General features: G+C 49.0%; 1 protein-coding gene across 1 annotated transcript; it reads right to left on the bottom strand.

Annotated features, from left to right (window-relative positions):
- Positions 1-32,019: 32,019 nt before the first annotated feature.
- On the bottom strand, positions 32,020-64,666 carry LOC140426101 (volume-regulated anion channel subunit LRRC8A-like). The gene is made up of 2 exons (XM_072510457.1): positions 62,566-64,666; positions 32,020-33,025 (listed from the first exon to the last, which is right to left on the bottom strand). The coding sequence occupies exons 1-2, from the start codon at positions 64,663-64,665 to the stop codon at positions 32,753-32,755; spliced, it is 2,373 nt and encodes a 790-aa protein (XP_072366558.1). The 5' UTR covers position 64,666; the 3' UTR covers positions 32,020-32,752.
- Between the last annotated feature and the right edge of the window lie 7,423 nt (positions 64,667-72,089).

Raw genomic sequence — 72,089 nt, 5'->3', positions numbered from 1 at the left:
ACCACCTCATCCGCTGACAGCCCTACATCCAATGGGTTAAGGGGATCGGGTGGAGATATGGGCTTAAGTAGGGTGCTCTTTCCAAGGGCCGGTGCAAGCTGGTTTTCACCCAGTCACCCAATCTATCTCTATCCCGTTGCAGAACCACAATAACCTCGTCACTAGGTGCTCCCCCACCAATCTTTGTAAGTTGGAACGTACTTATCTACGGACATATGTACATATGAATTATGAGCATGAATTGTCCATTCAGCCCCTCGGGCCTGCTCCAACATTCAATAAGGTTTTTAAAAATTCACTAATGGGATGTGGGCGTCGTTGGTTAGGCCAGAATTTACCAGCCATTGCCCTTGAGGCTGCGACGGTGAGCTGCTTCCTGGGACTGCTGCAGACCATGGCTAATTTGATTGTGGCCTCACCACCCTGACTACCCCTGAGAACCTTTGTCTCCCTTGTGAGTCAAGCACATATCTATCTCTGTCCTAAATATATTCAATGACCCTATCGCTGCCACTTTCTGGGGAAGAGAGTCCCTCAGACTCAGAGCCCCTTGAATTAAAAATAATCTTCTCATAGCTGTCTTAAAGGGGTGTCCCTGGGCGGGATTCTCCGTCCCACTGCACCTGTTTTCTGGTCGGCACGCCCCCGCCAGCAGTGGGATCTTCCATCCCGGCAGCCGGCTAATCGGCTTTCCCATTGTCGGCATCCCCAGGACATCGGGAAATCGCGGGCGTGAGTACGCTCCTGGCGAATCGGAGGGTCCTGCTGACAGGGAATCCCGCCCCTTTTATTTTTAACTCATGTCCATCTAATTCTAGTCTCTCCCACCTGGGGAACTTCCTCTCAGCATCAGGTCCCCTCGGCATCCTAAATGTTTTAGTAAAATCACCTCTCATTCTTCTTATCCAATGGCTGCAGGTCCATCCTGTTCGCCCTTTCCCGATGAGGTGATCCCCTCATCCCAGCACCATGAGATGTCAGCCAAGTGACCACTAGAAACAACAAAGGCATGAATGAGGGCTCCTGCTGCCAAAGAGCTGAGTGGGGTGGGGGTAGGGCAGAATTGGGTGATGTTACAGGGGCGGAAATGGGCGCCCTCGCTGAGGTCGGAAGCTCATTTCAGGGTCAAGTAGGATGCCAAGATGGTGAACGGTTTGATGGAGCAGTTTACACATTGGCCAAGTCAATGCCTCAGGAACGGGGTTTATGGTGGGGAGAAAAGACACCGGGCGGGATTCTCCGTCAGCCAACGCCAAAATCGGGAAATGCAATTGGGTGGAGAATAGCTTCCGACGGCTAAATCGCGCCAGGCGCCGATATGACGGCAAATCGCGATTCTCCATCACCTTGGAAACAACGTCAATGCGTTTCACTCCGCATGTACAGCAGACACCATTTGCTTTTCATTAGAGGGCCTGACCAGGTGTTCGCCTCGGCCTCCGTGATTCTCTGCCTCCGATAGGCCGGGTTCAGGCCATGATCTCTGAGCTCCATTCTGATATTTTTTTTACCAACACTGTTCCCCACAAGGGCCGGTCTGTAACCGGTTTTCATGTTTTGCATTCACAGAGCAGAGCGCCGACCCTTGTTCTGCTACCTTGCCTTTATGCCACTATTAGCACCTGCCTTAGTCATTAACATTAGTGAACCAGATGTTTTTTTTTACAAGAATCGACGATGTTTTCATGGCCATCATTTGACTTTTAATTCCAGATATTTATTGGATTCAATTTCCACCACTTGCCGTGGCAGGATTCGAGCCCTGGATCACCAGTCCAGTGACAATACCAGTCGGCCACTGCCTCACCATGACGAGAAACTGAACTGGATGAGCCATATAAATACTGTGGCTACAAGAGCAGGTCAGAGGCTAGGAATCCTGTGGCGGGGAACTCACCTCCTGACACCACAAGGCCTGTCCATTATCTACAAGGCCCAAGTCCGGAGTGTAATGGAATACTCTCCACTTGCCTGGGTGAGTGCACCTCCAACAACACCATCCAGGACAAAGCAGCCCGCCTGATTGCTCCTCCTTCCACAAACATTCACTCTCTCCACCAGCGATGCATAATACAAGATGCACTGCAGCAACTCACCAAGGTTCCTTGCAACCTCAAACAAACCATTGTTTGCAGCAAACTACCCAGCCTTCAGAACAGTGACCACGATACCACACAACGCTGTCATGGCAATCTCTGCAAGACGTGCCAGATCATCGACATGGATACCACTATTACACGTGAGAACACCACCCACCAGGTACGCGGTACATACTCGTGCGACTCGGCCAACGTTGTCTACCTCATACGCTGCAGGAAAGGATGTCCCGAAGCGTGGAACATTGGCGAGACCATGCAGACGCTGCGACAACGAATGAACGGACATCGCGCAACAATCACCAGGCAGGAATGTTCCCTTCCAGTCGGGGAACAATTCAGCAGTCAAGGGCATTCAGCCTCTGATCTCCGGGTAAGCGTTCTCCAAGGCGGCCTTCAGGACGCGCGACAACGCAGAATCGCCGAGCAGAAACTTATAGCCAAGTTCCGCACACATGAGTGCGGCCTCAACCGGGACCTGGGATTCATGTCGCATTACATTCATCCCCCACCATCTGGCCTGCGAAATCCTACCAACTGTCCTGGCTTGGTACAATTCACACCTCTTTAACCTGGGGTTACCCCATCTCTGGATCTGTAAAGATTTAATCACCTGCTAATGCTCGCATTCCAAGCATTGTCTGGCATCTTTGAATCTGTCTATATATGTATTTCTGGAACAGACCTCTTCATTCACCTGAGGAAGGAGCAGCACTCCGAAAGCTAGTGACATCGAAACAAACCTGTTGGACTTTAACCTGGTGTTGTAAGACTTCGTACAAGGTTCCTTAGGCAGCACCTCCCAAACCCATGACCACTAAAAACAAAAGCAGTCGATACACGGAAATGGCATCGCTTGGAAGCTCCCCTCCAAGTCACTCACCACCCCGAGGTAGCTTGTCGTTCCTTCACCGTCGCTGGGTCAAAATCCTGGAACTCTCTCCCGAACAGCACAGTGGGTGTACTTACACCACATGGACTGCAGCAGTTCAAGAAGGCAATTCGCTTCCACCTTCTCAAGGGCAATTAGGGATGGACAAATGCTGGTGTAGCCAGTGAAGCCCACATCCTGTAAAAAATGAAGTTAAAGAAAAATCTACCACTCCCTTTGTCTTGTGTCTGTGACATCTTTGTCAAATCTCTTTGGAGCTTCCACCGATCCCTGACCTATTTTGGTGCACTTGTTCCATCCTTCTCTTTAACAGTAAAAAAAACCATCACATTTCTACCTCTCTTCAGCCCTGTAGAAGTCAGACGGGCTAGAAACTCTGTTTCTCTCTTCACAGATGCTGCCAGACCTGCTGGGTTCTTCCAGCATTTTCTGTTTTTATTTCAGATTTGCAGCATCTGCGGTGTTTTGCTTTTATGTGAGTGGAAAATATCACTGAGTTCCATCCAGCTCATGTCTGTGTCTGGGAACGATTGGTCGCAATAATGTCTATTCTCCTAAAAGAGCTTTGGGATGTTTGCAGGATCTGCAATAAGCACTATGTAGACACACGGCCAGATTCTCCGTTTGAGAGATTATGGGCGGGATTCTCCGTCCAGTGACGCCGGAATTGCAAAACGCGATTGGGTGGAGAATCTGCGTGAGTCAAAGATCGTGCCCAGCGCTGGGCGTCTGATAGAATGTTCCGGCGTCTCAACAGTAGCGTCGGTGCATTCTACTCCGCATGTACAGTAAACGGCGTTGGAGTATCATTAACGGGCCCGACCCGGTATTCTCCCGGGCTCCTGCGATGCTCCTCCTCTGCCATCCGGCCCTGGCGGTGGGGCCCACGGCGCTCATGGCCTCTGCCACCTGAGCCTAGGCCCGGTGTATAGCGGTGGGTGGCAGCCTCCTCCCCACCCCGGGGGACGGGCTGGCCCGCAACTCCTCCACGGCGCCCAGCAGGCTCTCAAGCTCTGCGTCCGCAAACCAGGGTGCCGCTTTCCGAGCTGCCGTCCTTGTTGACTGGGATGAGTGTGTGTGGGGGGTGGAGCGCTGATATATAGCTGCAGCTTGTCAGGCTCTCGAGTGTCAATCCCGACCCTGGCGAATCGGACGCCCGTGGACTCCCTAGCTAGAGAGACCCCTACAGGGACCCATTTAATGGGGTGACCCCTGCCCCCCTACAGTGATCCTCTTAATAGAGAGACCCACAGGGACGCTCGAATTAAAGAAACCCCCACCATTGACACCCTAACTTGAGGGACCCCCACAGGGAGCCCCTAACTTGAGGGACCCCCTCAAGCTGGAGATGTTTTGTGGAAGCCGTCAATCACAGCCGCATCTCAGAATGAATGGATGGGTTGCAGCTACAGGATCTGAGGGGTTTAGGCACAGGTCACAATCGTTTCCTCTCCAGGAATGGACACAGTGCTTCCCCGTAACTGATACAACTGTGATTTTGTTCCTGTCTGGACTTCTCCCTAGGATTTAGACAGGGGCCTCTGTTTCTGGGGGAGGGGGTGGTCTGTGGGGGTCCCTCTATTTAGGGAGTCCCTCTGTGGGGGACCCTTCTAGTTAGGGGGTCTCTGTGGGGGTTTCCTTTAGTTAGGGGATCGCGGGGGGGGGTCTCCATATTAAGGGGGTTCCTGGGGAGAATCTTCCTATTAAGGGGGTCTCCTGGGTGAATCCCTCATTTTAGGCCATCCCTGGGGGTGGGGGGGGGGGGGGGGGGGTGGGGGGTGGGGGGGGGGGGGGGCGGCTGGCAGAAGAGGGGACAGGTCATGCATTGTAGGCGGGAGGGAGGTCCTCAGTTGGATTTGGGGGCATCTCCCTTAAGGAGTTAACCCCATGGCCCAATGTGATGTCCACTGTGTCAGGCTCACGTTTGGACTGATCAGTTGTGATTCCCCAGGGGACTGGAGAATCACTGCGGGCCGGGCCCGCTGAGTGGGTGCAAAGGTGCCATTAAAACCTGTTTGTACTCAGGTACATCTCCTACTGGTGCACAAGCGTGAACCTTGACCCCGCCACCAGCGGGGCGTGATTGGATCAGTGCTCGCCATCACCCGGCGCCGATCCCAACTTTTAGATTCTCCGCTGTCATGTTGGGTGCTCTGCTGCACAGACGAACCAACACGGTTGCGGAAGGTACAACTCAGTTTTATTACTAACAACATTAACATTTGTAAACTGGTTACTGTGGTTCGTTCATTACCCTCTAACCTGTGGACCCAGCCCTAACACTATCTTGGAGAGGCACTCAGCACATGGTGTATGTCTGAGTGGCACGCTGTGAGCTCTGTGCCCTGAGCTGTCTCCTGCTGGAATCAATCGGAAGTGTCGTGTTCCCCGTTTTATAGTGTGTCTGCTCTTGCTTGTGATTGGCTGTGATGTTGCGTGTGTATTGATTGGTCCGTTGATCTGTCCATCAGTGTGTATGTGTGTTTGCATCATGATGTTTATCTGACTATCGTGACATCCGGCACATCAGTGCTCCCGCTACCGGCGGTGGCCGATGGAGATTCCAGGCCATAGTGTAATGAGCAGTCAGTTCATGTCATTCTCTAAAAACACATCAGCCATCACCAGTTTCGACATTCAACAAATGATGTAATTTTATCAGTGAGCCAGGAGCAAGACTAGAAACAGATCAAGTGGGGCGACATGGTGGCACAGTGGTTAGCACTCCTGCCTCACAACGCCAGGGGCCCAGGTTCAATTCCGGCCTTGGGTCACGATCTGTGCGGAGTTTGAACTTTCTCCCCGTGTCTGCATGGGTTTCCTCCAGGTGCTCCGGTTCCCTTCCACAATCCAAAGACGTAAAGGTTAGGTGGACTGGCCATGCTAAATAGTGCAGCTTATGTGGAGTGGGCGTGGGCTCGGGTCTGGGTAGGGCGCTCTTTCAGAGGATCAGTGCAGACTCAAGGGGCTGAATGGCCTCCTTCTGCACAGTAGGGATTCTATGATTCTAAGTACAACAGTTAATGGGGCAAACTATTCAAAACCTTTTCAAAGTGATCTGGAGAATTTCATTGACTTAATCTGTTACTTTGAAGTGAGGGCAGTTAAAGGATTAGTGAAATTCACCACTGTGTAACATACATAGGACGCTAACCAAATATGGGAATGTAACAGACTGGTAGTCATAGCATGCGACTATAAGCAGTGTTATCTGCAAATGTATTGAAATGAATCCAAAGTTTTCAAAATTAAAGGAACACATGTAAATACACACTGGCACCTGATAAATCATTCTCCAAGTTAGCGCTTCACACTTAAAACAGAATGCTCTTATGGAATAGTTTCCTGAGCTCGTATCTGAATGTATTACTGGGCTTTAGGGATGGTAGGAAAACGTAAGAGAGCTTATGAAGAAATATGATAAACACACAGCAAATGTCAAAATATTTGAAAATAAATCCCGAGATAGCATCCGGAGCATAGTTTCAGCATGGTGCCTCTGCGTTTCGTTTCCATGTTACTGTCAGTGTTTGGATCAGAATTATACATAGAGATCTCTGCTGTTTACTGTACCGGACGTGCCAAATGGAACATTGCAGAAATTCGCTGCAGGGCTGATTGGCTGCTGATGGGAGTAATAAACCCCAGAGAAAAAGCGAAATGCAACAGTGCTAAGTAGCACAACGAAGAAATCACTTTTTTCTCTTGGCTCTGCTATTACTACGCAGGCCAGGGGTAAAGCAGTGAATTATATTGTTAATCGTGTTTAATTGTATGCAGGTGGTGGGCATTAATTAGGGTTTCACTTGAGCAGGTGTAAGGAGACGCCTCACCTGGTGTGGGGGGTGCGAGGATGGAGGAGATTGGTCACCTTGCATGTCTGCTCCTGGCCCCGGCCAAGTTAACAAGTCCAGACAGCAGGCGGACAAGGGGATCGTCTGACCCGACTGGCTGTCCCTCTAACGCAGCTACGTTCGTGGCTGGGTGTCCTTGGGGAGGAGCACGCGATGTTTACTGACATGCCTCAGGCCTTCCATGCCCGGTGGGTACCGTGGGGGCTTGGGTTGATCTTCAAACCCGAGAATGATATTTTGAGTCTGTTTTTTTAAAATTACAGTACTCTACCACCCCTGTCCTTCTTGTTTAATTTATCGATTATTTGTTTTATTAAAAGAGTAGAAAGAGACTCCCGTGCCTTTCCGTTCGGTGTGGAAAGGTTTGCTGTAAGGCCTCCTGTTCCACACCCTTCACTTCCTTGGCTCCCTCCACCATCAGGACATGCCTTGTTCTGTCCTGTTGTCTGGCAGTGGGGGAGGTACCCAGAGGAGGGCTATCTACGTGGCCATCCTCCTGTTTTCTACCGGTGACCTGACGTGGAAGGTGTTGCGTACAGCAGTGCCACCAGTACCGGACAGCATGGTAGCATAGTGGTTAGCACAATTGCTTTGCAGCTCCAGGGTCCCAGGTTCGATTCCCGGCTTGGGTCGCTATCTGTGCGGAGTCTGCACGTTCTCCCCGTGTGTGCGTGGGTTCCCTCCGGGTGCTCCGGTTTCCTCCCACAGTCGAAAGATGTGCGGGTCAGGTGGATTGGCCATGCTAAATTGCCCTTAGTGTCCAAAATTGCCCTTAGTGTTGGGTGGGGTTACTGGGTTATGGGGCTAGGGGGGGGTAGGGTGCTCTTTCCAAGAGCCGGTGCAGACTTGATGGGCCGAATGGCCTCCTTCTGCACTTTAAATTCTATGAAATCGCAGGTTAGGGTGGTTCACGGACTCCTGGGCCACATTCCATCTCTGCAGCCGAGCGGAGCCTGTGACCCACTGTTGCCGATGTTGCAGCCCCTTTTTCATTATTTGAAAGGGGTTATTAATTATTTGCTCCTCAATTTCTGGTTGCACCTCAGCCCCGTGCTCCTGATCTTTGGCCACCAGGTGCGGAGGGGGGTGGGGAGGGAGGAGGGCCTTTGTGAACCTGCTCCCGGGCCTGGCCAAGTTGACCATTGACAAGTCCACGCAGTGGGTGGCCGAGGGGGGGTCATCTGACCCAACAGCCTGTCTCTCGCTGCAGCTATGTTCACAGCTGGGCGGCCTCTGAGAGGGAGTACGTGGTGTCCCACCAGTATGCCTGAGAACCTCCGCAACTGGTGGGCCCCTATGTAGCTGAGATCAAATCAAATTCTATGTGTATTGTTGACTTTATTTAAAAAAAACACATATTCATAAAAACTGATTCACTACATTCACATTCCTCCAACCACATAATTCCTTATAAAAACAAGGGCGAAATTCTCCCCCAACGGCGGGATGCCCGCCGACTGGCGCCAAAGCCGGCGCCAATCAGACGGGCATCGCGCCGGCCCAAAGGTGCGGAAGTCTCCGCATCTTTGGCGGCCTAGCCCCAACATTGAGGGGCTAGGCCGACGCCGGAGGGATTTCCGCCCCGCCAGCTGGCGGAAATGGCGTTCGTTGCCCCGCCAGCTGGCGCGGAAATGCGGCGCATGCGCGGGAGCGTCAGCGGCCGCTGGCAGTTTCCCAGCGCATGCGCGGGAGCGTCAGCGGCCGCTGTCAGTTTCCCGCGCATGCGCAGTGGGGAGAGTCTCTTCCGCCTCCGCCATGGTGGAGGCCGTGGCGGAGGCGGAAGGGAAAGAGTGCCCCCACGGCACAGGCCCGCCCGCGAATCGGTGGGCCCCGATCGCGGGCCAGGCCACCGTGGGGGCACCCCCCGGGGTCAGATCGCCCCGCGCCCCCCCCAGGACCCCGGAGCCCGCCCACGCCGCCTGGTCCCGCCGGTAAATACCAGGTTTGATTTACGCCGGCGGGAAAGGCAATTCCTGGGCGGGACTTCGGCCCATCCGGGCCAGAGAATCCAGCGGGGGGTCCCGCCAACCGGCGCGGCCGGATTCCCGCCCCCGGCCAATCTCCGGGAGCGGAGACTTCGGCGGGGGCGGGGGCGGGATTCACGGCGGCCAACGGCCATTCTCCGACCCGGCGGGGGGTCGGAGAATGACGCCCCCAGTGTTTCATTTAGGTTCTTAATCCCTCATAAAAACAAACATTGGAATTCATTGTCCCACTTCAAAGAGTCTATAAACACTATCAGTGAATCTGTGAAATGGCAGGCACTCCATTGTGATGATGGAACGTTGCGAAATCTGTCATACAGCAGTAATGCAGGAATGATGCCCTTCAGACTTATATCAGCAGAACTAGCAAGCAATGATGTTTTTAACACTCCATATACATTTTTCAAAGATTTAAAGGGTAGCAGTTTTAAAAGCTTGACAGTTGTTTTTGGTACTTTAGAGGACTTATTTTGACAGCTGCCTTGTCAGTTTCAATGAATTTATACACTTTTTATGCACATTTGTGTCCACTTTTAACAATCCCAAAGGAAGGTTACCTGTCACAAAGGGGACCTGGCCTGCCTCATAGTTGTCCCAGCTTCCAGGGACCATATCCAAAGAGGTACCTTGCCTCTCCAAAAGGGCACACACTCCGAAGCACTCCACAAAGTTTGGACCTGCTCCTGCCAGGTGTAATCTGCCATCATTGTCTTTCCCAATCCTGGCTAATGGAAATCAGACATGACCGCAGGAAGCTGCTGTCTTATATGGGCAACTTCCTCTGCAAAACACGGATGTGGAAACCCCGACCCATCTCCGCTCCGGCTCCCGCCCCTGTAAAATTTGTAGGTGCCGTTTTTCTGTGGGTGGGACCTTCGGAATTCGACATCCTCCCCCATTTTCACGGTGACAGAGTTTTTCTGACCGAATTGGACCCAGATTCCAGGGTTCCAGGGCTTCCGTGTTCTCCCTTTGCAAGTCCTTCCTAGCTGCCGTGCTTATCGGTCAGAAAGTGGAAGAGAAATTGGCATTTGGAAAGAAGATTTTTATTTATCTGCCTGTGAACCAAAAGTATTTTTATAACGGTAATACTGAAACACCTCAAACACGGGAACAGGTTCTAACCTGTTTGTGCAGTTGATTTGCAGGAACCAATCAGCTATTATTGGCAACTCATTTTAAAAATCATTAATATTTGCCATGTTACTCCTCCTGCTGGGTTGGGTGACAGCTCGCTGTGATGATCAGTTGGTATCCAAACTTAATTGTTCGCTATCCCAAAACCTGACAGTGATTTTTGATTCTTATTTTCATGCAGTCCTTTTGCATTCCAAAAACTGATTGTGTGTCTTGGAGCTTGTGAGGCCTTTTCTCCTGATGTAAACACAGCAGTTATGCTATTAAGTAATGTATCTTCCCATTGTATATATTTCTTCACTGCATGCGTCAGTCTCAGTGAAATGTGTTGTGGATTTTAATTATCTTTTGGAATGGGGAGATGAAGAAAAGCTTGCCTTCATAAGGGGGTAGAAGATGTGAGTGAACGTTGCGAGGGCCCCCCGCAAATCACATTCATATGTTTTGGTCCTGTCCAAAGCTGGAGGATTAGTGGAAGGAGGTTTTTAGGGTAATCTCTAAAGTGGTGCACGTGAAACTGGACCCGGGCCCTCGGGAGGCCATATTCGGGGTGTCGGACCGGCCGGGGTTGGAAACGGGTGCGGAGGCAGATGTTGTAGCCTTCGCCTCGTTGATCGCCCGAAGGCGGACCCTGTTGGGATGAAGAGCAACCTCTCCACCCTGTGCCCTGGTGTGACGGGGAGACCAGCTGGAATTCTTGACTCTTTAGAAGGTTAAGTTTGAACTGAGGGGAAAGATGGAGGTGTCCTACAATTCATGGGCATTATTCATTGTGCACTTTCAAGAATTGGATAACATCGAACATTAGTTGGGGGAGGGTTGGGGACAGTATGTGTTAATGGTGACTATAGGTGATTCCTGATTCCTTTTTATTATTTGTTTATGTTAACATGCGGGCAGTTGTTTGGGGCTTGGTGGGAGGGTGGGATTGTTGTTGTTGATTTGGGGATTGACATTATATTCATTACTGCTTATTGGTTATTGTTGGTGGGTGCAAATTTGGGAGAAAATGTGAAAAAGGAGAATAAAAGTATTTTTTTTTAAAATGAAACGCTCTTCAGGATCATCGTGCATCTTGAAGTGCTTCGCAGCTAGTCATTTACTTCGGAAGTGTTGTCATTGTTGTAATGTGCCAAACGTGACCGGCAAACACTCAAACAGCAATGTGATAATGACCAAATATTCTGGGAGGGGGTTTTGTGTGATGTTGATTGAGGAGGGTCAAACAGTTTCCAGGACATTGAGATAACAACCCTGTTCTTCTTTGAAATCGTGCAATGGGATCTTTGGCGTCCATCCAAGCAGACAGATGGGGCCTTGGTCTTCCGTCTCACCCAAAAGACAGTGCAGCACTCCCTTGATACTTCACTGGAATGTCAGCCTTGGCTTGGGTGCTCAAATCTAAAACATGGTGATTCGGAGGCAAATGTGCTTCCAACTGAGGCGTGTCTGATGCACCAAATCAATGTGGTCACCCAGAAATTCAATAGTGAATTCAAGACGACTGGCTGAGTACGGAAGCGTGGCTGGAATGTGGAACTCACACCACAGGGAACAGCGAAGGCAAATAACTTAGCTGCAGTAAGCTTAGATACACATATGATTTTCTTCTTTCTTTCATGGATGTGTGCGTCGCTGGCAAGATTCGGCATTCGTTACCCTTCCCTAATTGCCCTTGAATTGCTCGGCATTTCAGAGGGCAGTGAAGAGTCAACCCCAGTGCTGGGGGTCTGGAGTCACATGTAGGCCAGACCAGGTCAGGATGGCAGATTTCCTCCCCTAAAGGACATTAGTGAACCAGATGGATTTTTTAAAAATGGCAATCGGTGGCAATTGTTGTGGTCAGTATTACTAAGACTAACTTTCAATTCCACATCCTATTACCAGCTGGCATGGTAGGATTTAAACACATGTTCCCAGAGCATTAGCCTGGTCCTGGGGATGAGAGAAATAAATAGAGGATACTTATCGGACTGGATGAAGAGGGGTGGGAGGAAGATTGTGTGGAGCTTAAGCACTTGTATGGACCAGATAGGCTGAATATCCAACTGATCAATCTTCTGTCACTTTCATTTGCTTGCATCAAAGTGCTTCATGGTCACTTGGAAAACATCAGAATTTTTGACCCAGTAAGTTTGAAATCGTAAGCAAATCACTAACAGGTCACCCTTACTGTTGACCATGGTGCACCAGAGTTCGTGCTTTGACGTACCTCCAACACAGAGATTCATGAGAAAGGCTGACAACCACACTCTCCAGGGAGATTAGAGATCACAGCTTTGCCAGTAAGGCCCACATTGTGAACAATTATTTAAAATTCTTGTGAGAGGCCTGGGAGTGTGGACACGGGATTCATCGAATCATAGAATGGTTACAACTGTGACAAATAGAAGAAATTGTCATATTTTATATTTTATACTTCTTTTGGGTAATGTTTCTAAAACCTGGGTTAAGATGCATTCAAACAGAATGTCTATTAAAGCTGTGAATAAGGGGTAGTGCTTAGCACTGCAGCTTCAAGGCGCCGAGGTCCCCAGTTCAATCCCAGCCCTGGGTCACTGTCCATGTGGGGTTTGGACATTCTTCATGTGTTTGCGTGGGTTTCGCCCCCAAAACCCAAAGATGTGCAGGTTAGGTGGATTGGCCATGCCAAATTGCCCCTTAATTGGAAAAAATGAATTGGGTACTCTAAATCCCGTACCAGCCTCCCCGAACAGGCACCGGAATGTGGCGACTAGGGGTTATTCACAGTAACTTCATTTAAAGCCTACTTGTGACAATAAGCGATTTTCATTTCATTTCAATTTTTTTTAATAGCTGTGATTAAGGAGTCATAAAAGTGAGGAAATCGTTGATTTTACAGGATAATGGAATATTGTTTAGGTTTAAAGGACAACTGAAGTGTAGATAATTTTTGAGCAATATTGTGTTTGGTCCTTCCTAAACAGGTCATGGGTCATCTTGTGGAAGGAGATGGAAAATACCTAATGCTTTGGCTACAGATGATGTAATTAAGTGGAGGAGCCATGTCTGTCTGAAAGGTTAGTTCTTCCGAGGATTTTAATCTGAACAGAGGTGTTTCAGTTTTGGTCCTGGAAAGTTCTCTCTCCAAAGATTTAACACAGAGAAAAGCAAATAGAAACCTCATTGTTAACTTTATTCCTCAGTGGTATTTGGACTATATTGGTTTGCTTAATATGAACACAAAGACAGGTTTAGGAAGTAAGTTAAAGTTTCTCCTTTTACTTAAGAACTGTTGTAACTGTTAACTGTAAAGCTATTTCTCTGGTAATTGTTAATGTGGTTAATTCTGTGTTCAAATTAACGTTTGTTTAAACAAAAAGATACCTATGGGTCAGTGTTATCACCCCGTGCTGCAGTGATATTTCCCCACAACTTTACAAATTGCAAATAGTTGGGTTCTCATCCGGGATCCTAACAAAAATTGGGGGCTCATCCAGGATTTAAAAAGTGTAATTCCTTGTTTGCATTGGAATATCATAGAATTTACAGTGCAGAGGGAGGCCATTCGGCCCATCGTGTCTGCACCGGCTCTTGGAAAGAGCACCCTACCCAAGTTCAGCACCTCCACCCTATCCCCATAACCCAACACTAAGGGCAATTTTGGACACTAAGGGCAATTTATCATGACCAATCCACCTAACCCGCACATCTTTGGACTGTGGGAGGAAACCGGAGCACCCGGAGGAAACCCACGCACACACGAGGAGGATGTGCAGACTCCGCACAGACAGTGACCCAAGCCGGAATCGAACCTGGGACCCTGGAGCTGTGAAGCAGTTGTGCGATCCACAATGCTACCATGCTGAATAATTGAATTTAAAGTCAGTGAGCGTGAGGAGCTTCTGCTTTCAAGTGTTAATATCTGTCAGTTTAATAGTGAGTGACTTGTAAAATAGCCTTTCAGTGGCTAAGAGTTCCCTGGATGTTGAAACAATAACCTTGGTTGGTTTACAAAAGCTGGATAAAACAAAACTTTTGGAAATGGCGGACAAGTTGCAGTTGAGGTTACCTGCAGGGGTGAAGGAGGTAGAGATGATTAATGCAATAGATGAAGCTTTAAATTTGGAAGATACATAGCCTGAATTGTGATAAGAATCATTGGAATTAGCTAAGATCCAGTTGTGAATTAAACAAATACAACATACTAAAGACATGAGACAGCTGATAAAGTCTGTTTTATTCATAGTTTTATTCATCTCAGGGCTAGTTGAATGCATAAAGCTAACAAGCTAAATATTAAAAGTGTCTTCACTGTGGGAACTCAGTCAGTGTCTCATGTAATGAATTGACCATTTTATTCCAGTATATTCAACACTGAGAACGTATTATTCTCTGTCTAATCAACTAATCAATTCTGAAGGTCTCTGCCAAGCTGTGGAACATGGCAAGTGTGGGAAAACATATGCAGTACTTTTCCTAAGACTGCGCACGCAGATGCTGAGCTAGGTTTGATAGGCACCAGTCAGTCTTAAGAAATCTCCAATATTTGATGAACAAAATGTCCTCTAAGTACCAAACATTCAATTGAACAAACCAGGAGGTTTCAGCTGAGAATTAGAAGCCAATAAAAGTAAATGAAGGATTAAAAAAGGGATAAGAATTCCCTTAAAAGTAGGACCTCGTGGTCGAGGTCTTTGTTCCTGAATTTGTGAATCCTATCTGTTTGTTTGTGTTTACAGTGATTCCTTTTTGTACTTAATGCCTGACTTTTTTAATGTATTATCAAATTTTTATTCAGTTCTTATTCAAGTGTATTCAAGTAAGTAATTAACAACAATAAAGTTGTATTTTTGACACCTCCCACCAATCGGACTGCTGATTCTTATGAGAAAGTAAAATACGAGTCCCTACAATACAGCTTAAATTGAAGTGAAATACAAAGAGAGAGAGGCAATGGCAGAAGCAAAGGGAAATGAAAGTGAGAGGCAATGGCATGAAAAAAGGAGAAAGAGAGAGAGAGGTAATGGCAAGAGAAATGAGGAAAGAGAGAGAAATTGAACTTCAGAAAATAGAAGAAAACGGAGTTGGAAAGGCATAGAGAATATCAACTTAAAAAGGATGTTAAAATCTTAAGGAATACAGGAGCAAGTCAACCTTTAATGGTGAGAGATGAGCAGATATGTAATTCAGAAGTAGTATTTCCAGAAAAGGTGGTAATATGTGGGTTTAAAAAAAAAAAATGTTTATTTAAAGTTTTTCCAACAAAAATTTTCAACCAATTAAACCCCCCCCCGTAACAGAAAAGAAAAAGAGAAGGAACAGAACAAAACATAAACATATCAATCCAACATAATACAGAACTTGTACAATGGGTTCCTCCCGCACATATTGACTCTCCCATATGTTTATGTTTTTCCTTTTTCCAGTGCCCCGAGGAAAACCCTCTTCCCCGCCCACCCATATACCCCCCCCCCGAAAGAGACCCCCCCTCCCCCCTCCCCCCCTCCCCCTCCCTGGGTTGCTGCTGCTGCTGACCGACCTCCTTCTAACGCTCCGCGAGATAGTCTAGGAACGGTTGCCACCGCCTGTAGAGCCCCTGCGCAGACCCTCTCAAGGCAAACTTTATCCTCTCCAACTTGATGAACTTTGCCATGTCATTTATCCAGGCTTCCACACTGGGGGGCTTTGCGTCTTTCCATAATAGCAAGATCCTCCGCCGGGCTACCAGGGGCGCAAAGGCCAGAATACCGGCCTCTTTCGCCTCCTGCACTCCCAGCTCGTCCGCCACCCCAAATAGTGCCAGCCCCCAACTTGGCTTGACCTGGACTTTCACCACCTTAGACATAGTCCTCGCGAAACCCTTCCAGAACCCATCCAGTGCCGGGCACGACCAGAACATATGGGCGTGATTCGCTGGGCTTCCTGAGCACCTCCCACATCTGTCCTCCACCCCAAAGAACCTACTCAGCCTCGCCCCTGTCATATGCGCTCTGTGAATAACCTTAAACTGTAACAGGCTAAGCCTGGCACACGAGGAAGAGGAATTAACCCTACTCAGGGCATCAGCCCACAGACCCTCTTCAATCTCCTCCCCCAACTCCTCCTCCAATTTGCCCTTCAGCTCCTCTACCGAAGCCTCCTCCTCTTCTTTCATCTCCTGATATATCGCCGAAACCTTGCCTTCTCCGACCCAAACACCCGGAATCACCCTGCCCTGAATCCCCTGTGCCGGGAGCAACGGGAATTCCCTCACCTGCCGCCTCACAAACGCCCTCACCTGCATGTACCTGAACTCATTTCCCGGGGGTATCCCAAACTTCTCCTCCAGCGCCCCTAGGCTCGCAAACGTCCCATCGATAAACAGGTCCCCCATCCTTCTGATCCCTGCCCGGTGCCAGCTCTGAAACCCCCCGTCCATCCTCCCTGGGACAAACCGATGGTTGTCTCTGATCGGGGACCACACCGAGGCTCCCATTGCACCCCTGTGCCGTCTCCACTGGCCCCAGATCTTTAGCGTTGCCGCCACCACCGGACTCGTGGTGTACCTTGTCGGCGAGAGCGGCAGCGGTGCCGTCACCAGCGCCCCCAGGCTCATTCCTTTGCAGGACGCCACCTCCAACCTCTTCCATGCCACCCCCTCTCCCTCTATTACCCACTTACGGATCATCGCCACGTTGGCTGCCCAATACTAGCCACCCAGATTCGGCAACGCCAGCCCTCCTCTGTCCCTACTACGCTCCAGAAACCCCCTCCTTACCCTCGGGGTCTTATTTGCCCACACAAAACCCATGATGCTCCTACCTACCCGCTTAAAAAAGGCCTGGGTAATCATAATAGGAAGGCACTGGAACACAAAAAGAAACCTCGGGAGGACCATCATTTTAATCGACTGTACCCTGCCCACTAACGAGAGTGGCAACAAATCCCATCGTTTGATGTCCTCCTCCATCTGCTCCACCAGCCGCCTCAAATTAAGTTTGTGCAGGGCCCCCCAACTCCTAGCTACCTGGATCCCCAAGTAACGAAAGCTCCTTTCCGCCCTCCTCAACGGTAGGTCGTCTATCCCTCTTCCCTGGTCCCCTGGATGCACCACGAACAGTTCACGTTTCCCTGCATTGAGCGTATAGCCCGAGAAGTCCCCAGTAATATGTGGTATTAATGGTGAAGTGAGTATTATTCCGTTATGTAAGGTAAGGTTTGAGAGTCCGGTAAAACGTGGTGAAGTGGTGGTCGGAGTATCAGGGAAATTATCTTTATCAGGAGTACAATTTATCCTGGATGATACATCTGGATCACTTGTGGGAATGATGCCTACTGTGCCTATGGAGATTCAAAAACCTGAGGTGTGACAAGAAGCATATCCTGGGGTGTTTCCAGATTGTGTGGTAACAAGAGCACCAAGCCACAGGTTGTGACAGGAGGAGGAGCAATCAAGGTGTGAAGGTAGAGAGGCTGAGGTTCAGCTATCAGAAAAAATCTCTGACCAGATGGTTGACAAAGAACAAGAGCAGGTGGAGCATGAAGCTGACATCTTTAGTTCAGGAAAGTTGGTTGAATTACAACAGAGGGATTCAGAGATAAAGCTGCTGTATCAGAAAGCATACACAGAAATGGAATCTGAGTGTATACCGGAGTGTTACTGCATTAGAAATAATGGGCTGGATTCTCCGCTGTCTGGATTCTCCATTACACCAGCAGCTCAGGGGTCTCCTGACAGCGTGGGGCTGCCCCACAATGGGAAACCCCATTGGCCGGCTGGCGAGACGGAGAATCCCGCCCAATACATTCGTGATAAAGTGGATTTTACATATTTAGGAAGATGAGAAATGTGCAGAGGTTCATCAAGTTATAATTATGGTGGGTTTTAGAAAGGAGCTTTTGTGGGTAGCGTATAAGATTTCAGTAAGGGTGGAGGGGGGAATTTGGGAATAAGGAAAACCCAAACAAAAATACAAAAGCGTTTTTATTGGCCTGGATTGCCGAAGAATGTGGTTGAATTTTGTTGTACATGTCACACATGTCACGTGATAGGGAACCTTGAGCAGTAATCAAACCAGCGCCCTTAATACCCATTCCACTAGGGTCCTAATTGAATGCGTGGGACCCTCTCCTAAGACGAACAGCAGGAATCAGTATTTGTTGACTATAATGGATGTGTCTACCAGATGTCCGAAGGCTATTCCATTACAAAATATTACAGCTAAGAGGGTTGTAGAGAAGTTATCCAAATTTGTACCAGATTTGGATTAACAAAAGAAATCCAATCAAATCAAAGATAACATTTTATGTCAGGGTTACTCAGAGAAGATATGGATAGCTTAGAGGTAAAGCAATTTAAATCAACTGCATATCATCCAGAATTGCAGGGTGCATGAGAAAGGTGGCACCAAACTTTAAAGACCATTCTGAGGGCCTATAGTCAGGATTATCCAGTGGGATGAAGGAATTCTGCCAGTACTATTTCCAAATAGGGATGCACCAATTGAAGCAACTAAATTCAGTCCATTCAAAATTACTTTTGGTCATGAATTAAGAGGGCTATTTAAATTGATTGAGGAGAAATTGGTGAGTCAGAGTTCTGAGACTACCTGCAGGATTCTCCATCGGTGGGGTCCTCCGCCCTGCCGGAAGCACCATGCACATTTCCCAAAGGCTTGGGGTGGCTCACAATGGGAAACTACATTTGACAGCTGTGGGAATGGAGAATCCCGCTGCCGGCGGGGGTGCGCCATGCCGGAAAACGGGGCTGGCGGAACAAAGAATCCCGCCCTACATTTTTGGATTATGTGTCAAACTTTAGGGAGCGATTAAATAGGACTAATGAGTTGGCTAGAAAGCATTTAAACTTGTCACAGCATGTGATGAAACAAGAGACAGATAGAAAATCAAAATCTAGTAGTTTTATTAGCGAGGAGAAATTATCAGTTTAATTACCAGTGGTAGATAAACCATTAAAGGCAAGATTTAATGGGTCTGACCAAATCAAAAGGAAATTGAGTGAGTTGAATTATTTGATAAGAATGCCAGATAGAAGAAAAACTCAAGAGTGTTTCACGTTAATACACTCAAAAGGTATACTGATAGGGAAGGAAAGCAGGAGGATGTGTTAGTAGTTATAACTCAGGGAGAAGAGATAAATCCAGCTGATTCTGAATTTGACATTCTTCAAATTAGATTGGACAATGAGGAATTTAGGAGAATGAGGGGTTTCTGATAGAAACATATAAAATTATGAAGGAATAGTTAAGATAGAAGCAGGGTGGTTTCACTGGCGGGTGAAACTAGAACTAGGGGGCATAGCCTCAAAATAAGGATGAGCAGATTAGGACTGAGTTGAGGAGGAACCTCTTCACCCAAAGGGTTGTGAATTTGTGGAATTCCCTGTCCAGTGAAGCAGTTGAGGCTACCTTGTTGAATGTTTTTAAGGCAAAGATAGATAGATTTTTGAACAGTAAAGGAATTAAGGATTATGGTGAGCTTTTAGAACATAAGAACATAAGAACTAGGAGCAGGAGTAGGCCATCTGGCCCCTCGAGCCTGCTCCGCCATTCAATGAGATCATGGCTGATTTGTTTTGTGGACTCAGCTCCACTTTCCGGCCCGAACACCATAACCCTTAATCCCTTTATTCTTCAAAAAACTATCTATCTTTATCTAAAAACATTTAATGAAGGAGCCTCAACTGCTTCACTGGGTAAGGAATTCCATAGATTCACAACCCTTTGGGTGAAGAAGTTCCTCCTAAACTCAGTCCTAAATCTACTTCCCCTAATTTTGAGGCTATGCCACCTGGTTCTGCTTTCACCCGCCAGTGGAAACAACCTGCCCGCATCTATCCTATCTATTCCCTTCATAATTTTATATGTTTCTATAAGATCCCTTCTCATCCTTCAAAATTCAATGAGTACAGTCCCAGTCTACTCAACCTCTCCTCGTAATCCAACCCCTTCAGCTCTGGGTTTAACCTAGTGAATCTCCTCTGCACACCCTCCAGCGCCAGTACGCCCTTTCTCTCTTTTAGCACTCTGGGATGCATTCCATCAGGGCCAGGAGACTTGTCTATCTTTAGCCCCATTAGCTTGCCCATCACTACCTCCTTAGTGATAACAATCATCTCAAGGTCCTCACCTGTCATAGCCTCATTTCTATCAGTCACTAGCATGTTATTTGTGACTTCCACTGTGAAGACCGACCCAAAAAACCTGTTCAGTTCCTCAGCCATTTCCTCATCTCCCATTATTAAATCTCCCTTCTCATCCTCTAAAGGACCAATATTTACCTTAGCCACTCTTTTTTGTTTTATCTATTTGTAGAAACTTTTACTATCTGTTTTTATATTCTGAGCAAGTTTACTCTCATAATCTATCTTACTCTTCTTTATAGCTCTTTTAGAAGCTTTCTGTTGCCCCCTAAAGATTTTCCCAGTCCTCTAGTCTCCCACTAATCTTTGCCACATTGTATGCTTTTTCCTTCAATTTGATACTCTCCCTTATTTCCTTCGATATCCACGGTCGATTTTCCCTCTTTCTACTGTCCTTCCTTTTTGTTGGTATAAACCTTTGCTGAGCACTGTGAAAAATCACTTGGAAGGTTCTCCACTGTTCCTCAACTGTTTCACCAGAAAGTCTTTGCTCCCAGTCTACCTTAGCTAGCTCCTCTCTCATCCCATTGCAATCTCCTTTGTTTAAGCACAAAACACTAGAGTTTGATTTTACCTTCTCACCCTCAATCTGTATTTTAAATTCCACCATATTGTGATCGCTCCTTCCGAGAGGATCCCTAACTATGAGATCATTAATCAATCCTGTCTCATTACGCAGGACCAGATCTAGGACCGCTTGTTCCCTCGTAGGTCCCATTACATACTGTTCTAGGAAACTATCGTGGATACATTCTATAAACTCCTCCTCAAGGCTGCCTTGACCGACCTGGTTAAACCAATCGACATGTAGATTAAAATCCCCCATGATAACTGCTGCACCATTTCTACATGCACAGTTATTTCTTTGTTTATTGCCTGCCCCACCATAATGTTACTATTTGGTGGCCTATAGACTACTCCTATCAGTGACTTTTTCGCCTTACTATTCCTGATTTCCACCCAAATGGATTCAACCTTATCCTCCATAGTACCGATGTCATCCCTTACTATTGCCCGGATGTTATCCTTAAATAACAGAGCTACACCACCTCCCTTACTATCGACTCTGTCCTTCCGAATAGTTTGATATCCTTGGATATTTAACTCCCAGTCGTGACCATCCTTTCCCATGTTTCAGTAATGGCCACTAAATCATAGTCATTCACGATGATTTGCGTCATCAACGCATTTACCTTATTCCGAATACTACAAGCATTCAGGTAAAGTGCACTTATGTTGGCTTTTATACCTCTGTTTTAATCTTAACACCTCGATCAGTAACCTCTCCTAAGTTATAGTTCCTCTTAACTTTTCTTCTAATTTTCCTTGTTGTTGAACCCATATCTTCATGTAACAACCTGCTGCGTCGCTTACCATTTATGTTTTTACTTCCCGTTTTATTCCTTTTGGTATTACTGGGCCTATTCACTGAGCTCCCTTCAGTCACTGTACCTTGTACTGTCGCCCTTTTTGATTTTTGACTATGGCTTCTCTGCCTTACACTTTCCCCCTTACTGCCTTTTGTTTCTGTCCCTGTTTTATTACCTTCCGACTTCCTGCATTGGTTCCCATTCCCCTGCCACATTAGTTTAAACCCTCCACAACAGCTCTAGCAAACACCCCCGCTAGGACATCGGTTCCAGGTGCAGACCATCCGGTTTGTACTGGTCTGACCTCCCCCAGAACCAGTTCCAATGCCCCAGGAATTTGAATCCCTCCCTCTTGCACCATCTCTCGAGCCATGCATTCATCCTATCTATCCTGACATTCCTACTCTGACTAGCTCGTGGCACAGGTAGCAATCCTGAGATTACTACCTTTGGGGTCCTACTTTTTAGTTTAACTCCTAACTCCCTGAATTCAGCTTGTAGGACTTCGGCCCTATTTTCATCTATATCGTGGTGCCTATGTGCACCATGACAGCTGGCTGTTCATCCCCCAGAATGTCCTGCAGCTGCTCCGAGACATCCTTAACCATTGCACCAGGGAGGCAACATACCATACCATCCTGCAGTCTCAATTGTGTCCGCAGAACCGCCTCTCTATTCCCCTTACAATTGAGTCCCCTATCACTATAGCCATGCCATTCTTCTTCCTGCCCTGCTGCGCAGCAGAGCCAGCCACGGTGCCATGAACCTGGCTGCTACTGCCTTCCCCTGGTGAGCCATCTCCCTAAACAGTATCCAAAGCGTATATCTGTTTTTCAGGGAGATGACCACAGGGGACACCTGCATTGCCTTCCTACTCTTGCTCTGTCTTTTGGTTACCCATTTTCTATCTCCCTCAGTAACTTTCACCTTCGGTGTGACCAACTCGCTAAATGTGCTATCCACGACGTGCTTAGCATCGCGGATGCTCCAAAGTGAGTCCATCCGCAGCCCCAGAGCTGTCAAGCGGTCTAACAGGAGCTGCAACTGGACACACTTCTTCCATGTGAAGGAGCCAGGGACAGTGGACGTGTCTTAAACCTTCGGTTAACTTATACAACTACAATTCCAAAAAACAAAACGAAGAAAAAATAAATAAATATACCAATGAAAAGAAAAAGAAACAAGAAAAACTACTTACCGGTCACTTGCCAGGGATAAAAAGCACCTCCTCCCAACCCAGCTTTGAATTCCCACCTAGCTTCAAATTCCCAAACTCACTCTTAGCTGTGTCTCACGCTGGCTGTGTCTTCTCTGGCTCACTGGGATTTGGTAAGACCCACTAAATCTTGCCTTTAATGGTTTACCTACCACTGTGTCCACAAAAAGATCAGCCATGATCTTATTGAATGGCGGAACAGGCTCAAGGGGCCAGAAGCCTACTCCTGCTCCTGGTTCTTATGTTCTTATGAAGCAATAAGAAATTTGAATAAATTACTGAGTTACCTTCCGTAGGAAAATCAGAGTGATCTAAAAGAGCTATTGCAGTCACATAAAGTTATATGTGGGAACAAACTAGCAAGTGGAAAGGTGATTGTACACGACGTAGATGTAGGAGATTCTGTTCCAATTCAGCAGCATTCATGCAGATTGAATCCACTAAAGTTGGCACAGGTTCAAAAGGAGACTGAAAGAATGCTTAAAAATGATATCATTGAAGTGAGTTGCAGTGATTGAAGCTCACCTATTGTGATGTACCAATACCAAATGGAATGCAACAATTGTGTATGGACTACAGGAAAAACAATGCAGTACCAAAATCAGATTCGTAACCGAATTCCTCATTTGGAAGATTCTATTGAAAAGGTGGAACAAGAAAATTTACATAGAAACGTGCATAGAAAATAGAAGCAGGAGGAGGCCATTCGGCCCTTCGAGCCTGCTCCGCCATTCATTATGATCATGGCTGATCATCAAGTTCAATACCCTGATTCCGCCTTACCCCCATATTCCTTGATTTCTTTAGCCCCAAGAGCTATATCTAATTCCTTCTTGAAATGACACAACGTTTTGGCCTCAATTACGTTCTGTGGTAGTGAATTCCACAGATTGACCACTTTCTGGGTAAAGAAATTTCTCCTCACCCCAGTCCTAAAAGGTTTACCCCTTATCCTCAAACTATGACCCCTAGTTATGGACTCCCCCATCATCGGGAACATTCTTTCTGAATCTACCCTGTCTAGTCCTGTTAGAATTTTATATATCTGTATGAGATCCCCTCTCACTCTTCTAAATTCCAATGAATAAATTCCTAACCATCTTAATCTCTCCTCATATGACATCCCAGGAATCAGCCTGGTAAATCTTCACTGCAGTCTCTCCAAAGCAAGAACATTCTTGCTCAGATAAGGACATCAAAACTGCACATAATACTCCAGGTGTGGCTCCACCAATGCCCGATACAATTGCAGTCAAACATCCCTATTATTGCTACAAAAGCAGATAACCTCATTATAACATTTATCCACATTATACAGCATCTGCCATGCATAAGCCCACTCACTCAGCCTATCCAAATCCCGCTGAAGCATCTCTGCATCCTCCTCACAGCTCACCCTCCCACCCAATTTTGTATCATCTGCAAATTTGGAGATAATACATTTAGTTCCCTCATCCAAATCATTAATATATCATGTGAACAGTTGGGGTCCCAGCACAGATCTCTGCAGTACCCCACTACTCTCTGCTTGCAAATCGGAAAAAGACGCATTTATTCCAACTTTTTGCTTCCTGTCTGCTAACCAGTGCTCCAGGAATCTGAAACCTTCCCCCTCACACCATGGGCGAAATTCTCCGACCCGCCCCGCCACATTTCTGCCCCGACTGGCCGGCGGGAGTCTCCGTAACACCTGCCGGTCAATGGGGTTTCCCATTGTGGGGCAGCCCCACGCCGTCGGGAAACCCCCGGGCGCCGGCAAAACGGAGACTCCCGCCGGCGGAGAATGACGCCCCATGTCTTCAACCACATATTCATCCGATATATACTGTTATTTCTACTCTGACTAGCACGTGCACTGGCAGTAATCCTGAGACCACTACCTTTGAGCTCCGACTTCACAACTTCTCAACTCCATATATTCTGCTTTTATGACCCCTTTTTTTACCCATGTCGTTGGTGCACCGCGGCCACTGGCTATTCACCCTCATCCCTCCAGAATGTCCTGTAACCGCTCTGAGACATCCTTGACCCTAGCATCAGAGAGGCAACATACCTTCCTGGAGTCTCGTTTGCAGCCACAGAAAGGCCTGTCCATTCCCCATACAATTGAATCCCCTATAACTATTGCATTCCCACTTTTTACTCCTCCCCTATGCAACAGAACAAACCGGGGTACAACAATTTTGGCTGTTGCTGCTTTCCCCAAGAGGTCATTCCCCTCAACAGTATCCAAACTTTTGCAGGGTAATAGCCACAGAAGATTCCTGCACTGCCTGCCGAACCCTCTTTCTCTGTCTTGTGGTCACCCATTCCCTTCCTGCCTGTGGAGTTTGAGCCTGTAGTGTGACCACCTCTCTATATGTGCTATCTACGACGCTCTCCACCTCACAGATGCTGCACATTATCCCCAGCTGCCACTCCAACTCCAAAACCCTGGCTTCCAGGAGCTGTAGCTGGAGACACTTCCTACACGCATGCTGGTCCCGGGCACTGGAAATGTTGCCGGCTTCCCACATGGAGCAAGAGAAGCAAGCCAAGGCTTTGAGATCTCTTGCCATGAATTACCCCATCAAATTAAAGCTTTGGAATATGCTTGATATTAGATTGTATCCAATTTTCTACTGCTCTTCTTTCCTTGTCCTGATTACTACCAATTATACCCCTTACAGATTATAAACCACAAAACGCATTTTCAAACTATAAGTGTTAAAGTTTGTAAAACATTACTGACCTTACCCACTACTTACCAATCAGCTCTCTCTCTTGTAGCGCCCCTTGCCGCTCTGCACCGAATTCCCATTCTGTTTCAATTTCCTGAGTTTCAAACTCACTCTGGCTGTATCTCGCTCCTGATGTGGGCTCTCCCACTGCTCATGCGCAAAGCTCAATGTGAGTGCGCTTTGAAGCCCCGTTCTTAAATGGAACTGAGATGGTCTGAGATGACTCAGATGATCACACACCAGTTAAACTTCAAAAGTATGTAATCGGCACCTCTTGCCTCGTATCCAGGCTTCAGGAGATTGACAGATAACTGACACTCACCTGTCTGGGTGGGGCAGCTGCTTCTGAACCTTTTAACTGGACTACTAAACTCATAAAAAAGGAAAGAGGAGAAGACTTACCAATTCAATTCCCACTCTGTTTCAAATTCCCGAGTTTCAACTCACTCTGGCTGTGCCTCACTCCGGGAGTGGGCTCTCCTACAGTTCACTGTCCAAACTTCATCACCAAAATTGACTTGCTTAAAGAATACTGGCGAGTACCTTTATCGGAAAGAAGTTTCGGCTTTTGTAACGCCAAATGGTCTGTCTGTACCAGTCCAAAGTTATGCCATTTGGAATGAGGAACGTGCCAGCAACATTCCAAAGACTAACCAATAAGATCATTTCTGGATGAGAGAATTGTGCTGTGTACATTGACAATCTGATGTTGAGTCAAATGCGGAAGGAACATTTTGAAGGAATTGCTCAATCGAAACTTACCCATTCATCATTTTTTGCCTCGGTTATATCTGGATTCAGTTTTCACTTTACATAGTCATAATAGCACAAAAAGAAGACTATTCAGCCCATCAAATCCATGCTGGATCTCCATAGAGCAATCCATGTTGATAAATGTTTTGGGAGATAGAACTTGAGTGTGCACACATACGTCAAGAAGAAAATTGTGTTTAACTTTACTGCTTCTAAAATTAGTTTCCTTTGGTATTTTCAACTACAGGACAAAATTCCAGTGTGGAAAGTCCTGGTGATGATAGTTAGCAATCATGTGATTTCTACATGTTTCGAAGCATGGATGCTTGTCGGGGGCTGCTTCCTGCTATTGTATCTTCAGCTGCCAATGATACATCCTTAAACTGGGACAATTTCAATGTTCAGATCTCTAATAGAAAGCTGCTGCAGGTGTGTCAAACATACAGATGTTAAGGTGCTGATAAGTGGAACCATTTCCACGTGAGGTTGTGCCATTTAATTTTTTCTATGACAGAGTTGTTGAAGCTTGCCACCTAGACCGAGGCCATTCACTGCAATGTGCTTATGCTGACTCTTTGGTAGAATAATTCCACAGCCCTGCTCTGCATAGAGCCCATTATATTCCTACACCTCCCATTGTGTCAGACACTTATCAACCTTACTCAATCTCAACGAGTCCCTGTCCCATCTCTAAGAATAAATGTTTCTCGCCTCTCCCTTCTGATGGTAATTTTAAATTGATGATCTCAGAGGAAATAACCTTTACTTTGTCAAAAACACATAGGCAGCACGGTAGCACAGTAGTTAGCACTGTTGCTCCACAGTGCCAGGGTTCCAGGTTCAGTTCCTGGCTTAGATCACTGTCTGTGCGGAATCTGCACATTCTCCCCGTGTCTGCGCAGGTTTCCGCCGGGTGCTCCAGTTTCCTCCCACAAGTCCTGAACGATTTGCTTGTTAGGTGAATTGGACATTCTGAATTCCCCCTCTGTGTACCCAAACAGGCGCCAGAACGTAGCGACTAGGGGGCTTTTCACAGTAACTTAATTGCAGTGTTAATGTAAGCCTACTTGTAACAATAAAGATTATTATTGTAAATATTATTATAAAAATGCTACTAAATCACCTCTTACCATCTTTATTGTGACACAAGAGGTCCCTGTATGTCATTTCAATTGAAACAGGAAGCTGATCTCTTTTGCCCTCCCTGGAGTCCGCAACAGTGGGCAGATTGCAATTCCAATCTAGGCAAGTTGCAAGGACCTCTGCCCAAACTTGCCAGGGGTCTTCATAAGCTGCATAAGCTGGACCCCCATGTCATCAGATCCCGACTGCAGTTTGTATCAGGCGGTGTGAGTGGGAAGTGGCCAGGGACCAAAGGTAGAAAGGATTGGACTCAGGAGCTCAGGTTTCTAGCGCAGCTGACCATTTGGCCCAGTAAGCCTATGCCTAACCTGTTCCACATGAGCCTCCTCTCACCCTCTTCTAGGGAAACCCGTTTAGCTAGTTAACTGGTGTTTCGCTAGTTCCCACTTAAATTCGCTGACACCGTTCTGCATTAGAGCTTAATAGAATAAGAGCTGATCTTACTGAAACATATAAGAGTCTGAGGGGGGGCTCAACAGGGTAGATGGTGAGAGGATGCCCTCCCGCCGCCCTCACAGGGGAATCTAGGGCTAGAGGGCAGTTTCAAAATAAGGTGTCTCCTAATCAAAACAGAGACGAGGAGCAATTTCTTCTCTCAGAGAGTTAGTCTTTAGAATCCTCTTCCCCAGAGAGCAGTGGAGGCTGGATCATTGAATATAATCAAGGCCAAGATAGACAGATGTTTGGTCTCCAAGGGAATCAGGAGTTATAAGGGGCAGGGAGCAAAGTAACAATACAGCCACAATGAGACCGTCCGTGATCTTGTTGAATGGCGGAACGGGCTCGAGGGCCAACTAATCTATTCCTTATGTTCTTATGCACCTATTATGTTCTTCTGAATTTTCTATTGGATTTATTCATGACTAATTTATATTTATGACCGTTAGTTTGGGACTCCCCCACAAGTGGAAAGATTTCCCTCCACGTCGACCCTATCGAGGTTCTATTTTCCCCCCCTTGGGTTCCCAGAGGACAGCTTAGGTCTCCTCCTGCCGTGGGCCCATCTCCTCATCCTCGATCACTGTCCCTCTACAGGACTGAACAATCACTCCACTCCCTGTTCACACTGGGAACCTGGATCACTGCCCACAAACTTATCCAGAGTTAAAATTGGGGCTTAATTCTTTCGCCCGATGGTGCTACATTTTCTCATCTTGGGATTTTGTGCCAAGCCTGAGAAGCACCTTGTCAAATATCGTTCAAAACTCATACATGCCTCAGCTACCTCACGTCTTCTGTCTCACCAATTGTTTTTATTCAAAATATGTGTTAATTTTATTAACATTAACAAACCCATTCTGAATTCATTTCTGCCCATGAATAATCTGTGCTCTTACTAAATTACTCTCAAATTATGGGTGGCATTAGGTGAATTTATCTATACTTTATTCCGCCATTGTTACACCTGTCAGCGAGGCCTAACCCAAGGAGCTCTGAGGCCCAATCACAGACACAATCGATTATAGCTATCTTAGTTGTACCTTGTACTGTATTCCTGTTCTTTGAACACCCCCCTCCCCCCACCCTATATAACAGCTCTGCCCCTGCCCTTCACCGCTCCTCCTCCCCCCCTCTTGATTTTCATTCTGCGGTTATACCAAGTGTGAAGCATTAAGGTGGGATCATGCCAGAAAAAGGTTCAGGAATCGCTGAGTGGAATAACGGGCTATTCCAGTAGTAAATGCTCAGGTTAAGTGATGGCTAGAAGTGTTGCTGCCCCCTGGTTTCATGCTCACTTATCACATTCCTCTTTGATTAAATCAACTTCTGTCCGGCTTCTGCCACCCTCACAGAAATGAGGCTCCTCTGGTTGCGGTCACTCAATAGCTGTGAGCCTCCTTTAACCTCTCCGGGACATTTAACACCATCAGCAAACTATCCACCTTTGTCATCTGACTAATGCAGTATGGCAGCCGTCACTTGGTTTCATGTCTTTTTCTTCAAGTGCAGCAAATGACTGGAATTGGGGTCAACTGTTTGACGGCAGAAACCTATCTCAGTTACAGGAGAGTTAATATAAAGCATTTTTCCGGATTGCTAGGGGCGAGCTCCGCTCTCAGTAAACATTGTAACACTGTTTTAAAAGAATCAACCGTACCTTTCCCAAGTGGAAGGCCTAACCCGCAAGTACCACTAAGTTGCAAATATAGACTAGATTAAGAACTCATTACCAACCGAAATATGTTTCTCTCTACGAGTCAAGATACGGATTCTTATGTACCTGGAGGAAATCTGGAAAGCAAAATCCTGTGCTGGTGAGCGAGAGGAATGCTGAGAGAGAGAGACATGAAAATTGTGTAGAACCCTTTAGAGGTGCACACTTGGGCTCCAGAGAATCCTGGTTGTAAAACACAGTCATCGATCCTGAGTCAGCCAAACAATGATAGAAGAATGAGGAACTTCAATGAGGTGACTCATAGAATCCCTACAGTGCCGAAGGATGCCTTTTGGCCCATCGAGTCTGCACTGACCCTCCAAAAGAGTACCATACCTGGGACCCATCCCTGTAACCCCACCTTGGGGCAATTTAGCATGGCCAATCCACCTAACCTGCACATCTTTGGACTGTGGGAGGAAACCAGAACACCTGGAGGAAACCCACGCAGACACTGGGGTGAACGTGCAAACGCCATATAGATAGTCGCCCAGGGTTGGAATCGAACCCGGGTCTCTGGCACTGTGAGGCTGCAGTGTTAACTACTGTACCACTGTGCCACCCCTATGAATAGATAGGAGAAGCTGGGATTAGTCCCCAAAGGGAGGATTTTTGATTACATCATAGTTCGGAAGAAATCATTCCCACAAAGGGCCACCAAAGTACACCGATTTAAGGTGATTGGCCAAAGAACCAAAGCAACATGAGAGGAAAAACCTAATTGATAGGAAAGTGGTCAGGGTGTGGAATGCTCTTGCGGGTTTCATTTGATCGAAAAGCTTTACCGAGTAAAGCAGACAGAACCGGTGACTAGAAGCAGCTGAGTTGCTCTTACAGAGAGCCAGCATAGACACGAGGGGCCCAATGGCCTTCTTCTGTGCGCTGATCATTTTATAATTCTGTGGGGGAAATTTTACAGCCCATCCCACTGGCCGGATTTTCCCGTCCAGACACATGGATCTTTGAATGGCTCATTTCCTGACCCCGTTCCCACCGCGATAGGGCTGGAAGATTCTGCCGTATGATTCTATAATGCCCAATTTGATCTTTGAATTGTTGGAATTTATGTCAAAATGCAACTAACTGTATCTTTTTCATTATGCCAATACCACCAAGACTATTAATAGGCAAATAGGTTATTTTATTGTAGAAATAAGTTGTTCTATTTAATCCTTCTGATTCCGTTAGGTAAGTAACCTTGGGTACGCTATTTCCATTTCCCTGTCTCATATTTTAGTAACAGTTTTTCAAAACTTTAATTTGGAATCCTGGTAAATTAAAAAATATATTTTGCTGTGAAATATTCAGAAATATTGCCATCATGTTTTGACTATGTTTTGTTCTAATCTTTTGCCCCCATTGATGGGTGATGGGTGTTCCTAAATTCCCAGCTACATTTAACATGAAGGAGAGAAACATTGAAACATAGCAAATGGGAGCAGGAGGAGGCCATTCAGCCCTTCGAGTCTGCTCCACCGTTCATTCTGATCATGGCTGATCATCCAACTCAATAGCCTCATCTCGCTTTCCCCCATATCCTTTGTTCCCCTTTGCCCTAAGTGCTTGAGAGAAACACAGGTCTTTCAGTTGATCTCATGAAACAGTTGCATAATGTGTTCATCATGTATGTCTTAGCACAGTTGCAGTTACATTGGATGAGTGTCTGGCCTTCTCAGTCTCTCGTTTAATGGAGGGAAAGTTGCTTCTAGATTTTGAACAGTTGTCTAAGAGAAAGGGTACCAGAGGCAGTGAAACCTAAGAGATGAAGTCCAGAGGCATTAATTAAAAAGGCCAGGTAGGGACTTCGTTGGTCAAGTTTAACGTTTCCATCAATTCCATAGATTCCCTAGAGTGCAAAAGGAGGCCCATTGAGTCTGCACCGACCCTCCAGAAGAGCACTCTACCTAGGCCCACTACCCACCTTATCCCTGCAGCCCCGTGCATTGATCATGGCCAATATACCTAACCTGCACATCTTTGGACTGCGGGAAGAAACTGGAGCATCCGAGGGAAACTCACCCAGACATGGGGAGAAGGTGCAAACTCCACCCAACAGGAGGGAATTCAACCCAGGTCCCTGGTGCTGTGAAGCAGCAGTGCTAACCACTGTGCCGCCGTGCCACCACTTTTAATTCCCTGTTCTCTATATCGGGGCAGTAGCTTAATCTAGGAGCCGGAGGTAGATATAGTGTATTAAATCTATAGCGTAACTACCTAAAATACTTAATATAACTGCAAACATTCATGGAGTGATATTTCAAAAGTGAATCCCCAATTCAATAATCAAAATACAATATAGAGATGGCAGGGAAGGTGATGTGTTGCAGCTGTTGTACATGGGAGATGGTGGACACCTGTATGATCCACAGTGACCATGTCTGCAGTAAGCATCAGCAGATTGAGAAAACTTGGCTCAAAGTCGATGAGCTCCAGCCCCAGCTTCAGGCAGTGCAATGCACCAGGAGGAGGAAACTTAAACAATCAGATGAAAACCTACATACAGCCATAAACCCTTGCCATTCCAAACAGTGCAAAGAGACTGACATGCCAAGTATTTATTAAATACTTTAAAAAATATTAAATTCAGTACAGCTAATAAAATATATATTTGAAAGTATGCAGTGGGAATTAATAGCATTGCCAGAATATGTTCCAAGTTTTTTAAAAAAACCTCAATAACTAAACAATGGCGTAAAGAGAAACATCGACATTCTAGCTAGTTTAACATGTTTAACAGTTCCCATGGCCCCTGATTACTGACTGAACATTGTGAAATAATAGCAGGTGAAGGCTTTCTCTGATAGCCTTCACCTGAAAGGAAACAAAGTTCAGGATGTGAAACCATCACTTAAAGTGCAATTTTACTTTTATTTAACACTTTATATATTTATTTTGGAAATCTGAAAATTTCCACCCACCCACAGATCCCCAGACTGTACAATGTGCAAATTTATATCTTCTGCAAAAGTAACAACAAAGAGCATCAATCAACAAACCCATTTTGCTTAGAATGAGTGTGGCTAAATCAACATCACAATATTTGTCACTTTTGGCTTCTTGATCAATATTGAATTATTTTCCCCTTCTGCCATTCACGACCTATGTCCCAGGGATTGTTTTATCCACTAACATGTCTGAAATTAGTCATTTATTTATAATACAAACGCTGCTCTGGATATCTGACAGATAACTGTCTGGTAGCTGATAAATGTTGGTCTTCAATTTTGAAGACTCCATGTAGCTCCGAGCCGAGGTCCTGACCAGCGACAACAGTGTTTCCTCCCATAATCTCTGCAAACACTGGTTGACTTTGGCAGAAGATCCGATTACGCTTGCTCTGCGTCGCTTTTAAAGAAACGTTCTCTGACGGAAGCTGGTAATGAATTAAAGACTGACTCTTCCACAATAAGTTCACCTGGTTTAAAGTTACACCGGCCGAGTTCTTCAGGCAGGAACTCAAACTGGTTTCCAGTCAGTTCCAAATGTATGAGGTTCTCCATATCACCTATGAGAGGTGATAATATTGTCAAGCTGTTCTTTCCCACAAGGAGTGTCCGCAGGTTGTGGCACTGAAATAGTCCATTGGGTAAAGCCTCGAGCTGTAAAAGAATGCCAAGTTGGAAAAGAATCATTTGGACATAGGATAATTTCTTCAAACATACAGATATATCTCTTCAATGCCTCTTAACTTCACATCAAGGTGTCAAACATTAAAAAAGCAGCCCAGTGACAAATAGTTCCAAATGGTCATTGCAATAATATCTATCTGATGCGGCATCAAAGGACACTAAATTAAATATGTATGCACAGGTATAATTCCAAAATGCATTTTGTCAACCAAATCAAAACAGAATCCCAGGTTGCTGAACCACTGATTTTCCTTGTTGTCATTGACACTTTATTGGAACAGATTTGGAATGTACTGACTTTATTGGAACAGATTTGGAATGCACTGACCAGAGGGCTCGGAAGATAATTAAAGTCATCTCCAGTTTTTGTGCACATGTAACGGACATGCAGGGGTTAGGTATTATGCTAATAACCTGAGGTCATAAATTTGAATTACACATGTGCAATGGCACACACGTGAATACACACACACACATACACATGAATACACACACACACCCATACACGTGAATACACACACACATACACATGAATACACACACACACGTGAATACACACACAAACAGACACACACACATACATGTGAATACACACACATACATGTGAATACACAAACACACACACAGAAATACGCATGAACTCACATACACACATGCATACGGATGAACTCACATACACACACGCACACACACAAATACGCATACACACACGAACACACACACAAACGCACACATGAATACACACAAATAAACATGCACATATACACACATGAATACACAAGAACACACACAGGAATACACAATTGCATACATACATGCACACACACACTTGAATACGCACAAACACGCATGCGCACACATACACGCACAAATACACATGAACACACACACACAAATACACATAAACATACACAAACACACATGGGTACACACAGACACATGAGTACACATGAACACACACGCAGATAAACACAAACATAACAGTTGCTTATTTAAGATAGAGTTTCAGAGAATTTGTTCTCCCGGAGGATCATGAGTCTCTGAAACTCTTCCTCACAAAAGGCAGTGGAAACAGAATCCTTGAATGTTTTTAAGGCAGAGATAGATGGATTCTGAATTAACAAGGGGTGTTAAAGAGTACTGGGGGTAGGCAGGAATGTGGAGTTGTGGTTACCATCAGATCAGCCATGATCTTATTGATTGGCGGAGCAGGCTGGAGGGGCCGAGTGGTTTATTTCTGCTCGTCATTTTTATGCTCTTATGTATTTCTGTATTCTCACAGGTTTGGGTGCCATTGACTGCATTGATATGACTATAAAATCTCCCTGCCAACAGGCACTTCAAGACATAAAATGTCAAGTCAGCCATATTCTCAATGTACAACTAGCTTCCGACCATAAGAAACTTATAATGTAGTTTTGCATCCGAAACCCATGAAGCGGCCATTACTCATAAATCTTGAGTAGATCACAGGTCCTGGACATCTTCAAGGGTCCACACAGAAACTAGGTGTTATAACCTGCCTGCTTACCATTGGCTGGGGACTAATGACAATCCCACAATCCTGTGGGAGTATGAGCTTCCCCAATGAGGGGGGGTGGAGAAATCATTAGCAGACTCCCTGTATAAATAAAGCTGGCCCGTTTGGAACCAGCAGGAAGGAGTAAGCAGCAAGCGAGGTTGCTGCTGTTGTGTCTATATATGTTATTGTAAATAAATGTTATTTCTTTGTATCCTTGAAACTCGTGCTGGATTCTTCGTGGCCCTCACAAAACTGGCAACGAGGGTTAAAGCGACTAGCTGTCTACACTGCTGAAGCCACCTCCCTGGATTTTTGTTGGATACAGGTTGGAAGTTGTTTTCTATTACACCATGCCTTTGTAAGGACGTTTGGATGTTTTTGATGCTGCGCTGGAAAGCTGGAACCAGTATGCACAACGGATGCGTTACTATTTCCGGGCAAACAATATCACTGAAAACGAGCGCCAGGTGGTCATATTGCTCACCGCCTGCGGCCCGCATACGTTTGGGGTGATTAGGAGCCTTACGTACCCAGTTGCGTCGCACACCAAAACGTTTGATGAACTTGTGAATTTAGTGGGACAGCATTTTAACCCAACCCCGTCCACGATAGTCCAACGTTACCGAATTAATACCGCTGAGAGGACCCCAGGAGAATCCCTTGCTGACTTTCTATCCAGGCTACGCAGGATTGCGGAGTACTGTGACTATGGTGAGACCTTGACAGAAATGTTACGCGACTGTTTGGTTTGCGGTATTAACAATGCGGCCACCCAGAGAAAGTTGTTAGCTCAGCCAACATTGACTTTTTAACAGGCCATTCAAATAGTATTGTCCCGAGAGAGCACAGAATGAGGAGTGCAGGAGATACAGGGAATGGAAGTGCATGCCTTGAGGCGCAACCCCTTCCGTCCGAAAACGTCCCCCCGCTCTCCTGCGGCACCTTGGGCGAGACGACGTCCGGATCGACGCCAGTGGCCGTCGGACATTCCTTCCTGAAGGGAGCCTTCTCCAGAGCCAATGGATGAGGAGCCATGTCCGTGTCAGACTTGTAGGCGCCGACCCCGTCGCGTACGCCGGTACTGGGGGCGCCAGAGGCGCCGTCGCTCCGACCAAAACTGGGACCAGCCCAGGGGCCATACCTTCCACGTGGATGAACCTGCAGCGACTACTCCTGAGGACGTGGAGGTGGAGGACGACTGCCTGCAGCTGCATTGTGTGGCAGCTCCCCGTGTGGCCCCCATTAAGGTGACAGTACGGGTCAATGGTCACCCGCTGGAGATGGAGTTGGATACTGGCGCAGAGGTCTCCGTGATAGCCCAGAGGACATTCGACCTCATCAAGCAGGGTATACAGACCCTTACATTAACCGACACACAGGCCAGGTTGGCCACCTACACTGGGGAACCATTGGACATTGCAGGAACTACGATGACCCCTGTTGTTTATGGACGCCAGGAGGGGCGTTTCCCACTTATCGTGGTGCGCGACCATGGGCCCAGCCTGTTGGGTCAGGACTGGTTGCGCCATTTGCGCTTGCAGTGGCAGCACATCCTCCAAACAGTTTCTGGAGAGTTGACTGAGGTGCTAGGACGATACCCAGAGGTATTCCAGCCCGATTTGGGGAAAATAAAAGCGGCCGTAGCCTGTATCCAATTCGAACCAGGAGCCACGCCGCGCTATTTCCGGGCGCGCCCAGTGCCTTACGCCTTACTCGAGAAGGTAGAAGGGGAGCTCACTCGTTTGGAAACTTTGGGTATTATCAGGCCAGACCGTTTCGCTGACTGGGCAGCACCAATTGTACCTGTAATGAAGCCAGATGCCACAGTTCGCTTGTGCGGCGACTAAACTTACAGTGAATACGGCTTCCCGACTCGACCGATATCCAATGCCTCGCATAGAGGATCTCTACGCAAAGCTTGCAAGTGGACTCTCGTTCACAAAATTAGATATGAGTCACGCCAACCTACAGTTGGAGCTGGATCCTGCCTCCCGACCATATGTAACGATTAATTCGCACCGGGGCCTGTATGAATGTACATGTTTGCCCTTTGGAGTATCCTCTGCCTGCGCTATTTTTCAACACGTTATGGAGGGTATTTTGAGAGGTTTACCGTGTGTCGCTGTCTTAGCGCTGTCTCATCAAACTTAGATGACGTTTTGATCACAGGGACGTCGGAGCAGGAACATTTGGAAAATCTGGAGGCTGTCCTTAGACGCTTTTCGGAGGCCGGAGTCCGTTTACGTCGCACAAAGTGCGTCTTTCAGGCGAAGGAAGTAGTCTACCTGGGTTATCGGGTGGACCGCAAAGGTTTGCATCCCGTCGCAGAGAAGGTGCGCATGATTCAACAGGCCTCCGCCCCGACTGACACTTCGCATGTTTGTTCTTTTCTCGGCCTCGTAAACTATTATGGGAAGTTCCTCCCCAATCTGGCAACTACACTGGCCCCGTTGCATCGTCTGCTAAAGAAAAATCACGCCTGGGTTTGGGGTCAGCTGCAAGAAACCATTTTCCGGCGGGTAAAACAACAATTGTCGTCATCTGGGTTACTAACCCACTATGATCTGGAAAGCCTTTGCTCGTCACATGTGATGCATCCCCGTATGGTATTGGGGCTGTCCTGTCCCACAAGATGGAGAACGGGACTTCCGGGTGTGGCTATGCAGAGCTAGGTTGCATGTTCGGTAGCTCCCGCTTGGAACGGACATTTGGGCTCTTTACAGGGCCCCCACAGCATTTGTTCAACATTTCCCGGTGTGGGAAGAAGACTGCGACATTCCCCCGACGGTGTCCCCCAGGAATGGTATGTCTCTTGACTACCAGACCCGGCAGAAACAGTAAAAGATTTGGCTATAACTGCAGGATAAACAAAGCCTCTTCCTGCATGCAGGCGGGGGAAGGGCAAGCTTAAGGCTGCAAGCTGACTTGAGGGCCTTTATTAAAGGTGAATTCTAGCAGCAGAGGGAACAACTGTGAAAAGATCTACCAAGGCCATTGAAGAAGTGGGGCCGAGGCTTCTGGTGGCGGCCATGGAGGAGTAGGTCGCGCATTCGGCAGCTCCCGTCTGGAACGGACTCTCAGACCTTTTTCAGGAGTTTCCACAGACTTTTGGGGGCAGATTGGTGAAGCGAACACTGCCAAAAGGAATCCCTCTCGAGACTTCTGGTTGCGGCAATGAGGAGCTAAGTCGCACATTCGGCGGCTCCCACAAAGTGGACTTTTGGGCTCTTTTCAGGGCCCCCAAGGGAACATTTTCGACGTTTCCTGGTGTGGGAAGGAGTTAATAATAGTTCCCCGTCAGTATATGGCTTTAACTAGGAGCGGGGTGACAAAAAAGGTGGTGGTGGACCAGAAGAAGGGAGGGAAGAAGGACAAAATGGCGGCGGGCGGAGACCAGGCAGCGTGGAGGCAGTGGCCGGAGGAGCAACAGGAGGGTATCCAGCGCTGCCTCAGAGAGGTTAAAACGGACCTGCTAGAGCCGATGAAGGCTTCTATTGATAAGCTGCTGGAGACACAGACAGCCCAGGGGGTGGCGATACGAGAGGCTCGACAAAAGATCTCTGACAATGAGGACGAGATCTTAGGCCCGGCGGTAAAGGTGGAGGCGCACTAGAGGCTCCACAAGAAATGGCAGGAGCGGTTCGAGGAGATGGAGTATCGGTCGAGGCGGAAGAATCTGCGGATTCTGGGCCTCCTGGAGGGGCTGGAGGGGCCGGACATGGGGGCCTATGTGGTCACCATGTTGAACTCGCTGATGGGAGCGGGGTCCTTCCAGGGGCCCCTGGAGCTGGAAGGGGCCCATAGAGTGTTGGCGAGGAGGCCCAAGGCTAACGAGCCTCCGCGGGCGGTGCTGGTGCGGTTCCATCGGTTCGTCGATCAGGAGTGTGTGCTCAGGTGGGCCAAGATGGAGAGGAGCAGCAGGTGGGAGAACGCGGAGGTTCGGATATATCAGGACTGGAGTGCGGAGGTGGTGAAGAGGAGGGCCGGGTACAATCGAGCGAAGGCGGTGCTGCACAGGAAGGGGGTGAAGTTTGGCATGTTGCTGCCAGCGTGACTGTGGGTTACCTACAAGGACCGGCACCATTATTTTGAGTCTCCGGAGGTGGCGTGGGCCTTTGTTCAGGCCGAGATGCTGGACACAGACTGAGGGTCGGGATGGGCGATTGGGGACTGCGGTGGATATGTTATGCCTATTTTTGGTTCGGGGGGGGGGGGCCTTTGCATTGTTTTGGGTTTCTTTTTCTCTGTGTTTTACTCTTTCGGGTTGGGGAGGGTGGATGGGGCGTGTTGGGCACTGTTTTGGTTGGTGGCGGGTCCTGGTAGGTGGAGAGCGCGGGCTTTTTTCCCGCGCCGAAGATTGGAGGGGGCGGGGCTGGGGCGGGGAAGCGAGGATTGGTTCCCGTGCTTAGAACGGAGGGAAGAGGGGTAGAGCCTGTGGATGGGGAGCGGGAGAGGAGGGTGTGCCACAGAATGGAAGGAGTCGAAGGGGAGGCGGGAGTGGCCGGGGTCAGCAGGAGTCAGCTGACTTGCAGAAGTGCAATGGGGGGGGGGGGGAGTAAACCAGCTAGGATGGGTCCTAGCCGGGGGGTGAGGGGGGGGGGGGGGGATCGAGTTGCTGCTGCTAAGGTCAAGGAGGAGCTGGAGCGAGTGGGGGGGGGGGTCGAGACGGGGGTATGCCGCTGTGGGGTAGGTACATAATGGTAAGTGGTAAGTTGCAGGGAGAGAGGGTGGTACTGGTCAATGTGTATGCTCCGAACTGGGACGATGCGGGTTTTATGCGGCGTATGTTGGGTCGGATCCCAGACTTGGAAGTGGGGGGCCTGATAATGGGGGGAGACTTTAACACGGTGTTGGATCCGGCACTGGATCGCTCCAGGTCTAGGACGGGTAGGAAGCCGGCGGCGGCTAGAGTGTTGAGGGGATTTATGGACCAAATGGGAGATTTGCAAGGCCGGGGGCTAGGGAATTTTCATTCTTTTCACATGTCCATAAGGCTTATTCTCAAATCGACTTTTTCATTTTGAGTAGGGCGCTGATAGCGAGATTAGAGGATACCGAGTATTCGGCAATAGCCATTTCGGACCACGCCCCACATTGGGTGGACTTGGAGATGGGGGAGGAGAGGGACCAGCGCCCGCTGTGGCGCTTGGAGGTGGGGCTGTTGGCGGACGAGGTGAGCGAGCGGGTCCGAGGTAGTATAGAGAGGTACTTGGAGACCAACGACAACGGGGAGGTCCGAGTGGGGATGGTATGGGAGGCACTGAAGGCGGTGGTGAGGGGAGAGCTGATCTCCATTAGGGCCCACATGGAGCGGAGGGAGCGGGGGGAGACGGAGAGGCTGGTGGGGAGATGGTGAGGGTAGACAGGAGGTATGCGGAAGAGCCTGAGGAAGGATTGTTGAGGAAGAGGCGCAGCCTCCAGGCCGAATTCGACCTGGTGACCACCAGGAAGGCGGAGGTGCAGTGGAGGAAGGCCCAGGGGGCGGTCTATGAGTATGGGGAAAAGGCAAGCCGGATGCTGGCACATCAGCTTCGGAAGCGGGACGCAGCTAGGGAGATCGGGGGAGTTAAGGACGGGGGAGGGAGCGTGGTGCGGAGTGGGGTTGGCATCAATGGGGTCTCCACTGGGTTTGTGGTGTACCTTTTCGGGGAGAACGGTAGCGGCGCCGTCGCCAGCGCTTTTAGACTCGTTCCCTTACAGGACGCCATCTCCAACTTTTTCCATGCCGCACCTTCTTCTTCCCTCATCCACTTACAGACCATCGACACATTAGCGGCCCAATAGTAGTCACTCAGACTCGGCAGTGCCAATCCCCTCTGTTCCTACTGTGCTGCAGGAACCCCTTCTTTACCCTCAGGGTCTTTCCCGCCCACACAAAGCCCATAATACTCCTGTCTATTTTTTTGAAAAAGGCCTTTGTAATCAGGATGGGGAGGCACTGAAACACGAAAAGAAACCTCGGGAGGACCACCATTTTAACCGCCTGTACTCTGCCCGCCAATGACAGGGGCACCATATCCCACCTCTTAAAGTCCTCCTCCATCTGCTCTACCAGTCGCGTCAGGTTAAGTTTATGTAGGGTTCCCCAGTTCCTGGCCACCTGAATACCCAGGTATCGAAGGTTCCTTGCCACTCTCCTCAGCGGCAGAGCATCTATCCCCCTGCCCTGTTCCCCGGGGTGCATCACAAAAAGCTCACTCTTTCCCATATTTAATTTGTATCCCGAGAACTCTCCAAACTCCCTGAGTATCTGCATTACCTCTGGCATCCCCTCTACCGGGTCTGCCACATATAGCAGTAAGTCATCTGCATATAGTGACACTCGATGTTCCTCTCCCCCTCTAAGCACCCCCCTCCACCTCTGTGGTAGTATGTATTGGGGGTCATGTGGGACTGGAAGCCCTAATGTCATTGGCTGACAGATCCCGGGTCCTGGTTGGCCGTTGACCTCAAGCTCCGCCCTGAAGGCGGAGTATAAGAAGCCGGAGTCTTCCCCCGCAGGCCAGTTTACTATCGAGCTGCGGGGGAACAGACACGCTTAATAAAGCCTCATCGACTTCACTCTATTCGTCTCACGGAGTCTTTGTGCGCGACAATTTATTAAGCGTGCCTAAAAAAAAAAAGGACTATGGAGCTCAGGATCATTCCGGGATGCCTGAGGATCAGCCCCCACGCAGTGAACGCGGCAGCAGCCTTCAAGCACTGGCAGACTTGCTTCGAGGCCTACCTCAGAACGACCACCGGCCGAGTCTCAGAAGACCAAAAACTGCAGGTCCTGCACTCGAGGGTGAGCACGGAGATTTTCTCCCTCATCGAAGACTCGGACGATTTCCAGACGGCGTTCGCAGCACTGAAAAGTCTCTATGTCCGCCCTGTTAACCAAATCTACGCTCGCTACCAGCTCGCGACGAGACGGCAAGCTCCCGGAGAATAGATGGACGAGTTCTACGCCGCGCTGCTGATTTTGGGACGAGCCTGCAGCTGCCCGTCGGTGAACGGAAACGAACACACGGACATGTTAATGCGCGATGCTTTTGTGGCAGGTATGCAATCCTCCCAAATCCGCCAAAGACTTCTAGAAAAAGAGTCGCTAGGACTCTCAGAGGCACGGGCCCTAGCAGCCTCCCTAGACGTGGCCGCGCGTAATACCCGCGCCTACGGCCCCGACCGCGCGGCAACCCATTGGGCCCCGTACGTACCCGTCGCGGCAAACCCCCTACCCCCCCCCCCCCGGACACTCCACAGGCTTCCGCGGTCCAAACGCCGAGTCGCACCGGGGGCGCCCACTGTTATTTCTGCGGCCAGGCGAAACACCCCCGACAGCGCTGCCCGGCCCGCGCAGCTATCTGCAAAAGAACAAAGAACAAAGAACAAAGAAATGTACAGCACAGGAACAGGCCCTTCGGCCCTCCAAGCCCGTGCCGACCATACTGCCCGACTAAACTACAATCTTCTACACTTCCTGGGTCCGTATCCTTCTATTCCCATCCTATTCATATATTTGTCAAGCTGCCCCTTAAATGTCCCTATCGTCCCTGCTTCCACTACCTCCTCCGGTAGCGAGTTCCAGGTACCCACTACCCTCTGCGTAAAAAACTTGCCTCGTACATCTACTCTAAACCTTGCCCCTCTCACCTTAAACCTATGCCCCCTAGTAATTGACCCCTCTACCCTGGGGAAAAGCCTCTGACTATCCACTCTGTCTATGCCCCTCATAATTTTGTATACCTCTATCAGGTCGCCCCTCAACCTCCTTCGTTCCAGTGAGAACAAACCGAGTTTATTCAACCGCTCCTCATAGCTTATGCCCTCCATACCAGGCAACATTCTGGTAAATCTCTTCTGCACCCTCTCTAAAGCCTCCACATCCTTCTGGTAGTGTGGCGACCAGAATTGAACACTATACTCCAAGTGTGGCCTAACTAAGGTTCTATACAGCTGCAACATGACTTGCCAATTCTTATACTCAATGCCCCGGCCAATGAAGGCCAGCATGCCGTATGCCTTCTTGACTACCTTCTCCACCTGTGTTGCCCCTTTCAATGACCTGTGGACCTGTACTCCTAGATCTCTTTGACTTTCAATACTCTTGAGGGTTCTACCATTCACTGTATATTCCCTACCTGCATTAGACCTTCCAAAATGCATTACCTCACATTTGTCCGGATTAAACTCCATCTGCCATCTCTCCGCCCAAGTCTCCAGACAATCTAAATCCTGCTGTATCCTCAGACAGTCCTCATCGCTATCCGCAATTCCACCAACCTTTGTGTCGTCTGCAAACTTACTAATCAGACCAGTTACATTTTCCTCCAAATCATTTATATATACTACAAAGAGCAAAGGTCCCAGCACTGATCCCTGTGGAACACCACTGGTCACAGCCCTCCAATTAGAAAAGCATCCCTCCATTGCTACCCTCTGCCTTCTATGGCCTAGCCAGTTCTGTATCCACCTTGCCAGTTCACCCCTGATCCCGTGTGACTTCACCTTTTGTACTAGTCTACCATGAAGGACCTTGTCAAAGGCCTTACTGAAGTCCATATAGACAACATCTACTGCCCTACCTGCATCAATCATCTTAGTGACCTCCTCGAAAAACTCTATCAAGTTAGTGAGACACGACCTCCCCTTCACAAAACCGTGCTGCCTCTCACTAATACGTCCATTTGCTTCCAAATGGGAGTAGATCCTGTCTCTAAGAATTCTCTCCAGTAATTTCCCTACCACTGACGTAAGGCTCACCGGCCTGTAGTTCCCGGGATTATCCTTGCTACCCTTCTGCGGGAAAAAGGGCCATTATGCGGTTGTGTGCCGGTCCCGCGAGGTCGCCGCCGTCCCGGGAGCACAGGGAGCCCTGCAAGCAGTTTACGCGCCCCAACCCCCCCAGCACGCCATGTACGACCCGCAGGCGCAGCCGCTCTGGGTCCCGACTACCGCGGTCCCGGGAGAACTGGGAGCCCTGCACGCCGCCTACGCTCCCCAACCCCCCTCCCCGCAGCCCATGTATGACCCGCCGCCGGCGCTACCGCTTTGGGTCCCGGCCAACACTCTCCACGGAGAGGAGGGAGTTTTCCGCGTCCCTAACGCCACCCTAACCCCCACCCCGCGCCCCACGCCTGACCCGCCGGCGCCACCTACTTGGGCCCCGACCACCGCTGTCCCCGGTGAGGGTGCTCCGCGCGGTCCTAGCGCTCGCGGTCCTAGCGCTCCCCAGCCCCCCCCAGCACACCATGTGCGACCCGCAGACGCCGCCATTTTGGGTCCCGGCCACCACGAGGGAAGGAGGGGCGCCGATGTGCGACCCACAGACGCCGCCATTTTGGGTCCCGGCCACCACGAGGGGAGGAGGGGCGCCGATGTGCGACCCACAGACGCCGCCATTTTGGGTCCCGGCCACCACGAGGGGAGGAGGGGCGCCGCCATCTTGGACCGCCCCAGACCTGTACGACGCATGGGGGCGGCCATTTTGTCCACCCCCGCCGCCATCTTGTGACCCCCCAGCCACGTGCGATGTATGGGGACGGCCATTTTGTTCATCCCCGACGCCATCTTGGACGGCAACAACGGACCCCACTCCACTACTACAACCACGGCTCGCTTCGATTACGCTCGATCAAGCTCGGCCCCGGACACTCCAGACGACGACGACAACGGTACTAATAAATGGCCACGAGACGCCATGCCTAGTCAACTCCGGGAGCACGGAAAGCTTCATACACCCCGACACGGTAAGACGCTGTTCCTTGACCACCTATCCCAGCGCACAAAAGATTTGCCTAGCTGCAGGATCCCACTCCGTACAGATCCAGGGATTCTGCATAGTTACCCTAACGGTGCAGGGGAGGGAGTTCAAAAACTACAAACTAAACGTCCTTCCCCAACTCTGTGCCCCCACCTTGCTGGGATTAGATTTCCAATGCAATCTACAGAGCCTTATGTTCAAATTTGGCGGCCCCATACCCCCACTCACTATCTGCGGCCTCGCAACCCTCAAGGTGCAACCCCCGTCCTTGTTTGCGAACCTCACCCCGGATTGCAAACCCGTCGCCACTAGGAGCAGACGGTACAGCGCCCAGGACCGGACCTTCATTCGGTCCGAAGTCCAGCGGCTACTAAAGGAAGGCATAATCCAGGCCAGCAATAGTCCCTGGAGAGCGCAGGTGGTAGTAGTGAAGACAGGGGAGAAACAAAGGATGGTCGTTGACTATAGCCAGACCATCAACAGGTACACACAACTAGATGCGTACCCTCTCCCCCGCATATCCGACATGGTCAATCGGATTGCCCAATATAAAGTCTTCTCCACCGTGGACCTCAAGTCCGCCTACCATCAGCTCCCCATCCGCCCAAGTGACCGCAAGTACACAGCCTTCGAGGCAGACGGGCGATTATACCATTTCCTACGGGTCCTTTTTGGCGTCACAAACGGGGTCTCGGTCTTCCAACGGGAGATGGACCGAATGGTTGATCAACATGAGTTGTGGGCCACGTTCCCGTATCTCGACAATGTAACCATCTGCGGCCACGATCAGCAGGACCACGACGCCAACCTCCAAAAATTCCTCCAGACCGCCAAAGCCTTGAACCTCACGTACAACGAGGACAAGTGCGTTTTTAGCACCGACCGGCTAGCCATTCTGGGCTACGTAGTGCGCAATGGGATAATAGGCCCCGACCCCGAACGTATGCGCGCACTCATGGAATTTCCCCTCCCGCACTGCCCAAAAGCCCTGAAACGCTGCTTGTGGTTCTTTTCGTACTACGCCCAGTGGGTCCCCCAGTACGCAGACAAGGCCCGCCCCCTAATACAGACCACAACCTTCCCTCTGTCGACAGAGGCTTGCCAGGCCTTCAGCCGCATCAAAGCGGATATCGCAAAGGCCACGATGCGCGCCATCGACGAGTCCCTCCCCTTCCAGGTCGAGAGCGACGCCTCCGATGTAGCTCTAGCGGCCACCCTTAACCAAGCGGGCAGACCCGTGGCCTTTTTCTCCCGGACCCTCCACGCCTCAGAAATCCGCCACTCTTCAGTAGAAAAGGAAGCCCAAGCCATAGTGGAAGCTGTGCGACATTGGAGGCATTACCTGGCCGGCAGGAGATTCACTCTCCTCACGGACCAACGGTCGGTAGCCTTCATGTTCGATAGTGCACAGCGGGGCAAAATCAAAAACGACAAAATCTTAAGGTGGAGGATCGAGCTCTCCACCTTCAACTATGAGATTTTGTATCGTCCCGGAAAGCTGAACGAGCCGTCCGATGCCCTATCCCGCGGCACATGTGCCAACGCACAAATTAACCGCCTCCAAACCCTCCATGAGGACCTCTGCCACCCGGGGGTCACTCGGTTTTACCACTTCATCAAGTCCCGCAATCTCCCATACTCTTTTGAGGAGGTCCGTACAGTCACAAGGGACTGCCACATCTGCGCGGAATGCAAGCCGCATTTTTTCAGGCCAGGTGGAGCGCACCTGATTAAGGCTTCCCACCCCTTTGAACGCCTCAGTCTCGATTTCAAAGGGCCCCTCCTCTCCACCGACCACAACGCATATTTTCTTAATGTAGTGGACGAATACTCCCGCTTCCCTTTTGCCATTCCCTGTTCTGACATGACCGCGGCCACAGTCATTAAAGCCCTGAACAGCATCTTCACACTGTTCGGTTACCCCGCATACGTCCACAGCGACAGGGGGTCCTCTTTCATGAGTGACGAGCTGCGCCAGTTCCTGCTCAGCAAGGGCATAGCCTCAAGCAGGACGACCAGCTACAACCCCCGGGGGAACGGGCAGGTAGACAGGGAGAACGGCACGGTCTGGAAGGCCGTCCTACTGGCCCTACGGTCCAGGGACCTCCCAGTTTCACGGTGGCAGGAGGTCCTCCCGGACGCTCTCCATTCCATCCGGTCGTTATTATGTACGAGCACTAATCAAACGCCTCATGAGCGTCTCCTTGTCTTCCCTAGGAGGTCCTCCTTTGGAACGTCGCTGCCGACCTGGCTGGCGGCCCCAGGACCCATCCTGCTCCGAAAGCATGTGCGGGCACATAAGGCGGACCCGTTGGTCGAAAGGGTTCACCTCCTCCACGCGAACCCCCAGTACGCCTACGTGGAGTACCCCGACGGCCGACAGGACACGGTCTCCCTGCGGGATCTGACGCCCGCCGGCAACACGCACACCCCCCCGACACCATCAACCCAACCCCCCCCTTCCTGCCACCGCCGCACCCCGCGACCGCCCCCTTCCCAGGAGGATCGGTTCCCCTCCCCTCAGCACCGACCAAGAATCAAGCTCGAGCTGAAACCGTACGGCTCCTGGAGGCGACAACACTGGTACAAGCACCACCACCACCGCCGGGGCCGAGGCGATCGACACGGACGACCAGACCGCCCGACCGACTCGTGGCGTCGATGTAAAACAAATATGGACTGTTCACAAGAACATTTTGCTTTTCTTCCTATACCCTCTGTAAATAGTTGCAACAGGACGAAATTGTCCAATACTGTATTGCCATGTGAATGTTTTGTCCTCCCAGGACCAGCCCTGTAAACCCTTACCACCATACGAAGCATCACCCCGCCGGGTTCATTTTTGACAAGGGGTGAATGTGGTAGTATGTATTGGGGGTCATGTGGGACTGGAAGCCCTAATGTCATTGGCTGACAGATCCCGGGTACTGGTTGGCCGTTGACCTCAAGCTCCGCCCTGAAGGCGGAGTATAAGAAGCCGGAGTCTTCCCCCGCAGGCCAGTTTACTATCGAGCTGCGGGGGAACAGACACGCTTAATAAAGCCTCATCGACTTCACTCTATTCGTCTCACGGAGTCTTTGTGCGCTACAACCTCTTAGAGTCCCTCAGCGCTATGGTCAATGGTTCAATTGCCAACGCGAACAGTAACGGGGACAAGGGGCACCCTTGTCTTGTACCCCTATGTAATCGAAAGTATCCCGATCTTTGCCTGTTTGTAACAACGCTTGCCACCGGGGCCCCGTACAAGAGTCTCACCCATCTAATGAACCCCTCCCCGAACCAAAATCTCTTCAGCACCTCCCACAGATAGTCCCACTCCACCCTATCGAATGCCTTCTCTGCATCCATCGCCACCACTATCTCTGCCTCCCCCTCCGGTGGGGGCATCATCATCACCCCCAGCAGCCTTCGTACATTGGCATTCAATTGTCTCCCCTTTACAAACCCTGTCTGGTCGTCATGTACCACCCCTGGGACACAATCCTCTATCCTTGTCGCCATCACTTTGGCCAGCAGTTTGGCGTCTACGTTTAGGAGGGAGATGGGCCTGTGTGACCCGCACTGCAGCTGGTCTTTGTCTCATAGAACATAGAACATAGAACATAGAAAATACAGCACAGAACAGGCCCTTCGGCCCACGATGTTGTGCCGAGCCTTTGTCCTAGATTAGTCATAGATTATCATTGAATTTACAGTGCAGAAGGAGGCCATTCGGCCCTTTGAGTCTGCACCAGCTCTTGGAAAGAGCACCCTACCCAAACTCAACACCTCCACCCAACACCAAGGGCAATTTGGACATTAAGGGCAATTTATCATTGGCCAATTCACCTAACCCGCACATCTTTGGACTGTGGGAGGAAACCGGAGCACCCGGAGGAAACCCACGCAGACACGGGGAGGACGTGCAGACTCCGCACAGACAATGACCCAAGCTGGAATCGAACCTGGGACCATGGATCTGTGAAGCAATTGTGCTATCCACAATGCTACCGTGCTGCCCTTAAGAACAAATAAATCTACACTATATCATTTTCCCGTAATCCATGTACCTATCCAACAGCTGCTTGAAGGTCCCTAATGTTTCCGACTCAACTACTTCCACAGGCAGTGCATTCCATGCCCCCACTACTCTCTGGGTAAAGAACCTACCTCTGATATCCCTCCTATATCTTCCACCTTTCACCTTAAATTTATGTCCCCTTGTAATGGTGTGTTCCACCTGGGGAAAAAGTCTCTGACTGTCTACTCTATCTATTCCCCTGATCATCTTATAAACCTCTATCAAGTCGCCCCTCATCCTTCTCCGCTCTAATGAGAAAAGGCCTAGCACCCTCAACCTTTCCTCGTAAGACCTACTCTCCATTCCAGGCAACATCCTGGTAAATCTTCTTTGCACCTTTTCCAGAGCTTCCACATCCTTCCTAAAATGAGGCGACCAGAACTGTACACAGTACTCCAAATGTGGCCTTACCAAAGTTTTGTACAGCTGCATCATTACCTCATGGCTCTTAAATTCAATCCCTCTGTTAATGAACGCGAGCACACCATAGGCCTTCTTCACAGCTCTATCCACTTGAGTGGCAACTTTCAAAGATGTATGAACGTAGACCCCAAGGTCTCACTGCTCCTCCACAATGCCAAGAACTCTACCGTTAACCCTGTATTCCGCATTCATATTTGTCCTTCCAAAATGGACAACCTCACACTTTTCAGGGTTAAACTCCATCTGCCACTTCTCAGCCCAGCTCTGCATCCTATCTATGTCTCTTTGCAGCCGACAACAGCCCTCCTTACTATCCACAACTCCACCAATCTTCGTATCGTCTGCAAATTTACTGACCCACCCTTCAACTCCCTCATCCAAGTCATTAATGAAAATCACAAACAGCAGAGGACCCAGAACTGATCCCTGCGGTACACCACTGGTAACTGGGATCCGGGCTGAATATTTGCCATCCACCACCACTCTCTGACTTCTATCGGTTAGCCAGTTCGTTATCCAACTGGCCAAATTTCCCACTATCCCATGCCTCCTTACTTTGTGCAGAAGCCTACCATGGGGAACTTTATCAAATGCCTTACTAAAATCCATGTACACTACATCCACTGCTTTACCTTCATCCACATGCTTGGTCACCTCCTCAAAGAATTCAATAAGATTTGTAAGGCAAGACCTACCCCTCACAAATCCGTGCTGACTATCCCTAATCAAGCAGTGTCTTTCCAGATGCTCAGAAATCCTATCCTTCAGTACCCTTTCCATTACTTTGCCTACCACTGAAGTAAGACTAACTGGCCTGTAATTCCCAGGGTTATCCCTAGTTCCTTTTTTGAACAGGGGCACGACATTCGCCACTCTCCAATCCCCTGGTACCACCCCTGTTGACAGTGAGGACGAAAAGATAATTGCCAACGGCTCTGCAATTTCATCTCTTGCTTCCCATAGAATCCTTGGATATATCCCGTCAGGCCTGGGGGACTTGTCTATCCTCAAGTTTTTCAAAATGCCCAACACATCTTCCTTCCTAACAAGTATTTCCTTGAGCTTACCAAACTGTTTCACACTGTCCTCTCCAACAATATCGCCCCTCTCATTTGTAAATACAGAAGAAAAGTACTCATTCAAGACCTCTCCTATCTCTTCAGACTCAATACACAATCTCCCGCTACTGTCCTTGATCGGACCTACCCTCGCTCTAGTCATTCTCATATTTCTCACATATGTGTAAAAGGCCTTGGGGTTTTCCTTGATCCTACCCGCCAAAGATTGTTCATGCCCTCTCTTAGCTCTCCTAATCCCTTTCTTCAGTTCCCTCCTGGCTATCTTGTATCCCTCCAATGCCCTGTCTGAACCTTGTTTCCTCAGCCTTACATAAGTCACCTTTTTCCTCTTAACAAGACATTCAACCTCTCTTGTCAACCATGGTTCCCTCACTCGACCATCTCTTCCCTGCCTGACAGGGACATACATATCAAGGACACGTAGCACCTGTTCCTTGAACAAGTTCCACATTTCACTTGTGTCCTTCCCTGCCAGCCTATGTTCCCAACTTATGCACTTCAATTCTTGTCTGACAACATCGTATTTACCCTTCCCCCAATTGTAAACCTTGCCCTGTTGCACGCACCTATCCCTCTCCATTACTAAAGTGAAAGTCACAGAATTGTGGTCACTATCTCCAAAATGCTCCCCTACTAACAAATCTATCACTTGCCCTGGTTCATTACCCAGTACTAAATCCAATATTGCCCCTCCTCTGGTTGGACAATCTACATACTGTGTTAGAAAAGCTTCCTGGACACACTGCACAAACACCACCCCATCCAAACTATTTGATCTAAAGAGTTTCCACTCAATATTTGGGAAGTTAAAGTCGCCCATGACTACTACCCTATGACTTCTGCACCTTTCCAAAATCTGTTTCCCAATCTGTTCCTCCACATCTCTGCTACTATTGGGGGGCCTATAGAAAACTCCTAACAAGGTGACTGCTCCTTTCCTATTTCTGACTTCAACCCATACTACCTCAATAGGGTGATACTCCTCAAAATGCCTTTCTGCAGCTGTTATACTATCTCTAATTAATAATGCCACCCCCCCCACCTCTTTTACCACCCTCCCTAATCTTATTGAAACATCTATAACCAGGGACCTCCAACAACCATTTCTGCCCCTCTTCTATCCAAGTTTCCGTGATGGCCACCACATCGTAGTCCCAAGTACCGATCCATGCCTTAAGTTCACCCACCTTATTCCTGATGCTTCTTGTGTTGAAGTATACACACTTCAACCCATCTCCGTGCCTGCAAATACTCTCCTTTGTCAGTGTTCCCTTCCCCACTGCCTCATTACAAGCTTTGGCGTCCTGAATATCGGCTACCTTAGTTGCTGGACTACAAATCCGGTTCCCATTCCCCTGCCAAATTAGTTTAAACCCTCCCGAAGAGTACTAGCAAACCTCCCTCCCAGGATATTGGTGCCCCTCTGGTTCAGATGCAACCCGTCCTGCTTGTACAGGTCCCACCTTCCCCAGAATGCGCTCCAATTATCCAAATACCTGAAGCCCTCCCTCCTACACCATTCCTGCAGCCACGTGTTCAACTGCACTCTCTCCCTATTCCTAGCCTCGCTATCACGTGGCACCGGCAACAAACCAGAGATGACAACTCTGTCTGTCCTGGCTTTCAACTTCCAGCCTAACTCCCTAAACTTGTTTATTACCTCCACACCCCTTTTCCTACCTATGTCGTTGGTACCAATGTGCACCACGACTTCTGGCTGCTCCCCCTCCCCCTTAAGGATCCTGAAGACACGATCCGAGACATCCCTGGCCCTGGCACCCGGGAGGCAACATACCTTCCGGGAGTCTCGCTCGCGACCACAGAATCTCCTATCTATTCCCCTAACCATTGAATCTCCTACAACTATTGCTTTTCTATTCTCCCCCCTTCCCTTCTGAGCCCCAGAGCCAGACTCCGTGCCAGAGACCTGACCGCTAGGGCCTTCCCCCGGTAGGTCATCCCCCCCAACAGCATCCAAAACGGTATACTTGTTTTGAAGGGGAACGGCCACGAGGGATCCCTGCCCTGTCTGCCTGTTTGTTTTTTTCCCCCTGACTGTAACCCAGCTATTCTTGTCCTGTACCTTGGGTGTGGTTACCTCCCTGTAACTCTTCTCAATCACCCCCTCTGCCTCCCGGATGATCCGAAGTTCATCCAGCTTCAGCTCCAGTTCCCTAACACGGTCTTTGAGGAGCTGAAGTTGGGTGCACTTCCTGCAGGTATAGTCAGTGGGGACACCGGTGGTATCCCTCACCACCCACATCCTACAGGAGGAGCATGTAACTGGCCTAGCCTCCATCCCCTCTTACCTTACAGAATATAGCTGCTGTGTGGACTAACTAGATCTCCGCCCTCCGACTCTGCTCCCAGTCAGCTACACTTTCTGTAAACTCCTGGCTCTCTTCGCACTCTTTGCGGAAATGTCGGAAACAAAATGAAAGCAGTAGCTTACTCCCTCCTCACCTAACTCCCTCGGTCACCAAACTCTCACTATCGCACTCAAAAAGCACCAAATTCAGCACTCCCTCGGTCACCAAACTCTCACTATCGCACTCAAAAAGCACCAAATTCAGCACTCCCTCGGTCACCAAACTCTCACTATCGCACTCAAAAAGCACCAAATTCAGCACTCAGTGCAAACTCGTTTCAGAATTAGCGATATCGTCGCCTCCGACATTGTCGGGGGTAATATCCCCCTTTCCTTAGCCTCATTAAAGGTCCTCGCAAAGAGCGGGGCCAGCAGGTCCATATACTTCCTATAAAATTCCACCGGGAACCCGTCTGGTCCTGGGGCCTTCTCTGCTTGCATGTTCCCTATTCCTTTGATCACCTCATCCACCTCAATCTGCGCCCCCAGACCTGCCACCTCCTGCCCCTCCACCCTCGGGAACTCTAGCTGATCCAAAAAGTGTATCATTCCTTCTTTCCCCTCCGGGGGTTGGGACTTGTACAGCCTCTCATAAAATGTCTTGAACACCTCGTTCACTTTCCCTACTCTCTGCTCCATCTTTCCCGTTTCGTCCCTAACTCCTCCGATCTCTCTCGCCGCTCCCCTCTTCCGAAGTTGTTGGGCCAGCAGCCGGCTCACCTTTTCCCCATATTCATACTGTATCCCCTGTGCCTTCCTGCACTGTGTCTCTGCCTTTCCCATGGTCAGCAGGTCAAACTCCGTCTGTAATCTTCGTCTCTCCCTGTATAGCCCTTCGTCTGGGGCCTCCGCATACTTCTTATCCACCCTCAAAATTTCCCCCACTAATCTCTCTCTTTCTTAACCCTCTTGTTTCCCCTTGTGGGCTCTGATGGAAATCAGCTCTCCTCTAACCACCGCCTTCAGCGCTTCCCATACTACCCCCACCTGGACCTCCCCATTGTCATTGACCTCCAGGTATCTTTCGATACATCCCCTCACCCTTCCGCATACCCCCTCGTCCGCCAGTAGTCCCATGTCCAATCGCCAGAGTGGGCGCTTCTCCCTTTCCTCCCCCAGTTCCAGATCCACCTAATGTGGGGCATGATCCGACACGGCTATAGCCGAGTACTCCATTCCTGCCACCTTCGGGATCAGTGCCCTTCCCAAAACAAAAAAGTCTATCCGGGAGTATACCTTATGGACGTGGGAGAAAAACGAAAACTCTTTACCCATCGGTCTAGCGAATCTCCATGGATCTACTCCCCCCATTTGTTCCATAAATCCCTTAAGCACCTTGGCCACTGCCGGCCTTCTCCCGGTCCTGGATCTGGACCGGTCCAGCCCTGGGTCTAGCACTGTGTTGAAGTCCCCCCCATTAACAAGTTTCCCACTTCCAGGTCCGGGATACGTCCCAGCATTCGCTTCATGAATCCCGCAACATCCCAGTTCGGGCATATACGTTCACCAGCACAACCGCCTCACCCTGCAATCTGCCACTCACCATCACATATCTGCTCCCACTATCCACCACTATGGTCTTAGCCTCGAACGATACACGTTTCCCCACCAGTTTTGCCACCCCTGTTTTTCGCGTCCAACCCTGAGTGGAATACCTGTCCCACCCATCCTTTCCTTAGTCTAACCTGATCCGCCACCTTCAGGTGCGTCTCCTGGAGCATAACTACGTCCGCCTTCAGTCTCTTTAAGTGCGCAAACACCCTTGCCCTCTTAATCGGCCCATTTAGACCTCTCACATTCCACGTGATCAGCCGAATTGGGGGGCCATTTATCCCCCCCCTCGTCGACTAGCCATCCCCTTTTTTAAGCCATCTCCTCACCCAGGTCTCACGCACCCGCCTGTCCCCCAGACGGCGCCCTCCCGTCCCGACCACCTCGTCTCGTATCAGCTCCCCCTTACGCTCAGCAGCAGCAACCCAGTTAATCCCCCCCCCCCCCCCCCCCCCCCCCCAGGCCCCCCGCTAGATCCCCCTCTAGCTTGATTACTCCCCCCATATTGCTTCCGGAAGTCAGCTAACTCTGGCTGACCTCGGCTTCCCCCGTTCATTCTTTGACCTCCCTGTGTGTGAGGCTCCCTTCCTTCCTGCGCCCCTTTTCCCGCTGTAATTTTCATAGCTCGGGAAAATACCCGCGCTTTCCTCTCAGCCCCGCCCCTAATGGCGCAGTTCCCTCATTCCCCTTCCCTGTCCCCTTTTCCACCGGTGCCCACATTTCTTCGTGTCCCCCCCATCGGGGGGAGAAATATTCCCCGTCCAACATTATTATACAGTAGCCCTCCCCTCTCCCCACTTTACATTTCCGTGCCACCACCTCGCTACCTCCCTCCGGACATCAATTTCTCAAGTCTAGTCCAATTTCTCATCCTGAATAAATGTCCATGCCTCCTCCGCCGTCTCGGAGTAGTGGTGTTTGCCCTGATGCGTGACCCACAGTCTCGCAGGCTGCAGCATCCCAAATTTGACTTTCTTCCTAGGGAGCACCGCCTTGGCCCAGTTGAAACTCGCCCTCCTTCTCGCCACCTCCACACTCCAGTCTTGATACACGCGTATCACCGCGTTCTCCCACTTGCTACTCCGTGTTTTCTTAGCCCAGCTCAGGACCATCTCTCTGTCCCTGTAGCGATGGAACTTCACCACCATTGCTCTTGGTGTTTCCCCTGCCTTTGGTCTTCTCGCAAGGACCCGGTACGCTCCCTCCACTTCCAGGGGGCCCGTTGGGGCCTCAGCTCCCATTAGAGTATGGAGCATCGTACTCACATAAGCCCCAGCATCAGCTCCCTCTGTTCCTTCGGGGAGACCTAAAATCCGTAGGTTCTTCCTCCTCGAGCTGTTCTCCAGGGCTTCCAGCCTTCCTATGCACCTCTTATGTAGTGCCTCGTGCGTCTCCGTTTTTACCACCAGGCCCTGTATCTCATCTTCGTTCTCAGCTGCCTTTGCCTTCACTCCACGGAGCTCCATCGCCTGGACATTTTGTGTTTCCTTTAGTCCCTCGATTGCCAGTAACATCGGTGCCAGCATCTCTTTCTTGAGCTCCTCCACACATCGTCGGAGGAACTCCTGCTGTTTCAGGCCCCATACCATCTGGGCTCCCTCGGCCACCACCTTGCTTCTCCCTTCTCTTCTCTGCCGCTGCTCCAAAGGATCCTCCGTAATCTGGCCGCTACTGCCGCTCCTTTCCATCCACCTCCGGGGGGACTGCTTCCTATGTCACCTCACAGTGGGTTTGGCTAACAAAAGTTCCCGTTGGGGCTCCCGATAAGAGCCCAAAAGTCAGTTGAAATGGGAGGTGCCGAAACGTGCGGCTTAGCGATGCATCGCCGCAACCGGAAGTTCAGATTTTGATTGTTAACATTATATTGTGTTTCATTGATGTAAAGGGGGAGGAAAGCGTTGTTTATTCATATTTGTTCCTCATTGGAGCAAGGTCATTTTAAGAGTTTGATCACGTGACATATTGATGATGTCATTGGCCTTTTGCATGGGCAAATTGTCGACCCAGCAGCCTGCAGAGTAAACACCTTTCCAATAAAGCTCTTGTTGTTTGTACCTACATGGTCTGCAAGCCTATCCTTTAAAAATACCACAAAGAAAACTGGCGACGGGGAAGTCGGAACCATGCTGGCAGACACCAGGAGAAGACACAAAACATAGAAAAACTGTTGATCCGTGTGCAGATCCACAATGGATTAAGAAGCCAAAAATCCGCTACACCAAAGCTGGCGATGTAGGAGTGCCAAATATTGGTTGTAGCCATTGAAGGAATCTAAATTAAATGTAAAGTTGCTATAGTCCCAGATGACCATAGGCTGCTTTTCTCTTTGAGAGTGCGAGCTGACTGGTGGTGGTTTAACCTGAGGATCAGCGCACCTCAGGTGAGGGAAAAGGTAGGCCTTCACGAATAATCTCAGCTGGTATAGGGATTGAACCTGTGCTACTGGCCTTCTCCTGCATCTACAAACCAGCCCACTGAGCTAAACTGACCATGATACTTGGGCCTCACACCTGTATTCTACCTCTAGGAGTGAGCCAGATGCAGAGATGGGCTTTGCTGCTGTCAGCACATTTATATACGATAAAATATAGTCAATCGAATCGCCATGGGAATGCTGATGGACTCTCTAGATTACCTTTACACGGTGCCAATTGGGGCCACCATGTACCGCCTTTGGACCTGGTTGGGCATGGGGGCACACCCATGCTAATATGTTGGCCATTCACCCCCTGAAGACAATAGGGATTGGCTCCTGGGTGACAGAAGTTATCTACTGCGGCTGTGGCTGATGATGCCTATCCGCAGGCCACAGAGCAACGCGGAGATCGCTACAATGACTGCCATCAGAAAACAGGGGCATGATCGAGCGGTGCTTCGGAGTCCTGAAGGTGCCTGCACTGCTCTGGGGGGGGCCCTCCAGTAGAGGCTGGGAGGATCTCCGACATCGTTGGACAGCACATTTAGGGCAGCACGGTAGCACAGTGGTTAGCACTGTGGCTTCACAGTGCCAGGGTCCCAGGTTCGATTCCCTGCTGGGTCACTGTCTGTGTGGAGTCTGCACGTTCTCCCCGTGTCTTTGTGGGTTTGCTCCGGGTGCTCCGGTTTCCTATCACAGTCCAAAGACGTGCAGGTTAGGTGATTGGCCATGATAAATTGCCCTTCGTGTCCAAAAAGTTTAGGTGGGGTTATTGGGTTACGGGGATAGGGTGGAAGTGAGGGCTTAAAGTGGGTCGGTGCAGACTCGATGGGCCGAATGGCCTCCTTCTGTACTGTATGTTCTATGTAATATCTCAATGCAATCGTGGTGGTATGTTGTGTCCTCCATAACATCGTGGAGCAGAGGGGCGAAGTGCTGGAGGAGGAAGATGAACATTAGTCCTCGTCCAATGAAGAGGATACGGAGGAGGGAGATGATGGGCAGGACATGGGGCCCGGGCAGGCAGGGGAGGCCGCACAACGTGTGTGCCAGGGCCAATGCGCACTGGATGCTCTGAATACCTCCAGGTTCACCGACTGGGGGGTGTGGGGGGCCGGGACACGGACATCCCATCCTACCCCTACACCCGCCCCCCAACCCCCCCCCCCCCCCCCCCCCCCCCCCCCCCCGGCTGGCCCAGCTTCTGCTTGGGTCTCCCAGGTGGTCTGGTGCCACCCTGTCTGCCTGCTGCCCGTGTGATGCGCCAAGGACAGACGGGAGGAGTCTGAGGCGCTGCGGTGTACAAAAAAGAGAGAAAGGTCCAGAAGGAATAACCCGAGGCGTTTGATAACAAAAACACACAGTGACAACAATACAAGGAAACAATAATGAAAGTCAAAGTTTAAGCAACAGTCATTTCTAATTGTCGTGCTGCTCTGTTGGCAATCTGACACAATCTCTTTCTGGCTCATGTACTGGGTGGAGATTCAGGCTCTGCTGTATTTACCAGCCCGTTGCAATGAAGAAAAGTCTTTGCCGCGGTGAGGCTTCTTAAATAAACCAGCCGTCTCCGATGTGAATCATTTACGCCATCCCAGTCATAGGGAAAGGTTGCCAAGTCGGGGTCAATGTTTATCTGCAGACAGGAAATGCCTATGGCTTTAAATCAACAATGTGACGCCATAAGGAAATTGGGACTCGTTGGGAAACGGTTAATTCTTGCTCATGAAAGGGTGTGCTCTTGTCGGCTAGGATTCCTAAATGGTCATTCCACATGAGATGACATATGAACTGGGTTTTTTTGCATTGTGTCTCCTATTCCAGCCATTTCAGGATGCCCTCCCAAAACTGGCCACATATTGATACTAGAATGTCAATCTCAACGAGACAGGATGAATGGTGTGGGAGCAACAATAACATCATGGGCGGGATTTTCAGAGCCTCCGCACTGAAATCGCAATCGGCGCGGGGGCAGCGAATGGGTGTCAAGCCCGGAATCCGGTCCGACGCTACTCCCGCGATTCTCTGGTCCCCGGAGAATTGCCGCGGATCGCTCGTGCGCGTTCTACGCGGCGGGGTAGAGGGCCATTGACAGGGCCCCCCACAGCGATTCTCCGACGGAAACGGGCCGATTTCCCGATGGCGTGTTTCTAACCACGTTTTGCCTTTCGGGAACGGCCGGAGGCGGCTGCGGAGTCAGTCTGCGGCCGCCCTGGTGGGGGGCAGGGGGACCCTTCACCGGGGGAGGGCCTCACAGACGGCCAGGCTAGCGATCGGGGGGGCTACCGATCCACGGGTGCACGCGATCCCGGGGGGGGGGGGGGGGCCTATATTTTCGGGGCCGGTCCGCGCTGTGAGTCCGCCATGTCGCACGGGGCGGCGGTCTCCGTGCGCATGCGCGGACCTCCGACCATAAATGCAGGGCCCCGTATCGGCAGCCAGAGCTGCGAGGAGTACACCAGGGTCCTGCTAGCCCCCTGCAGGTGGGAGAATCACTCTGGACTTTCTTCAGGATAGTCCAGAGTGAAATGCCCACATTTTGATGCTGGAGTGGGGACATAGCCCCATTATTGGAGAATCCCACCCCATATATTTACAGTGTGCCTTTAACAGAATAAAACATCTCAATGTGTTCCAAAGGAGCACTATGAAAGCTCGGAAGCTATGATAGAATTGTACAGTATCCTGATTCGATCTCAGTGTCCAGTTCCAGGCAGCCCACTTCAAGAGGGATGCAAAGGCTTTCGAGAGGGTGCAGAAACGGGGGTGAGGAATTTCAGTTACGTGGACAGATTGGAGAAGTTGGAACTGTTCTGCTCGGAAGGGAGGAAGGTGAAGAGGGGGTTTGACAGAGTTATTCAAAACAATGAGGGTTCAGGGCTGAGCAGTGAGGGAGAAAACATTCCCATTGGTAGGGGCTCGAGAACAGGATGGCACAGATTTAAGGTAATTGGCAAAAGGGGTGATAGGTGAGATGAGGAAAAGCACTTTCATGCAGGGAGTAGTCAGGATCTGGAAGGCACTGCTTGAGAGTGTGATGGAGGCAGGTTCAATCGAGGCATACAAGCGGGAGATGTGTTATTATCTGAAAAGGAGAAATGTGCACAGTAATGGGAAATGGTGGTGAAATGGGGGACTGGGTGAGTTGCTCTTTGAGGGAGATAGCACAGACATGACAGAACGAATGGTCTTCTTCTGTAACTGTTCTATAATTCTATGTCTGTATAAAACAAAATATGACACTGAGCCACATATTAGGAGAGATGAAGAAAAGCTTGGTCAATAGGGTAGGTTCAAGAAGTGTCTTAAAGGAGAAAATGGCTGGAATTTTCCAATCGTCGGGATTCACTTTTCCCGCCGGCAGGGCACCCCCGGCAGTGGATTTCGCGGCTGCATGGGGTGGGTCTCAATGGGGTTGGATAGAATCCCGCCCGCCACCAGCGACCGGCACATAGCCGGGAATCACACAGCTAGGGAGACGGGGAATTCAGCCCAGTGAGATAGAGAAGGAGAGAGGTTTTAGGGAGAGAATTCCAGATCTGAGGGACTAGGCAGTGGAAGGGGTGGCCAGCAATGGCGGAGTAATTAAAATCAGAGATGCTCAAGAGGCCAGAATTAAAGGGGCACGGAGGGTGGTGGGGATGGACTAGATTATAGTGGCAGAGAGGGGTAAGGTCATGGATACATTTGCCAAACAAGGGATGAGAATTTTAAATTCAAGGTGAATGGGACTTAGTGGCTGCAGAGATATGGATGACCTCAGTTTTACTGACAGTGGAATGTGGGAGACCAGTCAGGAATGCATTGGAACATTTGAATCCAGAGGTAAAAATAGCATGGACGGGGGTTTCAACAACTGATGATCCGAGAAGCAGCGAAGTTAGGTGATGTTCATGAGAGGAATTAGGTGGTCTTAGTGAATATGAGGTGAGAAGCTCGTATTGGAGTCAAATGCGCCACCAAGTTTGCAAACTGACCGATTCAATATCAGACAGTTGCCAGGGAGGGGGTGACGTTGGTCGCTAGGGGACAGAGTTGTACAAAATGCCGCAAGTTGTTTCACAAAATTACCGGGGGCAAAAATCATCACCAAGCCAAGGATGGAGACATGAGGAGGCAGTAACTGAAACATCAGGTACAGGTGTGGGTTTTGAGGGTGCGAGGAGGTGGAGCAGCAGAGAGGCTCGGAGAGAATTCCAGAACAAAGGGCCTAGAGGGCTGAAGGCACAGCTGCCAATGGTGGATCAAGAGAGATGAGCAAGAGACTGGAGCAGGAGGAGTGTAGAGTTATCAGAGAGCCGTAAGGCAGGGGGAGGTTACAGAGGTGGGCAGTGGTGAGGGCGTGAAGGGATTTGGGTACCAGGCTGAACTCCGCGGGCAGGTCACTGATTGAATTTGCCCAGTACACTCTAACCAGTTCCATCGCTGTATTTTATAGAAAGCTGATCTGCATTTTAAGTAATGGCCACCACAACAGAGTGGGAATAGAGCAAAGGTCAGTCCCCAGACGTGCTGCAGTAGAACCTGATTCCACAGTCTTGTGTCTCAGTCATCAGAAAAATTGAAAGCCTTTTATTTATGTATTTCTTTTATTGGCAAAGTGCGCCACAGCTAATGAAGTATTTTTTCCAAGTGTAATCAGAATTAGAAATTGGACAGCCAATAGGTGCACAGCAAGCTCCCACAAACAGCAATTTGATAATCCCCAGATAATCTACTATACTGCTATTGATGGGAAAATATTGGCTGGGATATTAGTGAAAACTCCTTTCAAGTTGCTCCAAGGGATCTTTTTGATCCACCTGAGAGGGAAGACTTGTGTTTAACATTTCACCTGAAGAATAGTACCTCCAAATAAGCACTCCCTCTGTACTGTACTAAGCTATCAGCCTGGAATGGGGCTTGAACACACACTCCTACCACTGAGCATATCTAACACGGGCTGCTGTTCGGAACTAGATATAGTTTTACGTAAGTTATATCTGCATTTGTAGGTTTTGGGAACAAGATATAGCTTTAAGTTCAATTTAAATTGTTTTATTTGTGTGTTAAGAAAGGTGAAACCTGGTTTGGTTTCATTTTGGAGGTTTTCTTTGAGATGGAGCCAGGAAGTCTCCAAGCATTTTAAATTAGGTTTTACAACCCTCGAAGTGAAGAGATGGATTACCAGGAAGTTAGTAATTTAGGTATTTTACACCAGCTCTGCCCTTGTTTTGAACATAGTGGTACCTTCACTGAAGTGTTATATCTGTAAATGCATTGTGGGATAAACAGAGAGTGACGCACGATCAATTGAACAAAGACTAGAGGTGGATACAACTGAGGCTTTATTGCTCTAAGATGTGTGGCCTCCCACAGCAGCTGGCGAAATGGCTGCTGAATGGAGGACACGCATATTTATACTCCGCCTACTGGGCGGAACCAGCAGGCAGGGACTACCGGCGAACACTGAAGTGTTATATCTGTAAATGCATTGTGGGATAAACAGAGAGCGTGAGTTTGAATAATTTCCTTTTGGTGTCTATGTTGAAATGTTTTCAATTTTTTGTTTCTTAGTCTAAAGTAATTCATGTTTCTTGTTTAATAAATGTTTTATCTTTTTCTGTAGAGGTAAACAGCAGGCTCCTGTGAACCTATTGAGTAAATACACTCCACGGTTTAAAATTAAAAAAAAATAATGATCCATCAGCCAGCCTCCATTCTGGAATCTGACTTGCCCAGTAATAACATCAGCTGGGGTCATAACACTTCTCTTAGCAGCAGTGAAGAAATCAGTCAGCTTCCAGTAAAGGAATGATAGGAATAATACAATGGAAGGTGAATTACATGGTTGAACGAGTGGCATGGTGGCACAGTGGTTAGAACTGCTGCCTCACAATTCCGGCCTTGGGTGACTGTCGGTGTGGAGTCTGCACGTTCTTCCCGTGTCTGCGTGGGTTTCCTCCGGGTGCTCTGGTTTCCTCCCACAAGTTCCGGCAGACGTGCTTGTTAGGTGGATTGGACATTTTGAATTCTCGTTCAGTGTACCCGAACAGGCGGCAGAGTGTGGCAACGAGAGGATTGTCACAGTAATTTCATTGCAGTGTTAATGTAAGCCTACTTGTGACACTAATAAAGATTATTATAAAAAAGATTATTATTGAGTGCTCTTTCGTAGGGTCGGTGCAGACTTGATGGGCCGAATGGCCTCCTTCTGCCCTGAAGGGAGTCTATGATATCTGTGGACTCGGCTAACTATACATCATGCAGAGGACAGAAACTCAATGTCTTTAGAGAAATTAACTTACACAATTGCAATTACATAATACAGTTCCTTTGACAATAGCTATTGGCGGTTTCACTTACATTGTTGTTGGATACATTAAGATATTGAAGGTGTTTCAGCTCACTGATCTCATTGCCAAAAGTAGTCAAGTGATTACTGCTGAAGTCCAAATATCGTAACTTGCGACACAGAAAAAGTTGTGGTGGTACGGTTTCAATTCTGTTATTGTTAAGGTATAGCTGCTCCAGATTCGATAGTGTTCCAATTTGCACTGGTATGTATGCAATAGCATTGTACCAAAGCTTAAGGCAAGAAAGCCATTTCAGATGCTGGAAACTAATAATTTCTTCTATGGTCTTTAGCCTATTGCCTCTTAGATCAATTTCACGTAGATTGTACAAGCTAAAAATGGAATGCGGAATCCGCTCTAGGTCACAGTTAAGGAGTTCAAGGTTCGTGAGATTTATCATATTCTTCAATGTATTGAACACAGTTAGTTTGGTACCCTCATTATCAATAGACAATTTGTTTAATAGGAGCCCAGAGCCAGTCACCACTGCTGGAATGTGGGGAAGACTATTTTTCATGTATAGCATTTTTAAATTCTTCAGGTTCTCAAGTCCATTTAAGAACACAAAGTGATTCTTTTCCATTTTTAAGTTGCCAGTTAAATGAAGCTCTGTCAGATTCTTTAGATTAAAAATCCAACGTGGAGCTTTATCCATGTCAGTGAACTTGATGTGTAATACTTGCAGGTTTTCAGATAAGCAATTCAGTGCCTGCTGATCCACAGTGGTTGGTGTGTGGTAGAGGTGCAACTCCTTAAGGTTGGTAAGCTGAGACATTGCTGTTTGGAATTTTGCTTCAGTTATGAGCTCCAGTTTCAGCACTTCAAGTTCTTTCAGTTCAAAGACAGCATCTGGGAGTCCGCTTAACATGAACAGTGACAACTCCGTCTTGTCCTGAGGGGTCTTCTGCAGTTTATACCTTAATCTTTCTGCCGTCCACTCCAGATTAAGGTTAATCTGCCTCAGTTTGTTTTCACTCACCTCAGAGAGGAAGACAGAGAATCGCTTTGAATAGAGTGGGTCATACTGGTCCGATAAGTGAAGAATGAAGGCAAAGTCATTTATAATATCTGGGATGTCCCTGTAGCTGCTTTCCTCGCGAACAGTTTCGAAAGAATATTTCTTCAATGAGCGTCTGAGCATCCAGTATAGACTGTAGACACTGAGAAACCCATGTATCACAACCAGCATTGTATAAAAAGAAGCTAAGAGTTTGAATATAGTTGACAAGGAATGGACACATTGGTACTCCTGATATCCTGTAAATATCTGTATGTCAACCGTGCAAATGATATCAAAATCCATCTCAATAATATAATAGGGAATATATGAAATAATTAAAACAAATAGAATGACTTTGATAATAATCTGTCTCATATACAACTTGTAGATAATGTCCTTTTCTTCAACATGTGCTTTGAATTTCTTCACTTTTTCAAAAATAGCTTTTGCTTGCTCACCTTCCTTTCGATCCAGGATCGTTCTTTCGGTGGCGTCGGTAAAATTGGGCTCCACTCTGCTGCCGGATAACTTGGTGCCTGCCTCAAAGCTTATGGTGGTGAAAGATAGTTTGGAAACGATCTTGGCTTTGTGGTAAGACTGCTTCTCGCCGCTAATTTCAACTGCCTCAGACAATGCTCGGGTTGTCCAGGGCGAGTCGAAGCACTTGTGGAGAATGGTGATGAAGTGCTCGAGCCTCGAGCTGGTGCTGGGGTACTTGAACCAAAAGTTGCTGCAGATCAAAAAAAGCAGTGTCTGCCAGAGCACGAGATAGGGGAAGTACTTGGAAAACCAATGAAGCTGCTTCTCATAGCACACGGCATCGATATATGAGTACTGCTGCCGGTCCAGAAGGTTCTTTATCCCACTTAGAGGGGTATTATTTGCTGGTGTACTAGCACTCTCCCAGGGGGGCAGGCAGTGGTTGTTGACAAACATCTTGCAAGGAAGGCACAGCATTTTATTCTGAGCAATCTGGAGCGTTCCGCCCAGCAGAGAAATCAAGAGCATCACCATGCAGATGTAATGGCTGAAAACGTCCCACCATGGCTTCAATATGCGGTAGGCTGTCTGAGGATCTGTCAACCATTTGAACTCGGACACTGTAAACATCCCTCTAGCCTGTGGGGTAAAAGCAGAAAGAGACAAATGCAGTTTCCAATTAAGATTGGTTCAAACATATGAATTCAATCTTTGTACCTTGGTGAAGCCAGGATGGTCATGGTGTTGGCTTCTTATTACGAATGTGAGAGTTCAGGTTCGATTGACATACAGATTAGTTCCTCTCTGGGTGAGTTTTATCATTCCTCAGCAGATTTTTTGTATCGAATAGATACTTGCTAAACAATAAAGTCTCCCGTGCGGGAGGACACCTCGGAGCGCTCAGACAGCGAGGCAATATGGGTAGAGCTCAGGAATAGGAAGGGTGTCGTCACAATGTTGGGGGTTTACTACAGGCCTCCCAACAGCCAGCAGGAGATAAAGGAACAGATATGTAGGCAGATTTTGGCACGGTGTGATGGGTGATTTTAACTTCGCTTATATCGACTAGGACTCACACTAGGGATGTAGATGGGGCAGAGTTTGTAAGGAGCATCCAATAGGGCTTCTTGAAACAGTATGTAGATAGTCCAACTAGGGAAGGGGCCATACTGGACCTAGTATTGGGAAATGAGCACGGCCAGGAGGTCAACACTTCAGTAGGGGAGCAATTCGGGAACAGTGATCACAATTCAATAAGCTTTAAGGTACTGATTGATAAAGATAAGTGTAGTCCTCAGATGAAGGCGTTAAATTGGGAGAAGGTTAATTACAACAATATTAGGCAGGAACTGAAAAATCTAGATTGGGGGCACATGTTTGAGGGCAAATCAACATTTAATATGTGGGAGGCTTTCAAATATCAGTTTATAGGGATTCAGAACCAGCACTTTCCTGTAAGGATGAAGGAAAAGTATCACAAATTTCCGGAACCTTGGATGACGAGAGATATTGTGAGCCTAGTCAAAATGAAAAAGGAGGCATTTGTCAAGGAGGCTGGGAACACATGAAGCAAGTGTGGAATACAAGGATAGTAGAAAGAAACTTAAGCACGGAGTCAGGAGGACTAAAAGTGGTCACTTTAAGTCATTAGCCAACAGGATTAAGGAAAATCCCAAGGCTTTTTATACATATATAAAGAGCAAGAGGGTAGCCAGGGAGAGGGTTGGCCCACTCAAGGACAGGTGAGGGAATCAATGAGTGGAGCCAGAGGAAATGGGTGAGGTTTTAAATCATATCATAGATTATCATAGAATTTACAGTGCAGAAGGAGGCCATTTGGCCCATCGAGTCTGCACCGGCTCTTGGAAAGAGCACCCTACCCAAGGTCAACACCTCCACCCTATCCCCATAACCCAGTAACCCCACCCAACACTGAGTACTTTGCGTCAGTATTCGGCAAAGAGAAGGGCTTGGTAGATGATGAGTCTGGGGAAGGATGTTTGGGTCATGTTGTGATCAAAAAGGAGGTATTGGGGGTCTTGAAAAACAATAAGGTAGACAAGTACCCAGGGTCTGATTGGATATACGCCAGAATACTGAGGGAGGCAAGGGACAAAATTACTGGGGTCTTAAAATAAATCTTTGTATCCTCACTGGCTACAGGGGAGGTCCCAGAGGATTGGAGAATAGCCAAAGTTGTTCCTTTGTTTAAGAAGGGCAGCAATTATAATCCAGGTAATTACAGGCTGGTGAGCCTTATGTCAGTGGTAGAGAAATTATTGGAGAGGATTCTTCGAGACAGGATTTACTCCCATTCGGAAATAAGTGGACATATTAGCGAGAGGCAACATGGTTTTGTGAAGGGGAGGTTGTGTCTCACTAACTTGATCGAGATTTTCGAGGAAGTGACGAAGATGATTGATGAGGGTAGCGTAGCAGATGTTGTCTACATGGACTTCAGTAAGGCCTTAAACAAGGTCGCTCATGGCAGACTTGTACAGAAGGTGAAGATGCACGGGATCACAAGTGAGCTGGCAAGATGGATGCAGAACTGGCTCGGGCATAGAAGACAGAGGGTAGCAGTGGAGCGGTGCATTTCTGATTGGAGGGTTGTGACTAGTGGCGTTTCCCGGGGATCAGTGCTGGGACCTTTGCTGTTTGTAGTATATATAAATGATTTGGAGGAAAATGTAACTGGTTTGATTAGTAAGTTTGCGGACGACACAAAGGTTGGTGGAATTGCGGATAGTGATGAGGACCGTCAGAGGATACAGAAGGATTTAGATTGTTTGGAGACTTGGGTGGAGGGATGGCAGATGGAGTTTAATCCGGACAAATGTGAGGTAATGCATTTTGGAAGGTCCAATGCAGGTGGGAAATATACATTAAATGGCAGAACCCTTAAGAGTATTGACAGGCAAAGGGATCTGGGTGTACAGTCCACAGATCACTGAAAGTGTCAACACAGGTGGAGAAGATAATCAAGAAGGCATACGGCATGCTTGCCTTCATTGGCCGGGGCATTGAATTTAAAAATTGGCAAGTTAAGTTGCAGCCTTATAGAACCTTAATTAGGTCACACTTGGAGTATAGTGTTCAATTCTGGTCGCCACACTACCAGAAGGATGTGGAGGCTTTGGAGGGGGTCCAGAAAAGATTTACCAGGATGTTGCCTGAGATGGAAGGCATTAGCTATGAGGAGAGGTTGGAAAAATTTGGCTTGTTCTCATTGGAATGACGGAGGTTGAGGGGGTGACCAGAGAGAAGTCTGCAAGATTATGAGAGGCATGGATAGAGTGGACAGTCAGAAGCTTTTTCCCAGGGTGGAAGAGTCAATTATTAGGGGACATAGTTTTAAGGTGTGAAGGGCAAGATTTAAAGGAAATGTATGAGGCAGGTTTTTTACACAGAGGGTGGTGGGAGCCTGAAACTCGCTGCTGGGGGAGGTGGTGGATGCAGATACGATAGTGACCTTTAAGGGGTGTCTTGATGAATACAAGACCTGTTCCTGTGCTGTAATTTTCTTTGTTCTTTATTAACATTAAGAAAACTCTGGATGAGCCTCCTGGCAAAAGAAGATCTTGAAGCGGGAATTATACATGATCAAAAGATTTCCTGTGAAGTATTCAACTTGAAAGGAATTCTCGACTTACACAGGAAGATTTGGGAGTTTGAAAAGTCCTTCTTTAAACTAGATCACCAGTTTAAAACGAAAGCAGAAAATACTGGGTAAACTCAGCAGGTCTGGTCACAACTGTGGAGAGAAAGTCTTGGGCAAGATTCTCTGGCCTCCCCGCGATGTGTTTCTCTGCGGCAGGATGCGACCTGCCATTAGTCAGGTGATTTCCTATTGAAATCTCCCTCCCTCCCCCCCCCCCCCATATTAGCAAATTATGGGGCATTTTTCACTGAATAACTATCATTTTAAAAACAAGTTACATTTGTGGTCTATTCAGAAAATACAAAGAATAGTGATGACTTTTGTTTTTCAAATCCCCCAAAGGACATATTTTAGATAGACCGCATTAAAATATCACAAGAGCACAAATTAATGAGCCTCTCATTTATCAAATAGAAATCAAATTTAAATTTCCCTGGTTGTTCATATTAATTCTTCCAGAAATACATTAACTTTTCTTGTGCTGAACCTTCCCAATTCCTGCAAATATATTGAAGGTTGGTTTCAAGTTTGGGTAAGATTGCGCAGTATCGAGTCTTCTCTACAGTTGGCTTGAAGTCTGCAGGGTAAGAGCTAGGATTGGGATAAGAGTTAGCGTTGGAGTTAGGGTTAATACTGCCGATGGTTATTGTGGTAGACCATGTTATTGTATTATATGCATTGTACTGTATTGTCCATGCCTGGGCTTGTCCAGGCTGGCTCCGCCTGTGGCTCCTCCCCTCAGGCTTCTGTATAAAAGCGGCAAGCCTCCACCTCCGGACCCAGTTCAGGTCCAGAGACAGGAGGCTTGCTGTTAGTGTATTAAAGCCTCAGTTACATTTATCACTCGTCGTCTATTATTGATGGTGTATCAATTTAATACACTAAACTTCTAAAGATGGACTCTTCACTCAAGATGAACTCCTCACTCAAGCCTGATCACTTGCACCTGGACCCACAAGTAGCCGACGCTACAGAGACCTTTGAACACTGGCTAAGCTGCTTCGAGGCCTACCTCGCATCTTTTAACGAAGATTTCACAGACCTCCAGAAGAAGCAGGTCCTCCACAGACAGGTGAGCCCAAGGGTCTTTAACCTCATCAGGGACGCCCCCTCGTACGCGGAGGCTATAACACTGCTAAAAGGACATTACGTGAAATCCGTTAACCAGGTGTATGTTAGGCACCTCCTCGCCACGAGACGCCAACACCCTGGGGCATCACTCGTAGAATTCCTGTGTGCCTTGCGCATCCTCTGCCGGAACTGTGACTGCCGGGCGATATCGGCTACTCAGCACACGGAGCTGCTGATCAGGGATGCCTATGTCGCGGGCATGCACTCGAACTATATCCCCCAACGATTACTAGAAGGGGGGACACTCGGCCTCCCAGAGACAGTCCAGCTCTCCAACTCACTGGAGATGGCCTCCCAGAACATGGGGGCCTACACCTCCGACCAAGCGGCACCCTCGTGGGTCTAGTGGGCGCAGCCATCAACCGACCCAGGTGTGACGCAAGCCTGCACTGCGCAGCGGCCCGCCAACGCCGGAGGCCTAAGTGCTACTTCTGCGGCCAGAGTCACCCCTGACAACGCTGCCCGGCACGGAACGCAACCTGTAACGACTGTGGGAAGAAGGGCTACTTCGCAAAAGCCTGCCAGGCCCGACCCCCCCCTAAATCTTGTAAGCCCAGCAGCGCTACCTACTGCCTCTCGGGGCCACCCCTTGCTGCCGCGCCACCCACCATGTGCGCGACCTGTGGGCGCCACCATCTTTAATTTCGTCCGACACGTGCGACCCACGGGGGCCGCCATCTTGAACGCCATCTTACACCTCACCCGCCACTTGCGACCCATGGGAGGGCGCCATCTTGGACGCCATCTTGCACCTCCCCCGCCACGTGCGACTCATGGGGGCTGCCATCTTGGGACCACTCTGCAGCCTCCCGGGAGCCCTGCTCACCCGACCGTATGCTGGCCGCCGCTACCTCCGACCGGCCTACCGATCGCCTTCCGACTCATGCCTCCGTCACACTCGACCAGTCCTGGCCGCACCACCTCGCGAAGTCCACGATGACCGTCCGGATCAACGGGCAAGAGACGGCCTGCCTTTTCGACTCTGGGAGCACAGACAGCTTCATTCACCCAGACACGGTAAGGCGCTGCTCCCTTCCCGCGACCCAGAAAATCTCCCTGACTTCCGGATCCCACGCAGAGGAAATCCGGGGGTACCGTGTCACGACCCTCACTGTGCAAGGCGTAGAGTACACCAACTTTAGGCTCTATGTCCTCCCCCATCTCTGCGCTGCCCTATTACTGGGGCTCAACTCCCAGTGCCATCTCCAGAGCCTTACCTCAATGGACCCTGCCGCCCCTCACCGTCTGTTGCCTCGTGACCCTGACTGTCACCCCACCATTTGCAAACCTCACTCCGGACTGTAACCCCGTCGCTACCAGGAGCAGACGCTAAGTGCCCAGGACAGGGCCTTCATCTGGTCGGAGTTCCAGCGACTCCTGCGAGAAGGGATCATTGAGGCTAATAACAGCCCCTGGAGAGCCCAAGTGGTGGTCGTCAAGACTGGGGAGAAGCACCGGATGGTCAGCGACTATAGCCAGACCATTAACCGATACACGCAGCTCAATGCGTTCCCCCTCCCTCGCATATCTGACATGGGGGGCGCGTGGAGCTGTCGACATGAAAAGAGAATCCCAATGGCCGGAGGTGGGAATGATGGAGACCATTAAGGGTAGGAAGCTTAGCTCCAGGACAAATAGGATGCCAAAGTTATGAAAAATCCTGTTCAGCCTCAGCAAGTGTTTGGGGGTGTGGGGGGTGTGGGTGGGTGGGGGTGGGGGTGGGGGTGTGGGTGGTGGGGAGCGAGGGTTATGGAGCAGAGTTTGTGCACAGGAGCGGTGACAACAATTTTCCCAATATCTAATTGGAGGAAATATCTGTTCAGGCAAAATTAATGTCATCCAAGCAACGTGACAAACCAGAGGTAGTATCAGCACTGAACGAGGTGGTGGTGAGGCACAGATTTGTAGAATTTAAAGGGTTTAAATTGGACAATGTGAATTAAGTGCAGGTGTTTCCTGCACCAGAAACAGGTCAGCTTCAGGCACACTCAATACTTTACTTAAGGATGGTGAGCTGCATACACTTGTTTAAAGTCACCAGAATGGGCGGTATGGTAGCACAGTGGTTAGCACTGTTGCTTCACAGTACCACAGTGGTTCACAGCGCAGAACCAACAGTGTCTAAATCCAGCTAAGATCCATCCTGGATCTTCCCAAGAACTTGAGACTAAGCGAACCAATTGGGTAAAACAGCACCTCAATTTCAAATCAAACACCGAGTTAACCTCAGATCATTACATTGACTCCGATTAAGCTAACACTGACGATGCTCACACCGGCGCCAGGGTCCCAGGTTCGATTCCCGGCTTGTTGACTGTCTGTGCGGAGTCTGCACATTCTCCCCGTGTCTGTGTGGGTTTCCTCCGGGTGCTCCAGTTTCCTCCCAGAAATCCCGAAAGACATGCTTGTTACTTGAATTGGACATTCTGAATTCCCCCTCTGAGTACCCAAACAGGCGCCGGAGTGTGGCAACTAGGGGATTTCCACTGTAACTTTATTGCAGTGCTAATGTAAGCCTACTTGTGACACTAATAAAGATTATTATTATTAGGATGGTGACCTGCATACAGTTGTTTAATCTCACCAGACAGCTCATTGGTGAAGTGGATTTAAATTTGCTCATGGGAAGTTGAAACTGCACATAATATTGTAAGCAAAATTGCACCAAGGCAAGATGGTGGCATAGGGATGATGTTACTGAATTAGTAATCTAGAGGAACAGGCTAATAAGACTATAAAACATAGGGGCAGAGTGTGCCATTCGATCCATTGAGTCTGTTCCGCCACTTAATGAGCTGATGACTGGTTTGATATGATCATCCTCAACTCCACTTTCCCATCTTATTTGATTTGATTTGATTTATTGTCACCTGTACCAAGGTACAGTAAAAAGTATTGTTCTGCTACAGTCCAGACAGATCATTCCATACATGAAAAAACATAGGACATAATGGGCGCGATTCTCCGACCCCCCACCGGGTCGGAGAATCGCCGGGGGCTGGCGTGAATCCCGCCCCCGCCGTGTCCCGAATTCTCCGCCACCAGAGATTCGGCGGGGGCGGGAATCGCGCCGCGCCGGTCGGCGGGCTCACCCCCGGCGATTCTCCGGCCTGCGATGGGCCGAAGTCCCGCCGCTGTCAACCCTCTCCCACCGGCGTGGATTAAACCACCTTTTGAACGGCGGGACTAGGCGGCGCAGGCGGGATCCGGGGTCCTGGGGGGGGGGCGCGGGGTGATCTGGCCCCGGGGGTGCCCCCACGGT

Source organism: Scyliorhinus torazame, chromosome 7 (genome assembly GCF_047496885.1).
Source record: "Scyliorhinus torazame isolate Kashiwa2021f chromosome 7, sScyTor2.1, whole genome shotgun sequence".
Taxonomy (NCBI): domain Eukaryota; kingdom Metazoa; phylum Chordata; class Chondrichthyes; order Carcharhiniformes; family Scyliorhinidae; genus Scyliorhinus; species Scyliorhinus torazame.
Note: the sequence above shows the minus strand (reverse complement) of the source record. Positions and strands in the feature narration are given on the sequence as shown.

What these genes read in the sequence shown, in the direction of transcription:
- LOC140426101 (XM_072510457.1), bottom strand. Translation starts at nt 64,665, where the DNA reads ATGTTTACAGTGTCCGAGTTCAAATGGTTGACAGATCCTCAGACAGCC. An exon ending in TTAATGTATCCAACAACAAT is followed by an intron (nt 33,026 to 62,565) that starts GTAAGTGAAACC and finishes ATTCTTTTACAG; the next exon opens with CTCGAGGCTTTACCCAATGG.